At 44.3% G+C, this 72,089-nt stretch overlaps 1 protein-coding gene across 2 annotated transcripts; it reads right to left on the bottom strand.

Moving 5' to 3' along the window:
* Positions 1-12,840: 12,840 nt before the first annotated feature.
* Positions 12,841-64,266, bottom strand: LOC146796831 (metalloproteinase inhibitor 1-like). Of its 2 annotated transcripts, none has more exons than XM_085630238.1 (6): positions 64,168-64,260; positions 48,892-49,061; positions 30,898-30,986; positions 20,848-20,962; positions 14,679-14,800; positions 12,841-13,391 (listed from the first exon to the last, which is right to left on the bottom strand). In XM_085630238.1, the coding sequence occupies exons 2-6, from the start codon at positions 49,016-49,018 to the stop codon at positions 13,242-13,244; spliced, it is 603 nt and encodes a 200-aa protein (XP_085486364.1). In that variant the 5' UTR covers positions 49,019-49,061; positions 64,168-64,260; the 3' UTR covers positions 12,841-13,241. The 2 variants fall into 2 exon arrangements, with proteins under 2 accessions (XP_085486364.1, XP_085486363.1); XM_085630237.1 differs by having other exon boundaries at positions 12,845-13,391; positions 64,177-64,266.
* Between the last annotated feature and the right edge of the window lie 7,823 nt (positions 64,267-72,089).

The following is a 72,089-nucleotide window of genomic DNA, read 5'->3' as shown; positions in this document are numbered from 1 at the left end:
GGGACTAGGGCATACGATAGAAGGCGTGGATGCAACAGAGGACAAAAGATCAGTGGAGGGGATGGGCAATATGGCACTAAATCTTAATGTAGAAGTTGGACATAGGCATGGGGTTAAGGCCTGGAGGATTTCTTGTTCAATTGGCTTTGGGGTAGGAATAATAAGGTTAGTGTCTATGCTATTTTCAGACATAGGACTATCTGGAGATTGAGATGGATTGGATCTGGTACGTTCGATACCCTCAGGGCCATGACCTGTGCACGGTGATGGTCAGTCCACTGCTTCTAGACAGCTAAATCTATTAGCCCGAGGAATGTCTCTCCAACCTACAGTAAAAGCTGTATCTCTACTCTCATGACCCTGCCAATCGTCCCACTCCCTTCTTTTGTTCCAGTTACTAGTTTGTAGCCTGCTCCTTTCAGGAGTAACAATACAACAGTTTATGGGGGGATAGAAGAAGGAGAGCCTTCTCGTTTCTATTCCATCATGCTTGGCCCACATAATGCGACGGCAGATATAGTCCGCCGTGTGCGGGTTGTCAAAATTAACTATGACACAATCCCCCCGGATCCTTTTCTTTTCACTTCCTAACCAGGGCACCCTACGCACCATTAGTATCTTACTGGCGCAAAAGGGTGGAAGCGGTCTATTGGTAGTGAGCCAATGCTGCACCTTATTTTTTAAGGACCACATTGGTTCCTCTGTGTTAGGCCTTAAGCCGGGAACACCGGTCATGATCACACATATGGGTCCGCTTCTACTGGTAGATGAATGTGGTGCCCGCTCTCATCCCTATTTTTGTCATTTTCATGCGCTGGCCCTGGTGATTTGAGTGGAGTACATTTCGTAATTACAACAGGGGCTTTAAATTTAGGAGGCTGTGGAGCATTCTTGCGAGCAACTGGGAATGGCTCTGGTTTTTTGTTTGGTTCTTTAGAGGGTGCTTTCAATACTATCTGCTCCGTCCTTAATAATATATTAGTTGTTTTCGGCTCCCCAAGTGTGTCCGACCCCGCACCCGTCTGTGTCGTGGGCGAAACATTCGTAGAAGATATATTCCTAGAGACTAACAGTTTTTCAATATTTAAGAGTGATAATTCTATGGGTTGTAAATAAACTTTAATGAGTTCTTCTAATCTACACAAAAGTAAGTTATTAGTCTCACAGGACTTTGCATCCCTCCCCCAGACTAACAGGATCCCTAGGGAAAATTGGATTCGAGGAAGGGGCAAGAGTATCCATGGCCATACTCTGTGTGTGTACTTTTGCTTTGTGTCCGACTAGCGGGGGGGTTTTTGTTAAGTTGGCGTTTACGTTTTTTCACCTCCCTAGCCTTCTTACGTTTAGGGATGGCACCCTCCCTCTTCCCCCTTAAGTGGTCAGTAGTGGGGACCTCCTGCCTTGGGCTCACGAAAAGTACAGGCGTCCTCTCAAGTGCCTCGCTAGATTGCATATCCGAGGAGGCCAAAGATGCCGAAAGATCGACCGTATTTGGCACACCATGAGTTTCAGCCTGAACTGCGATTAAGGGCCTAGTCTCCCTTGGGTTTATGGGCGACTTGGATAATTCCAGGATGCCTATTGAAGATCGTTTTGCCAAGGCCAGATCTTGGGACACCCTGCACTCCAAGAGAGACATGCCTTGATTGATTGCTTCATTTGCCCTGTTAATATATTGATCAATTGGGCCCGATACGTGCACTGCCCCATGTGCAGGTTTGCTTCTACTACCCCGCGTCAACATTGCGCTGGATCAACAATGTGGACAACCACAATTACGAACAGGGCAAATATTAGAGAGGGGGCCCAGTCCAGTCTTACCCGGTCTTTAACGGGCTTAAACGGGCCCGCCCCTGGCCCGGGCTTAGCACTCTAAATAGACTGCCTATGTCCAACAATTGCGGCCTCAAGCAGTGTGCACTGACTGCCGGTGTAGCGTTAGGAGAAGACCACAACCTCCTTGATATGTTTTTCAGCAAATGGAGACGCTGCACTCCCAAGAGGCTTATGTTGCTGACTGTTTTCATTAATAAACAGCAAGTTAAATGTAATGCACCACAACGCATTTCGACCTCTCATCTTTCTCAAGTGTTGATCATAGAGGGTTAAAATGATTTATATACTGTTTGTAGCATTGTGGGAATTGTTGTCATTTTGTTCTGCCAGTTCTTATCAATTTAGTTCTGATTTAATTAGGCAGTTTGAAACCTCATTTTATTATCATTCAAGCACATTTTTAATTTCAATTGAAAACATCCTACTGGCCTCCGGGCCCTTGCTCCATATACATCTCGGGCCGCATCGGTCTTGTCAGTCATGGAAGGACACGCACTCACCCTGTTGCTTAGGAAGCGCATCCTTTTCCAGTTGGAGTTGCGCATGGTGATTTCGTACTCCACTTGAGAAAGACGAAAAGTCAAAACATGTTGTGGTGCATTTCAAAGACAGAAGGTAGCCAGGCTCATGAACAGCACTAACCAGATATCCGTGACCAAATAAGGTGCTACTCAATTATTTAGAATGGTGCTACAGGACAAAGGCTGGCTACAGTACAACCTCAACACAAGAACCCCAAGACGGGTAAATGTGTTTATAAACAAAAAGGAAGTCTTCAGGACTCAATAGTGTCAATCATCAATTTCCAAAGTGTCCATAGTTTACATCATAGGCAACCTTACACATGTTCACCCAATGCATAGTTTAATTTAGTGGTTTTTAGGATTGTTCTTTGACCATTTACATTAATATATAGTCAAATGCCATGCAAGTATACCAGAACACTGTTGGTTTGCTTTTACATCACAGGGATCCCCGAGGAAGGGAACATTGGCCGAAATGCATTGGGTGAACACGTGTAAGGTTACCTAGGATGTAAAATGGATTCTAACATGCCATTATAAAAGGTCTGGATGGGCATTTATGCTGTATTTTAAAGTTTATAATTACATTGCCTCCTCTGTAAAAAGGAAGATTACCGTTGAAGAAACATGAAGAAATATGGATTACTTTGGATTACGATGGTTTACTTGAATTCACGCTGTGTTGATGCTACAGCACATTTGTTTGGCTGTGCGGTTTGTAACTTAGTGCATCGGTGCAGCAGTTTAATTGTGGATATCTTTGGAGTTACCCATGTTTAATAGATATTATGATCGGTTGTTATTGGTATTCATTTGCTTGAGAAACGTAATGGCTCTGTAGACATTTAGACCGGTTTCTTTGCATACCTGGAAGGGGGCAGGTTCCTTCAACCCCTAGGAGGCTCTGCTTTCGCAGCCATTGCCGCCACTGTTCTCCCGCGCCTGGAGGCGCATAAAGAGCCTGCTCGGGTCCCGCAGCACCGGAACCCGTTTCTTTGCATACCTGGGAGAGGGCAGGTTCCTACAACCCCATGGAGCCTCTGCTTTTGCGGCCATTGCGGCCACCATCATCCCGTGCCTGGAGGCGCATAAAGAGCCTGCTCGGGTCCCGCAGGGCAGGAGCCTGTTTCTTTGCATACCTGGAAAGGGGGAGCTTCCTACAACCCCCAGGATCGTCTGCTTTCGTGGCCGTTGCCACCACTGTAATCCCGTGCCTGGAGGCGCATAAAGAGCCTGCTCGGGTCCCTCAGTGCGGGAGCCCGTTTCATTGCATACCTGGAAAGGGGCAGGTTCCTACAACCCCCAGGATCCTCTGCTTTTGTGGCTGTTGCCGCCACCGTCATCCCGTGCCTAGAGGCGCATAAAGAGCTTGCTTGGGTCCCGCAGTGCGGGACACGTGCAGGGTGTATCCAGGCTCGACATGGGCAAAGACTGGGCCAAAACAATCCCGTCATAGCCCGTCAGAGTCCGAAGGAGGCTGGGCTGGACCACCCCCCTTGGTCTTGCAGCTAATTTTGGATCCCATACCCATTTTTTTCCCAGACAATATTACGGAAGGGACAGCAGACAGCTTAGAGCCAAGGTAAGGGAGGACGCAAATATCCCAGAGAGTGGGTGTGCTTAATTAACATCAGCGAAGTGACTCTTAACAACTGCCACATTTTTGTAACAGGTACACGAGGACTGCTTTTCATTGGGGGGTGGAAGTGTGACAAACTTCATACGCATATTCTTTATCCCAAAGTTTATGTTACACACGGTAAACCATTGGAACATACTGAACGCTTCTATCAAACTGCAAATATATCTGTAATCATATTTGTTGGTTTGCCACATTTACCTGCAATTACAAGATGGGTAAGAGGACAGCTATAACCAACCAGTCCCCGCCCTCAAAAAATGCTCCGGGGGGGTACGTCAAACGCTTATTAGCTATCTAACAGGGGCAATGAGGGCAATAGAAAAGCAGATATCCAACATAGAAGATTTAAGAGAAACTAGGAGCAGCAAATGGTTCAAATGAGGTAACAACTACAGGGGTCCGCTCCTCATCCGGGCCTCCAAGTGGCATAACCCACCAGAATGGCTGTATACAAAACGTGTTGGATCACATTATACTCAGCGATCATAACTCATACACACAGCCTCCACTGAATCGCCAAATAAATCCAGCAGTGGAGTGCCAAGGAAACGAGGGAGCAGGCAATGGTGAAGGCGAAAACATGAATACAGCAAAAAGGCCCATCCCTCTCAAGTTATAAAACAAATTAACCAAATCAAACACAAAGAGATCTCTAATAGATGTAGGGAACAGGGCTAAGGCTAAGACTAAAACCCATTGTAATGATCTTGGAACTCTAACCTCACTTGTGGAAAATTTAAATATATTTGTAAGAAACGTATTGGCCACATTGGAGGGAAGAATCTCCCAGATAGAAGTAAGACTGAGTAATTTCCTGGATAAAGTAGGGACGGCCAAACATATAACTAAAATGAGTAGTAATGAAGGGGTAAGAGAACTCAGTGGGTCACAGAGAACTAGAACTTACAACGATGAGCCAAACAGTTCAGTGAACAGAACGATCACAGGTTCTTAATCTACCAAGTCCTACCGACAGCCCGTCTTAGGCACCCCAGCAGATCCACTTACAACCCCTATGGAGCACCATGAATCTAATGGCAAGATAAATAGGGGAAGCAAGGATACTGATTTGCGATCTGCCAGTTCCAGATTGACCAATAACAATCCAAGTATTGTGCTCCCTTCTACCATGATGGCCTCATCTGAAGGTACCTGCCTGGATTTACCACCAGCCATTACCCCATATGTAGTTATCCTTGCAAACGTACCCAGATTGAGGGCGCAGGAAATAGAATGGTGGGAGACACTGAGGAATAAGTCAATACACTGGTTGGGCGTAAAGACAGGGTTAATGGAAACATTATTCCTGGAATTTAAGATGGCTCCTTGAGTTAGTTGGCTTGGGAGAGACCAGAAAACCTTACAAGGGGACTGCGAGATACTAACATTTAAGACACCCCGGTTAGTCGAAAACATCCCTTGGAGGGCAGGCAATAAGACAGTAGAGAAACATAACATTAACATATTACCTCTGGGTTTTTTCTATCAGCCACCCTCTAATGTGAGTCTGAGAAGTAACAGAACTGAAAGAAAACACAACACTTAGAATGTTGTGGTGCAAACAGATTGAGTCCCTCCCCACATTGGATGAGGTAGATTGTCTAAATAAACATGTCCAACATGAAATAACCAGAATAGTAGAGCAATAATAGTCCCTGACGATACTGGCCTTAACCCTGACCAGGACTCCTCAATGGATAATGGTAGAGGGAATGACAATAGATATTGCCCAACAGTAAACATGCCTACTACCACTGAAGTTTTGGGCAGCGCAAGTGAAAAAAGGTATATGGTGCATCGTTTCTTAGTTCTACTTTGGAATGTCGCGGGACTACGAACTAAACTGACAAATCACTATTGGCACAAATTCGTTGGGAAATTTAGTATACTTTGTCTCCAAGAAACATGGTTGGTGGATGCTACACATGGTAATGGCTTCAAGACTTTTCATACCCCTGCAGTTCCAGCCATGCATGGGAGGCCCGAAGGTGGTCTTAGCATACATGTGTCAAATATGGTGAATGTAATTAAGATTTCTTTAACGACCACGGAGATTTATTATCGAATTGTGACAATGTACTTGGATAACCGAAACTGTATTGTACTTATCAATTTTTATAATAATGCCCTGAAGGAACAGGTGGTGATAATTTTGAAGCTACTTAAGAGCGATCTGCACAAGATACAGACTGAAAGTGTAGAGGATGTTATCTTCGTTTGGGGCGGGGATTTTAACATTGCCTTGTGCCCATCAACCAGGAGATGTAACTTGTGGCCTATTAGACGGTGACAAATGTACTTTCCCTCATTTTTCACATTCAAAATATGGGAACTTTTTAAACAAGATGTTATTTACCTTTGATTTAGGTTTTGCTAATGTACTATGTTCCCCGCCAATCCCATTCACTCAGACATTTAATGGGAGAGGCTTGAGTACAATTATTGATTTGATTATTATACATTATTATACCAAATAGATATGAGTCTCGACTGTTAGGTTATAGAAAACACTAGAATGTTATGAGTGGTCATTTTCCCATAAGCGTGAATCTATCCCTCCCTATTAAGGTGCATAAATCTCGAAGCAAATATGTGCATGTGGCCCAGAATAGAGATGGATAAAGTAAATGGCTATTCCCTAAAGTGGGACAAGGTAGATCCTACAGAACCGACTAAGAAAGTTGTGGTAAACAGTTATAAATCACTCGTAACCTTTCTGAACGAGACCACGCCACACGTTGGGATCCTGGAAGCTTTTGCGCAAATTACAGGGGAAATAAGGAACACCCTGAAGGTGGTATCAAATAAAGTGCATAGGAAAAATAAGGGGTGGTTTGACTTCAAATGTACAAAGGCTGACGCAAATTAAAACAGGTGCTTCACAAACCAGTAAGGGATAGAACTGAAATAATGGAATGCAGAAAGGAATATAATTGCATTCTGAAACAGCGAAAAGGAGAATTAAAAGATAAGCCATGGGCTAACGTACACCAAGCTAGTCTGAATAGAGATAGCATAGCTTTTTGGCGTGCGGTGAAAGCTTCTTTCCTTACAGCTCATGATACCCCAACCATAGAGGTCGCTATAGATGAAGGGCAACAAGTGGAGTATTTCTCTGAAATGTACAGATTAGAACAGGCAGAGGTGGGCACAGATTCCTGCTGTACAATTGGATTCATAAAGACATGGTCGGATTCCATTGTGGTACCCATTTATAAAAAAGGCGATGGGCAAAATCCAGCATGCTACCGCCCAATATCATTGTTGGATTCCCTGATGAAGGTGGTGGGGCGAATAGTGCTGAACCACCTCCAGGATTGGGCAGAAGACAATAATGTCTTATCACATCTACAGTTTGGATTCCGCAAGGGCCCGGGCACGGTTGAACAAGGACTGAACTGGACCATTTTTTTGGGAAAGTACACACGGTCAAAAAATGGAAGATTATATTTGGCCTCCGTAGACCTTACGGTGGTCTTCGACTGTGTCGTTCACGAGAAACTATGGGCTATTCTAGTCGAAATGGGGGTTGAACTACCATTAATTCACTTTCTAAGACACCTGTACAATGATACAAAAGCCAGGGTCTGGTTTGGGTCCAAGGGAGAATGCACTGCGCTGTTCAGCGTGGAGAAGGGGGTTAGGCAGGGCTGTGTCCTGGAACCCTTTCTTTTCACACTATATACCATTGGTTTGGAGCAAACCATGGTAGAGAAATGCCAGGCCCTGCCACAAATATACAATTGTCCTCTGCATGCTCTTCTCTAAGCGGACAATGTAGTACTAATGGCCCGGTTGCAATTGGGTCTTCAAAGGGCACTCAATAATTACACTGAATTTATGACAGACTTAAGCCTGAGAGTAAACACAAAAAAACACCTTTATGATGAAATGTGGGCGAGGCAGCTCGGTATGTAGAGATATTTTTATTGACAGTAAAAAGGTGGAAACCAACACTACATACCCCTACCTAGGCATAAAATTTGAGTGCAGGGGATCATGGTCCCAGGCCGTGAAGAATAGAAAACTGCTCTTCATGAAAGCTACGGCGGCACTGCCTAATTTCGCAAATAAATTAGGAAGAAGATCCCCAGCTGACATGCTACACATGTACCGGACTAAATATGTGAGCATAGCCATATACGGTGCCGTAATGTGGGGACTTTGTGATGTAAAACCCATATAGCAGGTCGAGAACACCTTCTTCAGATTTCTTCTGGCAGTTCTGCGCAGTACCTCAATACACACCTGCCATGCAGAAATGGGGATTCCCTATATCGTGGATGTAATTAAAGTTCAACCTCTTCTTCTATGGCATCGGGTCTGGACTTCAACTGAAACCTCCTTAATCGTAACATTATAAAGGACAGTCTCAATTTAGATCGAGGTTTAGGGATCAGCTGTGTAAAATACACAAAAGTTTTCATGACTGATCTCTGCCATCCGGAATACTATGAGGATCCTGTGCCTATGGGTTCTATTGCCAGAAAGGTTTCTAAGACATATTGTAAGGCGCATTTGGAGGCTATTAGATTTGCCAAGGAGGTATCAAGACCATCAGTACAAGCCAATTACCTGATACTAACAACCCCGGGCATGCAGCCCTACCTATTTCACACAGCAAGTGGGTATGACAGATTTATTCTGACTCGGCTCAGAATTGGCATTTTCCATCGCTTTGCCAGCTTTCCGACAATAAATGATTGGTTGAATATATTAAGTAAATGTACGTGTGACGAAATTTCCTCACAATCGTCAATGCATGTATTTTTGTTCTGTAAATTTTACATTGCACAAGGAAAAGGTGGATCAAACCTATTTTAAAATTTTGGGGTCTGATGCAATGCCGACCTGCATTCTTGGCATTACAAATACTAGAAAGTGAATGTTTTTCAAGACTTATTGCACTATTTCTTAAAAGCACAATTAAGTGCAGAAAACTATTTGTACTACGAACTTGCTCAATGTAACTGATTTGCACAAAGTTTTAATGGATTTTATTATACTACGCTCTGAGGATTATTGTTTTCTTAATCAAATTTTATGATACTTTGCAATATGTGTTTTGCCTTTTAAAACTGTATGCTTTTATGTTTTTTATTGAAAAATCGAATAAACCTATTTGATTTTGATTTTTTTTTACTACAGCAAGTAGTTAAACCTCTTGTGTGCTTGCAGATTGCAAACATGTCAAGGATCACATCAGGTATGAAGTGCTATCTAGTGATGTCTACTTCCCAGCATGTGACAAAGTTGCTGATATGTTGCCTGTAAAACTTCCATCTGTTCCTCAAAAAGTTTTTCCTGAAAATGAGGAGCAAGGCAACAAAGATATTCACTGACAGCAAAACACATTCTGAATAGCAAAGGTTGTGTCTTGCTTGCAGGCTGTGTGTAATTGGTTGATGATTATTGAATGTGGCCCTCTTTGCAGGGTGATCCCACATATTTTGCCGGGTGATCCCACACATTTTGCCTTTACCCTCCACTTTTTGCTGAAATCAGTTTTTGTTGACTCCAGGACCTGCTAAAGTGATTGTGATCTCTCCTTTAAACATAGAAAACTTTGACTTACACCTGATTGGCATATTTAATTTACTTATAAATCCCTTGTAGTGTGTTATACCATATACCCAGGGCCTGTAAATAAACTGCTACCAGTGGGCCTGCAGCACTCATTTTGACACCCACTTAAGTAGCCCCTAAAACATGTCCCAGGTTTGCCTTTGCAATCTGAATGAAGTTTTAAACTGTCAGCTCGACTTGGCATTACAACCCCCTTGCCAAGCCCGTAAACGTCCCTTTTATCACATATAATTCACCCATAAAGTAGGCCCTACATAGCCCATAGGGCATGGTGCAAAGTAACTGAAAGGTTATACATGAGCTTTTAAGACATACCTTGTCCTGGTAGTGAAAAACTCTTTTGTTTTTCACAACTGTGAGGCCTACCTGCCCCAGAGGGTTGCCATATTAAATGTAATTAGTGCTAACGTTTGATTGGTAACAGCTAAATATTCCATGTTTGGTGTCTGGGAAATTGTAATTAATAATCCTCTTTAATGATAAAGTCGGATTCTAAGTTGCCATTTTGAAAATGCTACTTTTAGAACGTTAAAACAACAATTGACGGACAGAATGCAGCACAATGTCTAACATTCACCCCAGTACAGCGAACTGGGCCTAAATCCATCGTTCTTTTGCTCCCCATGCCATTTCAGTTCCGACCCAGCCATATGCATATCAGTCTTGACCTTGCTCCCCATGAGAACAGTCCAGCCTGAACAACCAGCTCAGGTCCTCCCTGGACTGGAAACAAGCGTCCTGGGACCGGTTTCAGGGCATCACTCCTCATTAGCCCGGCTAGCTTGACTCCAGTGACATGGAGAGCAGGAGACCCAGTCCAGGCCAAACTTAGAAAGTTGGCATTTCCTTCCCTAAATATTTGATGCTGTTTCTAGGTCACATGACCAGGTGAAGTTGGCAGTTTGACTTTGTTTTTTCCTCCCAGACGCCACACAATAGAGAGATTGTGTTTGCATGGATGGGCCGTCAACTGTCAGAAAGAGGGGGCAGAACTGCACACAGACTCACTTGCAGCTGAACTGGCTGTGCTCTTCCTTCACACAAAGGATTTGTCATCACTGCATTGTTCATGAAGATACCTTAGAGCCAGAGCTTTGGAGGCAGGAAACAACTAAAACTTCAAAGGGAAATCTGTTGAAACTTCTTCTACTTCAAAGAAGGCTCCAGGTATAAAAAAGGGTACTTAGACTCAAAATTTAGTTCACTTTCTGGACCTGTAGAAGGACTGTCAGAGGACCACCTGCCTGCTGCTGTAGCCTGCTGTGTACTCCACAAGACTGCTTTGCTGCACCAGGAAGGACTGTTTTGCTGTGTGGAGTCTGTCTTGAGCCCTCGGTGGCGTGGCCCGCTCTTTGATTCCTGTTTCACCACTTGAACCCAAGACTGCCAGAGCGACTCCAAGGGCTAGTTGGCTGGCCTTCTAATCAGAGCCTTGGTGAAAGAAAAGGCCATAACCATCTAAGCCAGCACCTGGACCCAGCCTGAGTGTGTCCAAGTGGTGCCCAATCCTGGGTCGGACAGCCAAAATCCGAAACTTGGGACTTAAAATATTTAGGCTAAAAACTGCTTTGAAAATCCAAGCGGAGGCCAAAAACATCCTGTTTATATATCCACCCAAGATACATAGCCAGTCTGCCTGACTTTGCCGCAGGTCCCACTTCATTCTTCTCCTTGCAGCAAGTCCTGTTAAGTGGACCTTCGCTAAAAGGCGATCCAGCCTCATGGAACTTTCATCAGCTACAGCATCTAGCCTTATCCCGCTGGAGATTTTGACTTCCAAAAAAGTGACTAAGTCCAATCGAAGAAATCTTCATTGTGATATCGCTCAACAGCACCCCGACAATGACACCCTCTTCTCAGACAACACCTGCAACCTTGCCCTGCTGAACTTTACCTTCTCAGAACATTTTTTATCAAATTTCTTCCAAGTCTAAATGTAAGCACCGACTTGGCCAAAGCCACTTCTTGTATCCAACAGAAGCTCCATCGCGGTACACCATATTTTTTGACCCACTCTCATTCAACAAGATGTCTCCAATTGGTGCTTTGATCTTTTAGGTTCTAGTTTTTTACCTTAAACTTTTAAAACTCATAACTGTGGTTCTGCCAAATAGAGTTTTGTCATTTTGTTCAAATTATTGTTTTTAATTCACTCAGTTTTTCTAAATTGATGTGGGATTTTTCTTGTGTAATGCTCTACACATTGCCTCCCAGTTAAGCCTCATTGCTTTTTTGCCAAGCCACCAACGGGTTAGGCACAGGTCAATTTAGAGACCTTTGTGGTTCACCTTGACAATGATTGTGCCTGACGCTTAACCAGGGTTAACACCTAACTTAACCACTGCCCCAATTTCTCACATGGCTGTATTGGTTTGTTTTGTTATGTAGATTTGTAGAGAGCGCTGTTGGCCAGGAGAGTATACTGCCTCTGGTTTAAAATGAACTGAACTGTCTCTTAAATTAATTTAGGTATTATGAAACCTTCATTTGCTTTAATGGGGTACCATGTATGGCCGCACAAGCCTAAATATTGGCATATGCTGTTACAATGGAGTGCTTGAGGCTGAGCAGGGAATGAGCACCTTCATATTTCTTGCTCTTTCAATTGTTGTAGAGTTATTATATTATCACACATGAACTCATTGTAAAAGGGCAATTCAGTTTGGCAAAAAATAACCAAGACAATGGACTATGTAAAAGACTCAGAGTCAGATGTATGAATGGGTTTTACCTGCTCTGTGCCAGTAGGAGAAAGCCTTAGTGCATGTGGCTGTTAGGTTCTTAATAGAGATATGGCAGGCTGTTTGCCATCTGACAGGGGGGCAAAGGTTATAACGTCTCCCACCCTGACAGATTTAGAGGTTAGCCATCAAGTTTCATCCAGACTTCTTATAAACAAAAATATGTAAATTAATAAAAACCTGTGATGACCGTTATATCCTGGACGTTTTTTCCTAGGGTGTGATGTCAAATTTCCATTTTTCTGTTTGAGACCACTAGGCTTTTCTTGACAGTCCGGAACAGAACAAGAATACCTTAGAACACCTGCTCAAAATAGGCAGCATGTTTATATTGGCCCCCGTGTAAGTTTTCCGCTAGCAGAGCCAGTAAGGGCTCCACTGATGGAAACATGACGGTCCACCTGACTGTAAGTAGAGTGGGCGGACCGCCGGGTTGGCACACAGGGTAGTCCACTACCTTTGTGTCGGTCTATCCTGTTTGCCAAACTCTAAATGAGGCTCATCAGTCCTATGTTGATTAATTATAACGAGTGACTCTTGTGTTGGTTCCAAAAGACTGTTTTATTTTACTGGAGCATTTATGGAGTGTCGACCAGGCCCCAAAGTGCTTTATGGAACAAGATACATAGATAAAAAGTGAGACTGTGGTAACATGCAATGTGAACTGTGGACAGTAAATGCGTGCAGGTCCTTAAAGGATCAGAAAAGTAGCAAACAATCTGCAAAGTACAAAGGAATATTACTAAGGGCTTCCTGAAGAGTATTTTGTCCAATTTCTAGTGACTACTTTGTTCAGATGTAAGAGCTCTGCTTTTTTTCCTGACTATTAGTCATCTACAAGATGGATGGTGTAGAAGGGCTTCAACCATCTATGGGTTGTTGAACATCGAGATGGCTTCTTTGGTCAGCTTCCTATTCAATATCCTTCCATATGCATTCAGCGCTGGTCTTCGTGACGCAGACCTGGTTCTTTATCTGGTTCTCAGCATCGCCGCCTTCATACCCCTCAAGTATGCATGTCTTTGGCCCTGATGTGCAGGGTTGAGAATAGCATGTGACGATCTGTTGAAGATATAAAAAACAAAAGCCTGGTCACCAAACAAGCACAAAAGTAGCCACCAGCAGTGTTCAGGTTTTAAAATGTACTTTACAGCAGATTGATGAAAAAACTTCAAGCATAGTTAATACCAAAGTTGGCTTTAATTAGAATATTAAAAAATAAATCTTTTGTCTCATTAGAACATGTAACAAAATGTGTCCTCACTCTACAAAATGAGGTGATCAAAAGAGCAGGAGCTGATATTTAGTACAAGTGCCCACAAATAAAGGAATCAAGACATGACTGTTGAGATAATTTACCTAATAATCCACCTCAAAAAAAGAGCTAATTAAGTTCAACAACTAAGACATGTGCAATGGAGTTCTGGCTCTGAAATAATGTGATTCATTTTCAGAGTGCCAGGAGATCATGTACAGCTATGAACAATTGTTGAAAAGCTCTAGTCCACTTTTGCATGTATTCTCACTTGGAGATGAGCATTAATTCCATTCTTTCCTGTGTCTTCCTGGGAAGTTACCCATTAGATTTTCATTGTGATACCTACTGGTGGAAAACACTGTGAGGCAGTGTTTATATATCCAATGGATGCAAAAGTCGTCATTTTTTACTCCCAGGTGTAAATGTGCTGCAAATAACAGGCACCTCCCATCATGAATATTATTTGCTCCATGGAGTTTTTTGCAGCCGTAATTTACTCCCAAGTGTAAATATTGGACAAAGAGGCACACAGTTGTGATTATGACACAGAGTTCTGTGGTGATTAAGATATTGCAGGAATATTATTCATACAGACATCAAAGCTTTCCTTTCCTCTACTAAAGCTGCATGAGGTATTACTGTGAGATTGTCCAAGTATTACAGTATCCTCTGGAAACCATATAGATACTTGACTCCTCTTGTATATACTCTTAGGGATATTCTGTAAAGTGCAGACAAATTCAGATGACTAGAATGGATCCAGAGCCAGATTCCAGCAATGATTAAAATATTAAAAGATCCTATAGGAAAATCGTTTTGGTCAAGGGAAGAGAACCACCTTATTGATATTCGAAAAATTGTGGTAAAGAGATATGCATTTTATTCAGAACATTCTCTCGAGTGTCCCAGGTCTTGTCCTCCTAGTCCATTCTCTTTCCCTGATTATCTCTCAATCCAGGTGTTCTGTTCCCCCTCCATATTCCTTCTGCTACTGACTTTTTGTCCCCTGGTCCCTTCTCGGGTAAGACTCCATTTTGCTATGATACTTATTTTGTAGCCTGGTTAGGACCCATGACCCAGGGCACACTTACTTTACACATACATCCATCGAGGTAAGCTCCCTCTACACCCTTGATTTCCTTGGAAGACATCGCACTCCAGCGGACACTGTAGCTGCAGCTACTCACTGTGAGGAGGCCATTGTTGTTGGAAGCTGGTCAGAGAGAGCGGAGAAAAAACAAAAAACTACCATTAGCATTTGTTACAGTAAACCCTCTTACTAACTGTGTGTCCCCACTTGAAATCACAGTTTCTTCAATTAATTTAATTGCAGGTGGAATTCAATGTATTAAGACTACTTCAGTGGAAGTATCCTGATACATTGCTTCCTCTGGTTAGCACAGGGCTTCTCCACTCGTTGCGAACACATGACGTTTCCTACACGTGAGCAGTTGGACCTCTGGATCCATGGTGCAGCTACTAACATCCTGCAGGGACTTGCATGCAGTTGCTGGCCAACATTAGCTGTGAAGAGCAATCTGGTATATTTGCCACGTTAGTAATTCATTCGCGCTCTTGTGAGGACCAATACAACCAGGGAAAACGATATGAATGACATCCGGCTGTGGGCTCTACTGCTTAAGGTGAGAGGGTAAGCTCCACTCCACAAGCATACATACACTGAGCACACCAACAGGGATGCCGACTCTAAAATCTGGGGGCTCACAGTCCGATCCCCGGCACTGGCGGCAGATCGGCCCAGCACCATGTGACTCTGGGCAATAGCTTGCTTAATCTTCCACACGGCCCACAGTGCCTTGACACCCTTGGGTAATTGTTTGCGCTTTACAAATACTGGACTTATACAAAAACAACTCATATGACAGCAGAACAATATAACTACTTCAGTTCAGTCTCCCTGTTTTTTTACCTGTAACCTCAGAAATGCTACTTGGGCGCCAGCTCTAGCAATGAGGATTACATAGCTATGAGTCCAGCTGATGTCTTATATTACATCTAGTCATGTACCAGCGACACCCAATCCCCCGCCCTCCCTACCTATGAATTTCAGCAGAAATAGGAACAAGTCCATGGTTATTCTGCAGATCTGATGATTTATCCAACTAACTCCTGAACTCAGGTGAAGTTCATACCATGAGACAGACTTTTGGAAAGACATCATAATGAATTTGCATATCTTGTTGGCACTTTCTGCCAGCTTGCCTTTAACATTACTGGCAACACAATGCCTAACATGAGAGGGAGTAAACCCCTGGGGATTGCCACATATGTGAGTGAACTGATTATGTGGCCCCTTCCTAATCCAGAGAATGGTTTTTCAGAATCAGATTAAGACAGCCTGTGCAGGTGGCCTGAAACAACTCATGGCTCAGAGGTGGAGATCTCATCTGTATTCAATTCAATTATAAACTTTATGTAAGAACAATATCATAAAAGTGCACACATATGTATTAAAAAAGAATAAATAAAATTAGATAATAAAATACCACAGAGGGACATAAAAACGTTAAAAACGTATTCAAAAGAGTACAGTAGGCATAATTACAATGATTTAGCAGCCATCATGCAATCATTTGAGTAAGAGATACACAGCAAGCGTTGAATCTTGTGTCATCTAAGGTTGCATTGAAGCCCTCACTCTCACGATCACTTTTAAATAGGAGGAAACTACAGCAATGGCTAAGGGATTGTCCAATGTTTTTAATTTATAATAGCCGCTCTACAAGATTGTAGGCCCCATGATTTAAGCAGAGGTTTCAAATAGGTTGCCCTCGGCAGTTGGTAAAACCTACAAAACAAGATGCAATGGATATTGGATTGTGTTGACAGACCATCACAAGGACATTTCTCCAGGTTACTGGACCAACAATTTTGATTAGGGAATGTTAATAGTCTGAAGAAAGTATCAGTGCGAAAACGAGTTACGAGCATACGAATAAAAGGGGATGGTATTAAAAGTAAATACTGCTGAGTCCCTTGTATTATGGTGGAATGTTGGTGGTCAACTACCATGCTCTTATGTTTTTCAGATAACCAACGTCGGCTAGTCAGATGGCTTAGGACTAGTCGTTTTAGTGTGACTCTAGGTATTTTGTTCAGAGTTGGAGGATCAGAAAAAAATTCAGGATGCCCTAGGTCAGATGACAGGTTTCTTAAATATTTTAGCCACTTAATGTTGTCAGCCTCATTCAGACTAAGACAGTCTGTAATGATTTCCTTATTTAAATTGGTCTCTTGGTTGGTCCAGACTTTATGCCATAGACTAATGGGGGAAGAGTTTATGATGTCCGTGATATGTGTAAGGCCGAGTTCATTATGTACCAGGTATGTAGATGTACCGCGTGGGACAGCCAGGAGGTAGCGTAAAAATGAGTTCTCAGAGCGTTGGATATGGTCAGCGTGCTCAATTCCCCAAATCCCAGATCCGTAAGTGCCAGTCGAAATGCACTTGGCCTTGTAGATCTGTAATAAGGGATTGATCGGGCGTCCCCCTAACTTTTTTGAGAAATTAATCAGCGCACCTGTAGCTTTAGAGAACGCAGTTCCCCTAGCTTGGGCGGCAGCCCGCCAGGAACCCCTCTTATCAAAAATAATGCCCAGATATGGGAACCTATCAATGCTTTCCAACTTTCTACCATTTAAAAAAATGGAACATTGTTTCTTTCCGATCCCTAAGCCACAGGACATGGTAAAGGTTTTGGAGGCATTGACATTTAAACCTCTATGTGACATGAAATCGGTGAATTCTCCTACTGCCCTTTGTAGCCCCATGCGAGTCTGTGACATTATTGCTGCGTCGTCCGCGTAGAGAATTATCGGTATTGGTTTCCCGTTTATGGTGGGGTAGTCATGATAAGTTCTATTGGGATGGTGACCGACAGAGTTTATATAGAGTGTAAAAAGTAAGGGGGCTAGTATACATCCCTGTCTTACACCTCTCCTAATATAAAACCTATCAGAACATTCTCCACATCTGCCATATCTAACGCGGGCTGATGCTCCCCTGTAAAGCTCTTTAATAAATGCGAGAATGGGGGGCTCTAGGCCGATCTCTGCAAGAGATTCCCAGAGCAGCTCGTGGTCAACGCAGTCAAATGCGGAGCTGAGGTCTACGAAAGTCACGAAGAGATTTCCCTTTTTTGCCTGGGTGTATTTGGCAATTATAAGGGTCAAGTTCAAGCCTTGTTCAATAGTGCCTTTTCCGTGTCTAAAGCCATATTGTAAGTTGGAAATTATATCTCGCTCGCTTATCCAGTCCTGGATTCTATTTAAAATGATTCGCCCTGCGACTTTCATCAGGGAGTCAAGCAGCGAGATTGGGCGGTAATTAAAGGGATTATTTCTGTCGCCTTTTTAAAAAATCGGCACTACGACCGCCTCGGGCCAGGTAGGAATAAAACCCGTGACATTCAGAGAATTTAGAACATTGGTAAGCAAAGGAACCCACAGGTCTGGCTGTGATTTAAATACATCTATTGGTACGCAGTCCGGGAGCCTTCCCAGAAGGGCTTTCCTTCAGTGCCACAAGTACCTCTTCGCATTCAAAAAAGATGTCCAGAGGAAAAAGACTAGGAATATTTGCCTCTGACTGGGGGTTAGGATTACTTTCCAATGCACCCACCTGTTCTTTAGGGTCTGATATATTATATGAGGTGCCAAAGTGTCTAACCCAAGTTTCGGCAGTTATGGCTAGATTGATCTTTGGGGGCTGGGTGCACTGCAAAAAGAGTGCATTTACTGCCTTCCAGAAGGCGGTGTTGTCCCTTTTACTGGAAGCTTCCTGCAAAGCTAGCCAAGCCTCTGATTTCAACTGTTTTTTCCCAGCCAGTCGAACTGCACGATAGTTTTGTCTATCTTGCCGTAATTCTATCTAGTTTCTTGGGTTAGATTGTAGGGCAGTTTTTAAGAGTTTCAGAGCTTTAGTGCAAGTCCTATTAAACCAGCCTTGGCTGCACGATGAAACTTTCCTTGGAGCTAGTGCAAGTAATCTTTTGATCTCCATCGTGATTATAGAAAAAAAATGGCTAATTGCCTGGGGATTTTCTGTTGTTGACAGGCATATCTGTATATGCTCATAGGTGTTTTTAACCAGTGATTTGAGGAAAACTGTGGGGACTACTATATTTCAGTGGTGTACATAGCTGCGAAAGAAACTCTCAATTATGGATTATGGGTGCATGCAACACTGAAATTATTGATGCCACGAAGTGGGAACTCAGAAAATGAAGTGCCATTCTCTGCCAAAAAACTGGAACTCGCATGTCTGGGAATGAATTTGGGATTAGCTAGGTCTCACTAACAAAGACTGACTGCTTCATCACTTAATACTCAGTCCTGCGCTCCCTGAAAAGAGATAACTGGCTTCAGGACTGGTGGCACCAGTCTTCTGCTGATGTGCGTGGCTCAACTAAATGGGGTTTAGGGATTTCAAGATAAGTTTGAATTTCAATAGGAAACTTTCCTCCAGGAGCTGGTATGTATAGATTGTCCTGAGGAAGAGCATGCTACCTTCAGAGGAAGAATTCCAGTGGCTCCGTTAGAAATGGGATTTTGGACTTTTGGGAAAATTAAAGCCGAGTTGGGGGAACTCTTAAAACTGTAAGCGGTTACCAGTCCTGGACATGGAGGGCTCTTCTTCGAGAAGGCAGTGCTGCAGAACTTGGGATAAAACTATAGACGTGCTACTCCTGGAAGACTGGGTCAACCTACCAAACCTCCTGGAAAAAAATGCCCATTCGACAGCTTCAATTTGAATTTTTCCTTCTCTGATCTTTTCTGGTGGGAAACATGTGCTTCTGGGCTGCCTGGCAAATAGCCGCTTTTGCAGAGTGTTTTCACATGACAACTTGCCATGCTTAAAAAATATGACCAAGTTTAATGGTAAAACCTTCCAATGGGACCTCCCACCAGCTTCTCCCTGACCCTGTTCACTAGCGGGTCAGTCGCAGTGGGTGTCATGTTTTCAAAATATTCTTCATTTCCAATTTGATAGCGTTGAGGGACTTTTTTCTATGTGTTCCTTTGTAGTACTTTTTTGCAATTTTTTATATATGACATCCAATTCTCTATAGTTTGTGACTTTTTTCTAATTCGTTGTTGGTGTTTTTATCTAATGAGGTTTAGGTCTCTTAAGTTCTCTATTAAAGGTATCAGCATTAGGCCAATTTCTGGATTTGATTTGATTTGATTTGTACATGTACCAGTTTTAGGAATGCATTTCTCTGGAAAAGGCATTTGCTTCCAAGCTTCCAAGGATGATTCTGGTGTTTCTCAGAGGAACCAGTTTGCAATTGTGGGTCAACATGGTTGGTCCTTGTAGAATCCTAGTCACACCACAAGTCAAGAGTTCAGACTCTAGGCTCTAGCTGAGCACTGTATTGTTCCTTTGTGGCCCAGAAGGACATGGTTAGAGCAGTCTACAGTATAAGAAAGGACTAGAAATACAACAGCACATTTCCTTTGCAATAGAAGAGTTTTCTTACAGACTTGAGGAGGAGGAACACATTGAAAGCCTCTGTAAATGATGCTGTCACATGAATATTGTGCCAAACATAGCCTTTGTTGTGAATATTGGGATTTGTGAATTTCGGACCAAGACTGTGAAATTTAAATGCAGAGATTTCAGCCTGTGCTTCTTTGCAAGCATTAGAGCACTTGCCATTTAATGCAGGCGAGGCCTGAAAGTGGGCTATTTCCTGTGTTCAATTCTGTGATTTTTCGGCAACAGATCTTTTCAAGTTCTGACATATAGCTGTATATAAGACGTTTACAATGCTAACATCTTACTAAAGCTGTAGATGGTGGCTAGATCCATTTATTTAGCTGCATCAACAAAGCAGTTATCTTTCCTCCCTTGTAACATAAAGAGAGAATGATCTGAATTATTGATGCACATGAGACAACTCTTGGACCACATGCCCTCTAGACTAGAGAACTGTATTGCAGCTTAGACCCCTGTGTCTCCAAATCATACACTGGTGTTCATTTAGTCCACTAATAACACTTTAGCAAGCTCTGTGTTACACATATGTTCTTATTGGTGCTGGCAAACCTTTATGCATGTTGGGTGAACGTGTTACGTGTGTGGTGAGGGATGCACAGGGGTGTACAAGATGGGTGCAGAGGTTTCAGACTGGCTTCAGGGGAACAACCCAATAGAACAGTTGCAGTAAGTAAAATGTACCCTGTTAAAAATTGCTTAACGCTACATTCTTCAGCGCCACACCAGAGATGTCTGACCTGCGATCAAGTAGTCAACGTTGAACCCCTCAGGATTGTGATAGTATTCGAAGGTGGTCCCGCTCATCGAATCCATAAACGTCTCATTCTTCCACGCCTCAATGCCTTTCAGTACCTAGCATGAGAAGTGAATAATAAGGTTGGAGTTATCTGCACATTAACTGTACACATTAACAGATTGTTTGCAGACAATAAAGTCATAAATGCCTTTTGCCCAGTTTTAATGACCTTTATTCGATTATTGTGATATATGCGTTGTTCCAGTGGTTTGAGGGCAAAAGTAGTAGAACAGACAACAACACTGACCCCTTCCTCTGGACACACCTCAACATGTCTCAATATAATTTCATAAACCCTTGCCCTGGCTATAGAGACTTAGTAGTCAACCACTCACCATCTCCAAACGTCTCCCTCAATACTCACACCTCCAAAGTGCCCCCTCCATGAGTCTCCTGTCTACCTGACATAAGTCTCCTGTCTACCTGACATAAGTCTCCTGTCTACCTGACATAAGTCTCCTGTCTACCTGATACAATTCTTGTTGCATCCAAAGCCTGATGTTCACTTCTTTCAATTGTTCATGTCATTCTCCACCAGAAGTAGGATTTATGTGGTTTTATCAATCAAACAATCTTTATCTTTATTTGGTTTCTTGCTCAAAAACCATAAAAGCACACACATTAAGTACAAATAAGAACTTGCCGGGATAAAACACGTGCCAATTAAAATAGTAACCAAGGTCGTGTATAGAGGCCAATATAGAATGAACGCCAGTCTCACACAGGCAAAGCCAGAAAAGTAAAAATAACTGAATAAACATACATTTGCAATGCAATAGGTCTCACATTTACCATGCCAACAGCTCAAACTCACGTAAATACGAGTCCTATTGCATTGCAAAAGCTTGTTATAAGTGGTTAGGTTGTTGTTGCCGATGACAGAACAATGCCAAAGTAGTTACGCATTCCATTGGTTAGTACTTGCGCTCCGCATTCCATTGGTTAGTACTTGCGCTCTTTTCCCGGTAAACATAGGATGTAGCAAGTGCACTTCTGGTTGCCTTATCAGCCTATTATTGCAGTTTCAGGCTGCTTGGGTTTGCGTTCCGATTTCGGTCTTAATGTGTACTGTTGAAATGCAAGGTAGTTTAGCAAAAAAACAGAATAATTATATGGCCGTCTTTCACTAACTTTAGATCCACCTAGTATAATTTAAATTACAGAATGTTTGCTGCCTCGGATCACGAGAATAAAATGGATACTCTTTTCAAGGAGGCGCACTTTCAAACTACACTCCCAAACATGGCAGCAAAGGTTTACTTCTGTGGAAAGTAGAAAATAAAGTTGTGAATCACTTCTCATCAGCAGCACACAAGCTGAGTGGCACAGTATGTTGATACCGACGTAGCCAAAAAACAGAAAGGGGCAGAGTTATGTTCCCTGGCGCATCCCTGCAAATCAGCATGGATGCGCCAGGGAAGATGCGTCACGCAAGTTTGCCCTTGCGCCACCGCAGATGCGCCGCATTTACAATGCGGTGCATCCTGGCGCAAGGACAAGCAGATGCGTGACGCATGTGCCAGCTTAAGGTTGGCGCAGTGCTGAAGTTGTGTCGCAGGCGCGACGCAACTCCAGCACTGTTCCAACCTGCCCTATCTGTAACGTGTTGCGTCAAGCCTTACGCCTGCTTCAAGCAGGCGCAGGGTTTTGACGCATCAGCGTTGGAAAAGTGACTCAGTCAAATCTTATAGATTTCACTGAGTCACTTTTCAGGGGCGTTCCTGTGACAGAACGCCCCCCCTGCGTTGAAACGCCCACATGACGCAACGGCGGCGTAAAAGGGGCGCAAGTCCGTTATAAATCTGCCCCTAAGTATTCCCTTTTTGCAGCAGAGAGCCATTGGCAACACTGTACTGAAAACTCTTCTACAGGTTGGTGCCCAGCAGACATTCCTGCATGCACGAGAAGAGGGAGGAATAGGGCAATCACTTCCCTAAACATACCAACTCCTGACCCTCTTCAAATCAGCCAATGCAGACAAAGAACACAATTGCCTAAACACAGCAGTGGTTTTCGATTAACACATTTCACAGACACAACAGACCCTGGCTCCAAAGGCCACCCTTTTGTTCAGTGAAGCTCCGTGCACCCCCTCCAACCTCCAACGGCCCTACGGTGGGATCCATCTTGGCATAAAGGATGTTGGGGCATATCATCAAGAGCATTATTGGCTCTTTGCGGCACTTTTTGCCGCTAAAGCGGCAATATTCCTATTGCCCTATAAACAAGGCGGCGCTAACATGCATTAGCGCATGTTAGCTGCCGAATTCCCAATGCCTGGCATCTCAGCGATAAACATCGCTAATGCGATGCAAAGTAGGCGTGGCTGGGAAAACATCGCTAAGGCAGCTTCGCGATATCAGCAAAGAGCATTAGCAATAATAATCATCACGTTAACTATGCCTTAACGCAGGAATTTAACATCTGTTAAATTCCTGACTAAGGCATACTTAACATGGGAGGTGGATTATGGTTATACGACCACAGGTTCGTATCACCAAGGCTATCGCCATTTTGAGCACAACATTGCTGGTTTTCCAGCGATGTTGGCCCATTTCCCTGGATATCTCTGGAAAATGATCACCCTGGACTAACGCTTTGTTCATAACGCGCTAACCGGGCGATAAATTCCAGCGATAGACGGCGATGAATATAAAAGCACTAAAAGCGCTAACCGCACTTTGCGATATTTATCGCCGTCTGTTGCTGATATGCCCTGTGGTATTTGTGAAAACTCTCCAGAGCACAGGGAAGTGCAGCAGCACTGAGGTGTTTCCAGGGAGCAAATGGACTCTGCACATGCACGCGCCACTCTGGCTTTATACAGCCGGTTGGAGTGGAAAAGAGTAAACTCTTCCTTGTTTCGTCATGGCTGGTATTTTATAGAAGGGGAAATACATTTGGGTGCAATTTTTTTTTTTTAAAGCACCTGATGCTTTCAGACAGGTAACGTTTCCGGGGCGTTAACCAACACAACTGAGCTGGCATTTTATACCAGGATGTTCAAAGAGGAAAGCACATTTCCACAACCAGAGACACTGCTCAAACGTACAGGTACAAAGAAATGCAGGCAATGAAAATCAAGAACAAAAAAAGTGTTCACACGAGTCCTAGCTAAACAAGCATTGGCAGGTCTCACCTTTGGGACCTTATCAGTGTTTAGCCATGCAACAGTTGATGTTGTTGCAGGAAGGATATTGTGCTGCATAACTAAATACTTATAAGGCCCCAAAGGCGAGACCTATTGGCTATGCCAATGCTTGTTCATGTTGAAGGGAAGGGTTCCATGCACCGCTGCTGTGTGCATAAAGAGAACCATGGAAAAAAGGTTTGACATAAAGACGCTCAGAGAAAGAAAGGAGTGATATCAGAGTCAGTATGCCCATCGTCACAATCATGGTTTAGGAAAAAAAGAAATTCTTGCAAGGCGAATGGGTGGGAGCACGTGTAATGGGGGCATGTCAAGAGAGGTTGTTGGAATTAACCAAGTCTCTCCCAACTATGGCGGGGAGCCGGGGGACAGGTGTGAGGCCACATCACTCACCCTGGGCCAGGGGTTGACCTTGGGCGAGAGTTAGCCACCTAGGCACTGCCCCGGAAGCACTTAATTGCTTACAGTGTCACGGGGTGATGTACATGCCCCTTGAAAGGATCTGTGATGTGGCGGGCTGGTCTCTTCGTTCCTGCTCGCCGCACAGGACTCCGCGCTTGGATCTTGGCTCCTCCCCACACCCCTGAAGCACAGACGGCCCACCCTGACAAGGAGGACACTGCCTGGCTGGCTGTTGAATGTCCAGAACACCCAGCCCTTTGTGAGTTGCACAGGCTAAGAGTTGTTTTCTTGCCCGACTCAGGAGTGTTGTTTGAGTCGCAATGGCGGCTCTCAAAGTCGTTTGGTGCTGAGGTGCAGTTAGGCCTGGGGTTTTTTGGTACTGGTTGATCGGATGTAAGGCAGTGGGGTGTGTTGGGGTTGGGGGAGGTCTGAAGGAATGCTTTGTGTAGTAAAAACCTAATGGCAATACCCTCGGGCAGCGGTGGGTACAGTACATCTAGATAAAAGTTTAATCTACTGTTTTTTTAACCTTTATAGTAAGAGAGACTGCTAGCTCTCCTGATTGGAGCATTTAGATTATTGTGATGTCTTGTGTATTTTTCCTAATCCTGATTTCACCTAGATTATGGATGATGGATAATGCCAAGATTGTTATTTTAGAATTCCCAAGCACCCCTCTCTGTGCTGAGTGCAGCGAGAGGTCCTAATCTCAGAGTGTCCAGTCAGGGGAGGTATAATCGAATGTAAGACATGCTTCACAAACATTAAGGAGCTTCTGCTTCAACAGTTTCAACTTAGACTGTCTAGGCTATGGGTTCCAAAAAACTCTGCAGTAAATTTTCCAAGGATCTCATGATAGAAAAGCGTAACTTTTGGAAGTTATAAAAATATGATAAAGAGAAAGCGCACGCCCTCACCGGGACTGTCCCCCGTTGGTCCGCAAAAGGCGGATTCACGCCGGAGTTTCAGGCTATTCATATGAGATAAATGTACAATGAATCCTAAAACAGAGGAAATGAATAGAGGAAATACTAGGAAATTGCCATCCCTAGGCCTCTTGTTAGCCAACATCAGACACCCCTAACTGTAAGATTATTAACGTATGCTTTAGTGCCTGCTACTGTACGAAGCATATGCCAGCACAAATAAATGCAGCAATGTTGCATATCATGCTTCAATGGCAGCATAGCCTGACTGCATAGGGTGTGGCGTTCTAAGGGGGGCTGTAAAGGACAGCTTTTTGCACATTTCAGTGTACTCTTCTGGTAAGAGCTAGGATATTGTTTAGCAAAATAATGACGTGCCAATTAAAATACTAGGTCTCGTAAAGAAAAATGTAAATGTGGAAAATAACACAATACTTGGTGGATAGTGAGTGCATGACAAAAGTGCTTATACTACGTCAAAAACTGTAAAAATTCTCCCCAGTGGATTTCTGCAGGTTCTAACCTTTCCTATCTTCACTCTGCTTTAGTGCCCATTCCTTAAAGGAGTGCTACCTCTTAGGCACAAGAACACGGATCCATAGTAGCGGGTCGTTTTGGCGGAGGATTTGTGCTAATTTCGATCATTCCCCATTTCCATTTTTTTAGCCATACTTTGAATTCTGTTGTCATCCATGTGTGTTTAAACTATGCCTTCATGTTAACGTAATTCTAAACCAATAACATCTTTACTCTAAACCAATAAGAACCATATTTTCCTCTGACATTCATTAAAATGGTAATTTTTTTATTTCTAATTTTATAGGAAGCATTTCCCTGCCATGTCTTTTATTCTCTTTGTATTGTTCTGCCATAAGCTTGCAATGCAAAATGTAGGGGAAACAAGTAACCATTGCAACTGCTTTTCAAGGCCAGACCGATTGGTTTTCCCAATGCTTGTTAATAGAAATTGTGGTAAAGCTTATTCAGAGGCTCGCTAGTAGAAAGCAACCTGTATTCTACCAGAACGCTTAGGATCTACATTAATTCTCAAACATCCTGTTTCAATTTGTTTCTCGACCCTATTTTCCTTCTCTTTTAGAAATCCATCTTTCGTGTTTGCATTCTTTCTCCTCTCTTCACAATTTACATAAATCTCAATTCTGTTCTTTTTTAGGATACTTCTCTTTACCCGAAATTCCCTTCCCTCATTACATGTTCTGTCTCGTTTACTCCCTTTTCATTTTTCACTTACTCGTAGGGTTCTTTCAATTCTGTACTTTTCAATGTATAGCTTTCTAGTTGGCTCTTTTCTTCTTATGCTTTTCATTTTCTCCCTGCTCTTTTTGGACTTTCCTTCTCTCTGCCTCTTCTCTCCTCTTCTTCTTTCCCTTTCCTCTACTTTATCTCATTTCAACTTCGTTCAATTTCTTGCCCTTCTTTTTAGGTCTTACGCGATAGCAAAGCGAGACTATAGAGAGCGGGTTTGAAAAGTGCTCCCAAAGAGCGGATTGCATGGCTAGCACACGCACAATCACGCGCATCGTGCCGCCATGCACTCCGCTTCTGGGAGCAGTTCAAAGGGTCCGCTCCCCCACCCCCGCCAAGCGCGTGCGCCACGCTCCGCCGGGCTTGTTTACCATCTCCTGTCCTACTTTCTCTTTTGTCTAGAAATACCACAGCTCAAGTCACCTCACCCAGAAGAAGCCGGTGTCCCGCTTCCCCTCGAGCACAGAAGAGCAATTCTCTGTTAATATGGAGTTTTTGGATTGCATATCTGCTGCAGGTAACATGTTTGTGATGCTATGTGTCTAATAAGTTTAAACATGTTTACACGTCAGTCTATTTTTCTGTAATAACAATGGTGCTTATAACGTGCGACACACGTAACTTTTAGAAAGGGATGCTGCGTTTTAAATCCCCTTTATTGTTCACAGCGTGTTTCCCCTTTTTCTAAAATAACGGGAGTCTTACTTTAGGGGAATAAAAACGATCCCAAATGTGGGACAAGATTCTACACTTCAAATCTCTTTACATCTTTTAAATGGTCTCGTTTTCAGACCAAAGTCATTATGCGGTGCGCGCGCCTGGTGGGATTCAGAGAGCTGTTGCGGGCCCTCGCCACAGCGGGGCTTTCAAGCATTTACTCCTAAATGCAGCAGATTTTCCGATTTTAATTTCAGCACTGAGCCGCTAAATGACAAGGCCACAATAAGGCACAAATAATCTTTGCTCTGTATCCCCTTCAAGGCGCAGACTTGACTCTTCGATCCGGCAAGTCTCAAGCGAGTGCTAGGAAAATAAAATGATGCTGCCCATCTGCACCTACATTTCTTGCTTAAAATGCCCCATTGTTGCTTTAAAACCGTTGAAGTATCACATTTGCAAGATCATGTGGTCAATTTGGAAAACAACGCTTTGACAGCGTGCGCAGTAGACTGGGCATCATAATGAGCGCTACTTGTAACATGGTTTGCAGCTTGTCTGAGCTCAGTGTACCTTAACAACTAATCTCGAGTGTTCACCCCTCTCTCCAGTCTCCCATGTTTGATCCTGGATAGAGCCTGTACAGCCTCGGTTTTACACACGCCAACAAACCTCTATTCAATTTCCTTCACTTCCGTTTCTCATAGTTGGTGCATGAATACTTCGCAGTGCAATGACTGGAATGCGCTCCCCCGCCCCCAAGCGCGCGCGCACGCGCCACGCTCCGCCGGGCTTGTCTTGTTTGTTGTTGTTTGCAGACTCTTAAGAGCCCCTCGGGAGCCTGTCCTTGCTTCAGTCCCACCTCTCTCCCTGCAGAGCTTTTAACGTGGATGCCTCTAATTCTATGTTCATTTATCTTACTTAGATAACTTGAAAAACTGTCCTGGATTCAGGCCTTGTTTTCTCCTGTCCCCTTCGCTGCCCACGTGATTCGGTGCCTTTTTCTCCTTCTGTCCCCTTCGCTGCCCCGTGACACACCACACACACAACCACAACCACACACAACCACACAAAAACAACCACAAGCACACACACAAGCACACAACCACAACCACTACCACAACCACACATACACAACCACACACACAACCACACATACACAACCACACACACAACCACACCGTCAGTGCACACTTTCACCAGGCACAGACACCACCAGCCGTCAGTGCACGCTTCCACCAGGCACACACCACCAGACATCAGTGCACGCTTTCACCAGGCACACACACACCACCAGTGCACAATTTCTACAGGCACAAACACCACCAGCCATCAGTGCACAATTTCTACATGCACAAACACCACCAGCCATCAGTGCACAATTTCTACAGGCACAAACACCACCAGCCATCAGGACATGCTTCCAACAGGCACACACCACCGGACGTCAGTGCACGCTTTCACCAGGCACACACACACCACCAGCCATCAGTGCACGCTTTTACCAGGCACACACACGCCAACAGTGCACAATTTCTACAGGCACAAACACCACCAGCCATCAGTGCACAATTTCTACAGGCACAAACACCACCAGCCATCAGTGCACAATTTCTACAGGCACAAACACCACCAGCCATCAGGACATGCTTCCAACAGGCACACACCACCGGACGTCAGTGCACGCTTTTGCCAGGCACACACCACCAGCCATCAGTGCACGTTTTCACCGGGCACACACACCAAGCCGTCAGTGCACGCTTCCACCAGGCACACACACCACCAGCCGGCAGTGCACACTTCCACCAGGCACACACACCACCAGCCGGCAGTGCACACTTCCACCAGGCACACACACCACCAGCCATCAGTGCACACATCAATTGTTAACGCATCCACAATTAACTATTGTAGCAATTGCAGTAAGGCGCACTTTACTTTGAAACATATTCATCTAAAGCGCAGCATGCCACCATTGCTACAAAAAAAATATACACATTTTGTTGGCCTACAATTTATAGACTTTTGTTGCAATTGGTGTTGCAATATTTAGCAATGCCAATAGCTCAAACTTAATTAATGCGAGACCTATTGCATTGCAAATGCTTGTTTCTTTTTCTCCCCTTCCCCTTTTCCCCTTGCTTAATTCTACTTTTTACTTTGTCTCACTATCCCCTTTCTCTTTCATTCTCTCCTCCCTTCCCATTACCCTTTTCCCATGTGTCTCTAAGGCTATCTCTCATGCAGTAATGTCATTTGGTCTTGTCTTTTATCCAAAACATTAAAAGTCAAAAGATGGCGGTCACACCTCAAAAGAAACTCTGTGTTCACTGTCTTTAACACCTTCAAGGTGGAAATAATACAAAGCTGGTGTCTTCGCCAGTGTTTATTTATTAAGCAGCACTCCATTGGAGAACATATGTTTTCCTACATTCTCCCCTGCTTTTTCCTCTACCATAACACCCTACCAGTTCCTCTCCTTTCCGCCCCCCCATCGCAGCTTCTCGGACCACAACCTCACTGCCACCCCTTCCCTCCATCCCACTTTTCAAGTGAAATTTGTAATTTTTTTGTTTACATTTTTTATTTTACATAAAGTCTAAGAAACTGTAAAGTGCCGCCATATATACTTGTTTTTTTAGTTTTTTCTGTACTGTACTAAAGTTGCCACATTACATCAATGCATTAAAAATGGCAATCCTGCATCACACTGCATGTGTATGAAATCTTCATGCCCCATGTTTGTGCATGTGTCTACACAGCCATGTGCATCAGTATCCGACTCAGAATGAGTTTTCTTTATTAGAAACCCATTGTAAGATCGCCAGTCTAGAGTGTGCATGCATCTAGCGATTGGCACAAATCACTTCCAAAGTCAATAACTTGGCCTTTTAAAGCCAAGATGTATTGTTTCTGCTAAAGCCTGTTTTATGTGCTGTTAATGACAGAATAAAATGGCCTTCATGCGGTGCTTTACATCCTAATGTTCCACTCCAAAATAAGGTCCTGATTTAAATGTTGGGTCTTTTTTACTGTCCATCACCACCAGGCAAACCCTTTATCCCTAAGGAGCTCGTTGTTTGCCGTAGGACAAAGTTCCAAAGCTTTTACAGAAACCTCCTTGGCAGATGTTCCTGGGAATGACAGAAACATCTGTCGGTCCGATCAGCATTTCTAAGTTTGGCAGTCAGGTCCTCCGCCAGGGCGATGGAGTAGTTTACTTTGTTGCCATGGCGCAGGACAACCGGATAGCCAAAATTTAAATTGAGCCCTTAGTTTTCCATTCTATATGTACCCCAGTCAAATACAGGGCTTCCTTCTTCTAACTAAGATATTTAGTCAGATATATTCTTCAAATTCATCCAAGTGGGAGATTAGTGAAGATGTTCAGTTGGAAGTTAACGGTGGTGTTTGGGTTTGTGATCAGCCGTGTGGCTGCTACTGGTCCCCGGCTCAAACAACAGGGAAATGGTCCGAGATACAAATGCTGCTTGTCTTTTGATAGTCCTCTCCTAATGAAAGCCATATTGTCCAAATAATGCCCTTCATTCAAGCTGTGAATTATGAGAAACAGAAAAAAACATTTTACCTTTCCGATTTGAACTTTAAAGCCCCTCACCACATCCGTCGGGCTGGATCCGTTCTTCTGGGAGGCTTCCAAGACTTTAAGTTGGAGAACTGTCAGACAAAAAAAAAGAGACAATTAGCGCCCAATTACCATCCCATAATCTATTAAGTAAGGAAGTATTACCGTCCCAAGGAAGATTTCTATTACTACCTGAAAGACTAGGGGAAAAACGATGCCAATTTCATCTAGCTTTCTGGATTTGTTCTGTACTGGCTTTGGGAAGAAGTACTAGAACCTGGCCTGATTGTGTGGAAGTGCAAGAGGCAAGAGTCCTCTTTGTCCAGTCCTCCATCTTTCAAACATTCACCACGATAAGCATTCTAGAATGTTATCTTGTTTGTTGATGTCATCTTGGGGTTTGAGATGTATTGTGACATTGTTCACTGGATGGCCATCTTTCAAATTCTCTCCCCTTGATCATGTGAAATTTCAAAACACTGGAAGATGACTGTATACAACATGAATGCTTCTCAAAAATTGGTTTGGTAGGAGATGTGTTTTCAAATATATCCAGGAAGGCTAGATTCTTGCTTGGAAAAGCCTTGTGATCCTGCCCAGAAAAAAATCACAAATGGCCACCAAACCCTGAGAAACAATATCGGAAGGTGTCGGATGTATTAGTGTTTTTATTTGCACACCTTTGGAAGTTTGTTTTTGAAAAACAAATGTTATTGAGGGGCTGAACTGCAGCACAGAGGGCACCTGGTGAGTTGCATGGTTTCCAGCATTTGGGCCTACCCCCTTTTGACATAGTAACATATATATTTATTTTGTCATCAGAGAGCACAGTCCCCTGAAAATGGTTGTTGGATCACCATCGGCAGAGCTGCAAAAAAAAATATAACAGGAAGAATGAGCATTTTGGCGATATCGACTCTGCCCATTGGTGATAGAGTCAGGGAGTGCCAGAAGGGAGTTGAGCATCGCACTGTCACCAATGCCCTGTCCAGATTACCATCAAGTAGGTCGCACTCCTAGTGGTAACTCCCAGCTATTTAAATGTGTCAAATCACCATTGCGCTCTACCATTGGTATAGAGCACATTTGCATTTCCATCAGAGGTGGGATCTGGAATAAGCATAATTTCCCTCAGTTCATAGGAAGGCCTGATAGTTCTCCAAACTCATTCATGGAGGCCATCACAAGTAGTAAATTGTGGTGTTCACTGTGGAGGCACACTAGAGAATTGTTGACATACAGTGAGATTACATTCCATTGATTCACAATTTACAGACCCCAATCCAGATTCTAGCTCTGTAGCAGGCATGCTAGGGCTCCATTGCCGGAGGAGAAACAGACTGCGAGAGCCAACAACCCTGTATATTCCCCCTTCAATAGGGATATTTTCAGAGACCACTTACCCTGTGCTGATCCGTGTCAATGGCTGCGCATAGAAGAGACACATCCAACCACTGGCCTACCCTTTTTCTGGAAGTACCTGCATCAGGAAAGGCCAGATATGCGTATAAAAGGCCTTAGGTGTGTCTAAGGAGAGCGCCCAGTGGTCTTGGTTCTCCACCTTGGCTCAGTCTATGAATATGAAGAGCATTTATAATTTAAATGATTTGTGCCCCATGTGAAGCCGTTCTGACCATTTTGCACTAAGTCGTATATGATAGGCATGAACCGGTTTGCCAGAAACTTTCCCAATGTCTTGCACTCTAGGTTTAGTAAAGACAGTGGGCGGTAGTATCTGACCTACAGGGGGGTCCCTTTAAGATTTGGGAGGACTACTAGCAAGGCCTCTCTCATACAGGAGGGCAGGCAGTAGACGTCTAAGTGCTGACTGTTCTAGTACTGATAGCAACAGCTGTGCTATGCGTGAGGCGTATGCCACATGGAATTCAACAAGTAAGCTGTAGTTGCCCAGATTCTTACCTCTGGCCATTTGTTTAAGCAACTGTTTCTTTTCCTCTAGGAAGGTAGGTTACTCGAGAACAAAGCCCTACATTTTGGGAGCTAGGGCAGTAATACTCTAGAACGTCATTGTCTCTTCCTGGGCCAGAGTTCATGGCACTATCAAGATTGCATTAATACCCTCTTGGGTGCTGTCTTGATCTCCCTGGTGTGTGTGGATGACTCTGATGGGAATTTAGTTTGTTCTGAATCTAGTAGCCAAGCCAATAGTCTGCCTGCTCTGTCGCCCTCCCTGTTTTAACATATTATATATTCCATATAGTCAATATGGCTTAGTTTGTGGGGAAGTTCCCTGTAAGACCTTAAACAGTCACTTAACTTGCCCCAAATGTGGCCTTGAGGCATGGGCCTCAGAGAACCGCCATGAAGGCGTCCCATTCCCCTGTGGCATCTGAGGCAGTGCCCTCATTCTTAGCGAAGTTTTGTGCATTGTGTATCCCCACTACCTCCTGAAAACGTTGATCCTTCAGTGCCTCTGGATTTTGGTGCACTTGGGTGTATGTGAGCATGGTTGGACCCCAAAAGAATAAAAGTTTCAGGGAATTTTGATCTGACAGTGTACATTCCAGATATTCCCCATCCATCACTCTCCACCCTGCCTCCATTTTGCATTAGAGTAAATCAATACTGTTATGCAGGGCATGTAAGTCTGATTAGAAAAAGAAGGCTCTATTCTCTAGGTGGTGTGCCCGCCACTGCTCAACTACTTGAGTATGCGTGGCCCATTTTCGCTGGTTTCTGGAGGCCCATATCGCATAGGTGTCCCATAAAGGGGGAGTCAATCGGTCTAATTGTGGAAATATGGATTTTTATGATCAGTTATGTCCCCTATCTTGGACCCCAACGGTTTCATGTATAAATCACAAGTACATGTATGTTCCCTCCAGTTCCAGTTATGAAGACGCAAACACTTGTGCGTCCACCGTCAACATGTCCTCTTTCAGATCCGCCATGAATGGGCCGGATATTCTATTTCTAAGTATGAAAGGCCACCGGCTTTATATGGTTCATTTATCCCATTTTTCAGTCCAGGCGAGTAGGCCCTGATTCTGTCATCAAGCCTTTTCCTGCCTTCTGCCTCTGAGAGCTCCAGTCTGAGCCTGCATCTGTGACCATGAACTTTGTCTCACTCCCTGCGCGGCTAACGGTGCCTGATCCAGCCCGTCGCCTGCCAAGAACTGTATTTCACCTTCAAGATTATCTCCTCCGTCCCTATCCAATGCATTCCTGTCTAGTAGTTTAAGTAAACATTCTTCCAGCTACCGAGCAAAGGGCCCGGCTTCTCTGTCTTTATGCAAGTAATTCATAGCCCTGTTACCATGGAATATTCCTACCCCCTCGCATTTAGTGTAGACACTTAGACGCTTGTACACGCACTAGTCAGTATAGTCAGTATAGAATAAGATTCTATCCTAAGAGACCTCTCTTTTTGGATAACACAGTTCTTTAAACATAGGATGTTAGATATGATTTGGGATTAGGTTGACATAACCCCAGACTTTTGTCTCCACATGTAGAGCTAAATGTCAAGTCCCTTTCTCCCTCTAGTTGCACGTCTATCACACGTCATGCGACTGCGCACGCATCTCTGCCAAATATTTCTGCTGACATTGCAGGATTCTCCAGGTATCCACCCACACATGACAAATTACCCATTATCATCAAGTGGACGCCCACATGGACGCCCACCTTCACGCCTACTTACACGCCCACATGCTCTTATCTCATTCTCTCTTGCTCTCTTGCTTACGTACAATTGAGAAATGTATATATACTGTACTCTGTGAATAATGTTTTGAGAATATTGAGAATACTTTTGAGCCCCTTTCCAGATCCAATTTTGGTGATGGAAATATTCTCCCTTTGACTCGAGTTAATGGAATAAATCCCTTTATGAACCTGATACCACAGACTCAGCCTCTTGCTTTATGCATGATCTTATTTATATTTTAAAAGTCTGAGAGCGTAATATTTTATTTACCACATAATGGCGCCCGAACAGTTTAATCTCTTTCCCCACACGCCGGAGATGAAGGTCCAGTTTTGCCCCCTTCCATAGCCGTGATGGACTTCAAGCGCGCACGTCGCGGGTCTTCCCGCCAACTCCCTCAGGCCAACGAAGGGGACAGACTGCGACCAGGCATCCATACGAGGCGGTGAGGAACGCAGATTGTCCTACCCAGAGTCCACCTGCGAGAGTGCTGTGTCCGAGGTATACAGAGGCCCACCAGATTCCGAAGTTCCGAAGTATCCAGGTCACGAGTCGGGTCCAGTCCAGTCCAGTCCGGTCCAGTCCAGTCCAGTTCAGTTCCGAGGCCTTCCGTTCCGAGCTACCCGGTGAGTACCATTGCCGGGGAGGCGTTCTGACGTGCACATAGGTTGTGCCGGTCAAGACGGGTTTGGGTACACAAATCCGGTCTGCACTGTTTCAGCAGTGTATCTGTACTGTTTAGCAGTATATCTAGTATGTCTAGTATATAATTCAGAAGCACCTAGTTAGTGTTCCCAATGGCCATCATTGTTGTTCGTTAAATGTTAAATGTTAAATGTTTTAAGTACATTCTGCATATTGTGGTGTGAATGACTGTTCATTATTGTGTTTATCGTATTAAGTTTGTTCAAGATCAAGTATCAGATCAGTTCTCAATATGCCGCTCTTTTCGAAATTAAGACAGATCACAACTAGAAAAGGGGTACTCGAAGAAGCTGTTCCTATTCCTCCTAGGGACACTCCAGGGTACTTCATGTATCATAAACACGGCTTAGACGCTATATTATTTCTTGATTTATGGGTAGACTACACCAAGGAATTACCAGAAAGTCAGAGGTGGCCCGCAGCTGGGACCTGGGATGCAGATTGCATCATGAGAGTAGAAGAAGAATTATGGAAAAAGATAGCCAGACAGTAACAGAAAGATGCCATTGAATTATGGCGTAAAGAATAGCATAGACGCACAGAGTAAGCGCTCAGAAAAGAAGAGAAAAGTAGGGAGGATTCAGACAAAGCCCGAGAAAACGTGTTAGTTGAGGAAGGTATACGAGTAAAAGCAGAACAAGTAGATGGACAACGAAACACTCTTATGAAAGAGAAAATGTAGACCAGCTTGGAAGGATGCCATTGAGTTTTTGGCGCAAGGAGTCACATAGGAGGTCAGAGTAAGTGTTTCACGAAGCAGAGAGGAGTAGACTGGAGTCTGGAAAAGCCAAGGAACAGATGTTACAGGAGTAATTGGAGTAGGTAAAATGAGCGCAGGCTGACAGAGAAAGAAATATTGACGTTGCTGGTATTTATCCCGTCCTTTCAGAGGACCTAGCAAGAGTGGCCCCAGTAGAAGGTCCAGTTAGAGTGCCACCGCAAGTACCACGATACATATAATACATATAGTAGCCCAAAGGTTCTTGAGCCTCCCACCAACCGAACAGCGCATGGCTGGTGTTTTCATGGTCCCACATTTGTTCACGTTGTTAAAAGGGAATTGGGAGGGGTGTAGCTAGAGAAAGAGCACCACCTGTGATTTGATGACACCCCTAATGTACGAAGTGTTAATGAAAAATAATTAGTGAAAAGTTTAGCTTGAGAAAAATTGTGGGTATTTCGAATTTACAAAATTGTTCCAGAATCCAGGTTTGTGTTCTTGGTGGTCCAGTGAGCCAATGTGCTGGGTCAAGACGGTAAGATTATGACCCCCTGAGTGCAAATTGTATGTAAAAATAATTTTTCAATTGGGCGAATTATTGCAGTTTTTATGGAATTGAGTAGTCTTTTTGTCTTTGACAGCTTCAGAGTGAGGAGAAGGTGGGGGCTGTGTAGAGCAGAATGTGATACAGAAATCGGAGACAGATTCTGACCTTGTAGCCAGTGTAGGTGGGGGCCGGTGAGAGGAGCAGAACAGAGGCACTGCTTAGAAAGCTTCTCTGACATCGCATCTGTGTAATGCCTGCAGGCGGAGAGCCTTGGGGGCAAGGAGTAGGAAAAACAAAAAAAGATGGCTGGCAGCCCAGGCTCAGGCCGCGCTGAGGGGCTATTTTTAGCTTCTCTGATAAGACAGGGCAGCTGAGAACTGTAAGTCGAGAAAGATTCCCTTGTTCTATTCTGTGCAAAACAAGTGCCCCGAGGAAATGTCTATGGAGAAGATTTGTTTTATTTTTTAGCAAATGTTATATTGCTTCTGGCCAGAAAGTAAAATGTTGCTCTTGCTTGGAATTTTAAGGGCTATGTGCCTATATAAAAACGATTTTCAAATTCAGACATTTTTGAATTGTGGCCACAAGCTGCCACCAGTTGCATTGGATAAATGATCCAGTGGTTAAAAGTCTGTGAGGAGAGATGAGAGGTGCGTCTTCGTCTGGGACATTAGGGTACATTGTGTTGACGAAGATGCATAGCTCATTTTTATAAAAGAAAACAAACAGGTTCGTGTGTTCTTCGTTTTTGATTATTATTGCTGATTCTGTTTTTATAAAAGAAACCAAACAGGTTCGTGTGTTCTTCGTTTTTGATTATTCTTGCTGATTCTGTGTGTCAGACTTGACACGGTGATTTCAGATGGGGGTGTATAGGGCAGGTAAATCAATTATTGATTAAAAGCCTGACAAATTAAGCAGGCCAGAATGTTCGCCTCTGAGCTGTAGGTACTGTAATTGCGCATCGCTGCTCATTTATATATGTTAGTGCAATTGTCTATGCTTTCTGTGCTTGGTATACTGATGGCTTGGCATATGTATTTTATATATGTTTTGTTTTTGTGTTGTATTGACCAGTCTGTTTAGCGTTTAATACCAAGTTCTCCTGTGCAAGTACAGAGATAGTCGTGACGACGGCGATCTTTGCACAGCGCTTGGCTGGAACTTGTTCACAATTACTAAATTTCACAGACGTGATATTACCTTTATCATGCTGTCAAAATAGCAGACAACACGTTATCAGTGTATGTCTAATTGGTGTTGGAGATGAATGAAATAAAAGGAAAAATTATGCAAGACTAAAATATTTTTCACATGACTGCCTTTCTCTTATAGACAGGCAGCCTCGGTCATATGTTTCCAGATTGGACATTAAGGAACAATTATGATCTGTGCACTCGCATCTTAACTCTTGAAGGCCTGTTTTAAATAAGGACTGCCACCACAGAGTGACAAATGAGGCTCGGTATTTAGGGTAATGAGAAAATATCTGACAGGATTTCCTTTTTAAAGTTTGCTTTAGTAAGCTCATTCTTGTAAGTGGTGGCCCCAAAAGTTGACTTGTTTTTAAATTAGGCTATTTATTGTATAGGTGGAAATTATTGCAAAATGACTGATTTCTTTAGCAGATAAATTATTAATTATCAACATTAACAACTGTTCTTAAACTTGGTTTTCCGAATATTTAGGTAATTTAGCATTCCTATTAGGGCCTACTAGCATTAATATTGACTTCAGGTTGGTGTAGGTTCATGTAATAGGGACATTTGCATATGAGATGTCATTTGGCCAGCTTATGAGCTAACACAATGAGGTTTGTACATTAATTTGAAGGATTTCTCGCCGTTTCTAATACGCTGTGTATCTCCTATAATTTTGCTTACGCCCAGTAGCTACACACAGGGATTAATAGTGTTGACAAGACACAGGGTTTGATAGTGTTTGACAGCAGTGAAATCTGTTTCAGATTTCCTCCTGTCAAAAAGGGGGGGAAGGAGGAGAATATTGGCTTTCTGCTGGCCCCTGAGGAGGTTCGCTTCCCGCTAGCCCCTTAAGAAATTAAGCCCCTTAGAAATTAGCCCCCTTAGAAATTAAGCCAAGGAAATAGGTATGGTGTTTTCCCCTTTTTCTCATGTTTTATTGTGATCTTTCAGGTGGAATTAGTCCAAGCCCCTAATACAGCTTCTACTAAAGTCCTCCCTTGGACACAAGAACACACTGTGGCATTTGAAGAATTAAAGAGAGCTTTATGTCAAGCACCAGTTTTAGCAAACCCTGATTACAACAAATCGTTTATGCTTTTTGTGACAGAGCGGGATGGAACAGCACTATCTGTCCTAACACAAGATCATGCAGGAAAACACGAGCCCTGTGCTTATTTTTCTAGTACATTAGACCCAGTAGCACAGGCTTTGCCTGCGTGCCTAAAATCAGTTGCAGCAACGGCCTTAGCCATAAGACAAAGTGACTTGATAGTGCTGGGCCACCCTCTGACAGTACAAGTACCACACGCAGTAGAGGTTCTCTTGAACCGGACACAAACACAACACCTGACTGTAGCTAGACTGACAGGTTATGAGTCAACGTTATTTCAACCACACATAGAGATCAGACGATGCAACATACTGAATCCTGCTACCCTTTTGCCCTCCAGTACAGAAAGCGTTTCACCACACGACTGTGTTGAAGTAATACATACCGTGACTAAACCAAGACAAGACTTGACAGACGTTGCACTCCCAGACCCCGACCTAACACTATAAGTTGACGGCTCATGCATGAGGACAGGGGCGGGAGAATTAGTGGCAGCATATGCAGTGACTACTGATACTGTAATAATAGAGACTAAAAGAATAGACATATTGTCAGCACAAGCAGCAGAGCTCATCGCCCTGACACAAGCGTGCATAAGAGCTAAGCACCTGAGAGTAAACATTTACACCGATTCTCTGGCGAGAAAGAGGTTTCTTGACCTCTCATGGGGCCAAGATACAGCATGGCCCCCATATTCAAGCCCTACTGGAAGCAATACATTTACCAACAGCCATAGCTATCCTAAAATGTAAAGCACATACTAGAGCCACAGATACCATTTTCCCAAGGCAATGATCTGGCAGACCGAACAGCTAAACAGACAGCTCAGACCCCACTAGACATGACAAAGTTACAGGTTCAATAAGTGTCCAAAGCCATGACAGTTAGGGATCCTTCCAAGGATGTACAAGACATACAGACACATGCTACTGTAGACGAATTAAAGAAATGATCGGAACAAGGAGGGGTACTGACTGATCAAGGTTGGATGACAAAGGGCAAATCCCCATGGTTTCTTTCTGATTCAATGGTACAAATAATCATAAATACCGCACATAGTCCTGCACACTTAGGAGAGAAAGCAATGATAGATAGCTTACAGAATATATGGTTCAACAAGCACCTGCGTGCAGCAGCGAAACAAAAGGTCAGAACATGTATGATCTGTTGCCAATTCAATCCAGGTAAAGGCATTCCGATGGAACAAGGTGGATTCCATCCACCTGACCACCCTTTTGAAGTGCTCCAAATGGATTATATCCAAATAAACAGATGTAGAGGTTACAAATATGTCCTGGTACTAATGAAGCAGGTGTCCCTTCTGTTAGGGTATACCTGGAAATTCCATTGTGTGCGACATCCTGAAGCAGCAGGCCTTGTAGAAAGACATAATCAGACATTAAAAATTTGCGCAGACAAAGGTGTAGATTGGATGGTAGCCCTGCCGGTTGCCCTCTTTTACATGCGAATGGTAGCTCATTCTAGAACAGGCTTATCTCCCTATGAAGTGGTCTTTGGTAGACCACCAAATATGTGGGGCACTCCAATGCCTAAAAGATAATAACATGCTGACAGATTACCTGGCTTCCTTGATGTCTGCACTACTCTCTTGTTGTTCGCAGGTTGCTGCCGCCTTCCCTGACAACACCCAGGTCAAAGAATACTCCATCGCTCCTGGATGGAAGGCGCCAAAGTCAGTGCTCTGGACCACGGGGACGGCCGTTAAAGTCAAAGTGCACCTTCACCACTCTTTTACAAAGGAAAAAGACTTTAAACTTGGATTTTGGATTTTGAACACCATTTTCTAGAGGAGACTCCCCAGAAGTTTCCACAAAGCTAAACTTTGATCTAAGAAGTCAGAACCCGTTTGATCAATTAAGTCCACTAGGTGGTGAAGCGGTTGAACATGTATTCTGGCTTGCATAAGATCTTGGACAATAACATTGATATAAAAAAAAAAAGAGCAAGATGTGCATCACGATAATATGTATCAGCTTAATACTACATGCTATTCTTCCTCCTATTGCCTCACTTTTACACTCCTCCACTAATGATACCATAAAGCACACATTTAGTGATCTGCCATCCTATGAGCTATCATATCGACTTGCCTTACGCAACAATACCTTTATTCAGATGCTGCACCATTCACATCAGACTAGCAATGCTACAGACTGCTGGGTCTGTGGCCGACTCCCCCCCTATCAGAACTATAAGGGAGTTTTGCCCCTCTTTCTCTATCCGTTCACACACAATGGCTCCTGTGGAGCATGGTTTAGTTTGATTAATTCCCTAGATTCGAATTCCGCAGTTTATCAAGACAACTGGGTATGGGGAAACCTGAACTTAGTTTTGCTTAAAGTCTGCTACCCTAACAAGGAGGGACTTCCCAAAAGAACAGGAACTGATCTAGAACATGAAGTATATGGATTAGGTAATTTTACACTTAACCTCATGATCCTGAACGTTGAATCTGAAGCTACACCAATCTTGCCCGCCATGTCCGTATTCCCAGTAAAAGGGGAATTATGTATAAGAAAGAATGGCTCCATACACATGGGCCATAGTAAATGCACCACTGTAATAAAATTCAGTGATCAAGGCAAGTCTACATTTAGAGCTTCTCGTCATTCCTACTTTATATGTGGCCAGACCGCATATATACGCCTACCTCTAGATTGGGATGGTACCTGTTACATAGCATTCCTCCTACCACCTGTTTTCCTAGCTCCTCCTGATTATCATAGAAATACTCATTTAGTACACAATAGACAGCAGAGAGATCTCCCAATTGTCGATTACACTGAAACAGCATGGGAAAAATACACAGATTTCAATAAAGGTTTCTTTCCCTATATAGGTACAGTTACCAATAGTAAGCTGATACGTAGATTAACCAGAACCCTTGAAGCAGTAGTGAACGAAACTATTTCCGCCTTAGGCAATTTAACAGAAGAGCAGTCTGCTATGCGGATTGTTGTGCTTCAAAATAGTCTTGTCCTTGACGTTATCCTGGCCGATAGGGGCGGAGCTTGTAGGGTCATCAAATCAAGCTGTTGCATTTTTCATGCCAGAAAATTCGCCATCTGTATATAAAGCCATAACTCGCCTTCATAAGATTGTAAGCCAGATACACCAGAATCCAGGCACCTGGACTTGGTCCGGTTGGTTTTGGAGTGTATTATCTACCTTTGGATGGAGGGTCCTATCCTTCCTAGGTATTGGCTTTCTCATACTATTCAGTTGCTGCTTATGCCTACAATGTGGACCAGCGATTTGTGGTCTGTGTGCCACATCGTGTATTCCACCACCAAGATTTCATTCATCCCGGAAGAAAAAAGAAGAACAAATGATGTTATATGAACAGATCAACGGATTGATGAAGATTGATATCTCTTAACGGGCAAGTAGGGGACAAGGAGGGAATGTGGAAATATGGATTTTTATGATCAGTTATGTCCCCTATCTGGGACCCCAACGGTTTCATGTATAAATCACAAGTACATGTATGTTCCCTCCAGTTCCAGTTATGAAGACGCAAACACTTGTGCGTCCACCGTCAACATGTCCTCTTTCAGATCCGCCATGAATGGGCCGGATATTCTATTTCTAAGTATGAAAGGCCACCGGCTTTATATGGTTCATTTATCCCATTTTTCAGTCCAGGCGAGTAGGCCCTGATTCTGTCATCAAGCCTTTTCCTGCCTTCTGCCTCTGAGAGCTCCAGTCTGAGCCTGCATCTGTGACCATGAACTTTGTCTCACTCCCTGCGCGGCTAACGGTGCCTGATCCAGCCCGTCGCCTGCCAAGAACTGTATTTCACCTTCAAGATTATCTCCTCCGTCCCTATCCAATGCATTCCTGTCTAGTAGTTTAAGTAAACATTCTTCCAGCTACCGAGCAAAGGGCCCGGCTTCTCTGTCTTTATGCAAGTAATTCATAGCCCTGTTACCATGGAATATTCCTACCCCCTCGCATTTAGTGTAGACACTTAGACGCTTGTACACGCACTAGTCAGTATAGTCAGTATAGAATAAGATTCTATCCTAAGAGACCTCTCTTTTTGGATAACACAGTTCTTTAAACATAGGATGTTAGATATGATTTGGGATTAGGTTGACATAACCCCAGACTTTTGTCTCCACATGTAGAGCTAAATGTCAAGTCCCTTTCTCCCTCTAGTTGCACGTCTATCACACGTCATGCGACTGCGCACGCATCTCTGCCAAATATTTCTGCTGACATTGCAGGATTCTCCAGGTATCCACCCACACATGACAAATTACCCATTATCATCAAGTGGACGCCCACATGGACGCCCACCTTCACGCCTACTTACACGCCCACATGCTCTTATCTCATTCTCTCTTGCTCTCTTGCTTACGTACAATTGAGAAATGTATATATACTGTACTCTGTGAATAATGTTTTGAGAATATTGAGAATACTTTTGAGCCCCTTTCCAGATCCAATTTTGGTGATGGAAATATTCTCCCTTTGACTCGAGTTAATGGAATAAATCCCTTTATGAACCTGATACCACAGAGTCAGCCTCTTGCTTTATGCATGATCTTATTTATATTTTAAAAGTCTGAGAGCGTAATATTTTATTTACCACATAATGCACCTTGAAGAAGTCTCCTACTCATAGGGAGGGTGCTGTGTTGGGGTGTAAAGCACTATCAGCCAGAGCATATAACAGTAAAGGGTAACCAGGGCGCTATCCAAATCAGGACCCCCATAGCATATTTTGAGTAAGAAGTACACAAAACTGTACCTCCCCACCTCTTCTTGTCCGTCACCATTGGGTGTGTTAGCAGTGAGGAGTACTTCCCAGAATGTTGGGGAAGGGGTCTGCTGTGTTACCCCATGATATCCTGATATTCCTGCTTAAGTACATATATAAACAACTGATCCATCCTTATAAACAAGAAAGTATGGTTCCTCCAGATATGTGTGTCTCCTACGATCGTGGAAAGCACACAGCTTTGTTAAAATACCCCTCACCCACCAAAAGGACCCTTGGTGGCATGCTTCATCATTGGGGTCTTCCCGTCTCGCTGCTATGACTATGTGGGAGCACTGGTTTTGTAACAATACTATGTGTGGTGTAGGGGTGTGAGTGGAAGGGTCAGAAGTATGTGAAAGTGGTGTACGATTAAACAATACCTGGCTCTGCAGAAACCAAAAAACTGTAATTTTCTTTCAGGCTGATATTGTTAAAAGTGGGGAATAGGACAGAAGTACTAAGCTTTAATGGGCAGTGCTTCCTGTGTCGACATGTTTCGAAGCCCTCCCCTGGCTTCTCATCAGGACCTAAAGGCGATCCCTTCTACACTCTAAATTGTAAGATTAATGTGTGAAAACTCAAAGTAAATACTAAGTGATGTATCTAACAATCTACATGCACTGTATACAATGACCCCAATAGGTATTTTGACTGGTATGGCTTTTTTATTAGCCCGTTAAATGCCTCATGAGCTTGAAAAACGAGAGGGAAGGAGCACCTATTGTCAGACAGTTATCAAGGTTACCCCCTCACTTGGCAACTACCTCCTCGCATCTCTGTGAAGCCGTGAGGAGGTAGTTTGCCAGGCGAGGAGGTAACCTTGATAACTGTCTGACTATAGACCCCGATGATGAAGCATGCCACCAAGGGTCCTTTTGATGGGTGAGGGGTATTTTAAAAAAGCTGTGGGCTTTCCACCATCGTAGGAGACACACATATCTGGAGGAATACTACTTTTCTTGTTTATAAGGGTGGATCCCTTTGTTTATATATGTACTGATTAGAGGAGGATGAATCCACCTCCTATGCTCGTTTGAGCACCACCTTTTCACTCACCCTTTGTTTTTTTGATTCCTGCTAAAGTGCCCATTGTGTGCTGATCCAGACACACGATAAACAGTAAACACTGATAAACAAAGAACCACCCAGGCTACTAGGGCAACGGGTTTGCAGCATCCAATTAAAAATTCAAAACATGAGGGAATGCCTCTCCAGTGCAGCAGTCAGGGCTGGTGGATAAACCCCTACGTGGCTAGTCTGTGTGGTGCCTGCATCCTCAATTATATGTTCTTTGGGCCTCTCCTGAGGTGTATCAAGCCTGATGACATGCTCTCATATCATACGATGGTCTCAGCAGTCATTTGAGTAACATCTGGTCCCTCCTGTAGTTCTGATGTTATGTAAGCCAACAAATTGACCTTTGAGACATCAAGACATCACTAAGATCCGAGACCATTGTCATTTTAACAATAAAAGAAAGTTAAGAAGATACATATCTGTCAATTGAGTCATTCCATCAAATTATGTGTTATTATGGTCTATATTGTTTACTAATGCAAAATGCAAATTTGATCAAATTTAATAACGCATAACAAATTTCTGGGGTCCTAAAGACTGAAATATTAATCCTTCCTTTATGTGTCTCAGGTTTGATTTATGCAAAATTGGGGCCAGGAAAGAGTGTCTCATGCCGTGTGTTCAAAGTACAGAACAAAGTTAAGTGACTAGTGTAGTGCTGTGAGGCATAATCGTATACGGAAGGCGGTAAATCTTGCTTACATGACCCTAACATGGAAAGGGCAAATTTAAAGTGGAATATGCGCAGTCTAAAAAGAGTTTGCCAATAGCAATATGTAGGGTTTTAATCCACCCTAAATAACGCTCTATACTGCGTGTTGTTGAGATTTGGGCATATTTGAAATTGTTTCTATAGTCTGAGCCTTTCTAGATGAATATTCATAGGGTGTTCCAAGATGCATTCTTTGACGCATAGCTTATGTTCTGGCCCAATTATACAGAGATTTTCTTATAGTTTAAGTAAACCTAGTTTTTTTTTAAATTATTCTTTCAATTATAAGAGCCATGAAATTTGATCTGCCCTTTCAAGTGACAGTCAGTCAGTAATGCATGTGCTAGATAGGCGGGCCTCGGGTGACTCCCAGATTTTGACCCGGAGTAGTAAAGGGGCCAAATCAATCAGATCCTCCACGTGTGTTATCCTGAGTTCCTTCTAGCATATTTAACCGCCTGTGCCTTCCGGTACTTACAATAGCGAGTAAAATGATTTTCTACTCTTAGAAGAGTACCAGTTTTACTATAGCCCCATAGCCCGGCACCATATGTTCTCACCATGATATGTGGCTCCTATACAAACTCAGCATTTCTATGGTTGGTTTGCTTTTGACTTTTGAGCAAATCTAAATATGGCCTCAATGTTCCTACTGAAGGACTGAAGACTTAATGTTAAAAGCGATGTCCAACTAAGTGATTGAATAAAAAGAATCCCTAAATAATTACAATCTTTCACCTTTACTAAGTTGAAATCTCCCATTTTAAAAATCTTGGGCTTAGTGCATGGGTGACCACAAGTCATAATATAGGGTTTTGAATAATTTAATTGGATGTCTAGGTCATTCATATATGCAAGGAATAAATCTAAAATGGTTGCATCCTGGCTTTCACCAACATTAAAGCAATCACTGGCAAACCCAGTAAGTCTCACCTTTTGGACCTGTGGGCTTTGTCAATGTTTTTAGCTATGCCGTATAGCATCACTGATAATGTGCAGCATACCAAAAATAGGTGTGATCATATAACTGCAGTGGATGTGTTATTTTGTAGGTACATTTGCCTTCATTTTTATTTTTATTTAACAAAACATAGGCCTTTACTTTTATTTTTATTTACCAATTCACAATGGATCAGCAAATTAAAAACAAATAGTGCGAAGGCTTCTTTTCAAGGAGGAGCGATTGGGGTAGCAACACGTGGTAATGTAGCATGGAGCAAGATACACAGGGGAAGCAATATGGAGGGTGGGGAAAGTAACACAGAGAGCTAGGGTCATAGAAGCACAAGGAGGGTGGGCAGAGAAGCAACCAGAGAACAGTGGAAAAGTGGAATGCTGGGGAAGGTGGGGGAGAAATATTTGGGCAGTGTTTAACTTGAGCTGCAGGTTGCAGGTGGGGCTCACTGGCACTTATTTTTTCCTTATAAAACTTTGATCCAGAGCGGAGCAAGAAATACAAAATACAAAAGGATGAAAAAGGAAGGTACAGAAAGATGGAAAAATAGAGACAATGGGAGAATTGAGGAACAAAAAAGAACCCTCAAGACTGAGATAAAGGTCAGGCGTTGCCCGTCCAATTACCTCTCTCATGCCTCATATTAAAGAGGCATGAGGGGTAATCAATACTCCACAGTCTTTGTATTTGGCACCACAACCTTTGATAGTGCCAGCTCCAGCATTTACAAGTCCATAACTTAGGCATTGTATACAGGCAAGAGAAAGCAACATAAGTGGGGGTGGAGGAAGAGAAGCAGATGAGACAGATGAAAAAGACACTCACACTCATGAAGTGCTTAAGATAAAAGAAAAAACGGTTGATAAAAGTCAGAAGTGGAATTTATAAATCGCTTTTGTAAATCTGGTTCACCTAATGATCCATGCCCTCCATGGGTTTTAATTGCTAGCTTGAAGATGATCAATCTGCTTCTGAATCAATTATTCAATAGTTTTATCCAATCAGCCACTGTCAACTTGCTGGAAACCGGCCAAACTAATTCATTTACTAAAAAAACACTGTTGGCAGACAGTACAGTGCTTGGTAATTTCAGGCAGATTTCCCTTTTACCTGCGGTGTCAAAGATATTGGAGAAGCTCATGAATGGGCAGCTCTCCGAAAGCTTTGAACAGGGGCAGCTGTTACACTACTCAGTCAAGACTTAGACCGAATCAGTACTAGTGAAGTTAACAGATTCCATCAAGTTGATACTTGATCATGCAAAACAGGCTGAAAGAAAGACATCGGAGTCAGAGGTTCTGTTCTGGCATGGGTTGGCTCTTTTCTCACCAATAGAAGCCAGTGTTTCTGGACGGCTCTCTATGCTTCCAACCGTAAAGTAACCAATTTTGAAGTCCCACAAGGATCTGCTCTAAGCCCAACTCTTTCTAACATTTATATGGCTCCTTTGGCCTCCTTAGTTGAGTTCTCTGGGGTCTGGATAGTGTCATCTGCTGAAGGACCAAAGACATTTAAAAACTGTCTGGTGGCTGTTTTAAGTGGATGTGGGCTAGTAATTTACAATGTAATGCCAGAATACAGAGATCCTGTTGTTTGGCTCCCTTCCTTCATATTGGAACATGTAGTGCTAGTCAGAAAAAAATGTGGTTGTTCATCTTTCTCCCACCTTGCTGCACTGGAGTGGAATGCTCTTCATCCAAGAGTGCATCGAGGGAGGAAAATAGCTTAAGGCATCATTCAAAACCAGCTTCTTCAATGCAGCTTTTCAGTGAGGACACTAGTGTGAGAGGGTTCAGTTGAACATAATCCTATTTAGCACCAGGACACTTCGGGAGTAGCCTTGCACTCTATAAATCCCCGATTGATTGATTGATTGATTGATTGATTGATAACATGCCAGTCACTCAGAAAGTTGCTTGAGATGCTATGCTCCAGTGGAGGGTCAAACACAAGATTGAAAATTTACAATACGGAAAGCCATTGAATAAGAAGTAAGCAAATATGAGTGACATTAAAGCTAACCAGTGGGAAGCAATGAGCAGGCTAAACCCCCAGACAGGCCCTTGGCAAGCTTTGAACAGCTGTGCTGTCCGATTAGCTCTACCTAAAAAAAACAGTGGTGAACAGCAAAAATATATTTTTGGGGTCTCAAAATGCACACACTTTAACATAGTGGTCCCTGGCACGGAAAGGAACTACTTTGTGTATGGATGTGCTCCTTGTGAAAGAGCCAACTGATGTCACTCACGGTGATGTTAATCAGTGAATGAAGTGGGCTTGCCCATTGCACTGTGCTGTATGCTGTAGTTCAAAGAAGAAACATGTGAATGACACAACAGCAGATGAATGGGTGAATAGTTCTGGCTGTGAACCACTAAATAGAAGTATATTAAATATATAATTTTAGTAAAATCAAAGGGTCAAGCCTAATGCCAAACATTAAAAAGCAACAATTTCTTAAAAAACTGAAGTAAAGAATATCATTTTCTTAGATTTTTTTCAACTCACCAATAGCAGCTGTATCGCAGTAACTGTTCTGTAGAACTGAAGGTAAACATGAGCAAGCGTCCACAGGGCTAGAGATCTCCAGGAACAGAAGACCTGCCACAAGCAAGATACACTTTCTGGGATCCATGGATTTCCTGGAGGTCAGCTGTTGTACCTCTGCTGGGATTGTTCTAACGGAGACGGGAAAATAGGAGAGCATCATTGTACATTTTGAACAGTTGAGGTTGGGTACCCTTCACTGCACTGTCACAGAAATACCTAGCACTCTAGGGAATATTCTAACTGTCCTAATGTTCTCATGTGATGTGGGCTTGCACTGCAGGTGTAATTAAGGTGGCCAGATTCACTGGAGTCTTTGATGTCCTTGACAGTGGTCATTTGTGTTGACAGCTGTTTGTAATATCCTCAGGCTGCACAGACTAAAGTACACCTTCAGGGACAGCCTGCATTTATGTGAGGAGACTCGGAGGTATGCAGCTTGATTCTGAAAACTACTGAGAGGCCGGATGCCCTGATTCATGAATCTATGGCCAGTGGTTGGCAGCAGGGGCCATCCAGTCCATTGCTAAGGTTCAGCTGAAGTTTCAGAGGCAACAGGCCGTACTTCTCGAAGGGGCCCTGCAGTAGAAGAAGGGTCAGGGAGCGAGTATCATTTCCGGCTTGGCCATCCATGCCTGGCAAAGCATGGCATGCACCCAATGTCCAGCAATGCATCAGCTCTGGTGAGGAGGGCTACTGACGCCGACAGATGTACCCCAATATCCACTCCACATCTGGGAACTGCACTGAAACGTAAAGGTCTTTAGGGCCCCATATATGTCAAAGATTAGATGTACATTTCTACCACTTTAGGATTTGTTGGAATTTGAATTTATAGGCAATTGTTCATATATAGCATAGAGATGGGGCATGAGACGGCAATGCAGGCAGGAGGCACTTCTGTTTCCTGCCAGCATGACGTTATCCAAAATCGCAGCCCTTTGGTAGCTAAGAGCTGCTGTAGGAGTACGAGGGCGGATTAGGACTACATTTCATGGCATATCTACATATTGATGGATGCTCTGCAATCTGCGCCTACCACCACCCCCTGGACTAATAAAGAGGTTGGGGTTATTCCTCATACATGTACCGAATCCTCCACACAGTATAGTGAAATAATGAAGACTCACACTCCCTTCTCCGGATTATAGAAGAACTTCTGCATGATGTTATAAATAATATTCCCACAGAATTGTATATGGGTAGGAGCCACGTGTTGCAAAGACAAACAATCAAAGATATACTTTTTATTGATAACAGTGCGGCACACGAGAGCATCCTTTGAAAATGTGATGTATTTGTGTCAGACCTAATGTTATGATGTAAGAGGCTTCCTAACAGACCATGCCCATGTGTTACAAGAAGGAGAAATCGTAGTCAAACAGATGTAATTATAGCAGGTTGACATACACATCAGCGTCCTATACACACCCATTGTTTACATATGTGGATGCCGAAGGTGAAGACGAAACCCAGCTGCGATAAGTGTTCCAGAGTCGTCATCAGGTGTCCCTGCTTTCACTTTGCAGGAACTGAAGGGCGCCACCCCTCCTAGGGGGTTGTGGCGCCGTTAGTGGCAGCAAAGTGACGCCAGAGTAGGGATCCCTTTCGGGTCACGCAACCCGGAAGTGGATAGGACACCAGGTAGCAAATACCGGAAGTGAGTAGGGAGGAAGGAAGGCAGGTGACCCCGGAAGCAATTTGTGTTGGTGCGAGGCTTGAAAAGCCAGCGAGCTAGAAGGCGCCCCCTCTTTGTCCACTCTCCTGCCAAGGTCAGAGGTCGCGTTTCAAGTTCCCGCTAGGACGACGAGCGCCGTTGCGGAAGTCGAAGAGTCCAAGCGACCCTAAGGGCAGGTGAGCGGGCCTCACAGTGTGCGCATGTTAGGGATCTTCATACCCGACGTAAATATTTTGAAATGAATTTAGCCCGGGGCGCCGCAAGCTCCGAAGCCCAGCGCTGTAGGAGTGCTTGAAGGCATGGTGTCATGATATCCGCGTGAGAGTGAAGGAGACGTGCTCCTTATTTGAGTGAAGGGGAATGCTTGCGTGGGTCTGCATCGGGCGCTTACCCGTTTACCGTCAATGTGAATAGTTTCAAGGCGCCATTAGTAATTAGCCGTGAAGGGATCCCTGCACTCGGATCCCTCTGATAATTCTCTGGGCAACATGCGGGGGGAAATGATCTCAGTAAACGTTTATAAAGATGTGGTTCGTTGGCTGCGCTGCAGCCTCTGAAGCAGGGAACCAGGTTTGGTTCATGGTTCGATCCCCACTGATGCTCTGGGCACTATCTTGCTTAATCTTCCCGCTGTTCCCCGTAACTGTGCTCATTATAAATGCTGTTATTGCAATTTTGCATGGATGTCTGGCGCGTGTGCGGTCCGATGCGAAAGGTGCTGGGCACTCACCGCTCTTGTCGTGCGGGCGGCAAACTGTTCGTCTGGGGAATTGTTTTATGGGTGCTCAGGTTTATGGCAGCCGCAGGATCCAATACCTTCCGGTCGTAGTTGCTCCCAGGAGTTGCAGCGCAGTGGGGCCAGTCGTATTGGGAATTACATGGGCCGACTTCTAGAACCAGGGAAGCGTGCGCGCGGCAGCTAAGAAGGCGCGTGTTCTTGCAATTGTCGTTTTTAAACATCATTAAGGCGCGCTGGTTTCCAAGGTAAATTGGTGGGGTTTAAAGGGCGGAACTAACTTTTCTATTTCTCATTAAGTGCAGAATGCCGCCAAAAAGGCCAACGAAGGGCAAAGGGGCCCAGGCAAAAAGAGACGATTATCTGGCATTGACGGAGCTGCTGGAGTTCACGAAGGAAAAAGGAGTCGATTGGGCACTTAAGACATTAAAGGAAGGGGCAGGAACGGTGGCCCAAGAGGAAACAGGGCGAGGTAAGCGAGCCCGGCGCACACCTGAAAGATTTAAAGAGGCATCAGGAGGAAAGCGTTACAGAGTTGGGGACTCTCAGGCGGCATCCTCAGGTGAGAAGGGAGCGCTAGATTCAACAGACTTGGTTTCGAACACTGTGCAAGATACCTTTGTCCCTCCCACAGGTACAAGCGAGGGCCCCAACACGCAGAATACCGTTTCACCGGCGGGTGTGACACCCGTCGCAAATGCGGGAGCACCTGGGGCTCAGATAGCTGCGCCGCCTGTGGTGGCACATCCTGGCAGCGGCATCGCGCAAGTGAGGGTTCAGTCTGGGGGGGTAGCGCAATCCCCAGGTGTACTGGCAACGACATCGCATGGCCAGGCCCTTAACAATTGCCCAGCGAACGCTATGGTGCCCTCAGCGGCTTACCCAGGGCATTTCCCAAGCGGGGTGACGCCAGCGCCACAAGGGCAAACGGCCAGCAACGGCGCAACAGTCTCAGGGCCAACAAGTAACACGATTCATGGGGCTGTGGGGCCAGTGGCGATGGGGCTGCCTATGCTCGCTTACAGTCCTTTGATTTACGGATCAGCCTCCATGGCTTTATCGCCCTCAGCGGGCATCACATGGCACGTGCCCATGGAGACCAAAGAGAAGATCCTGAAGGGAGAGTATATCGATGTATTTGACCTCATTAATGCCGGGGTAATCCCGGGTAAAGCCAGGGTAGGTAAAGAGGGGGAATACAAGCAAAAGAAGGTATGGGTGGATTGGTCGATAAAAAATTGGATCACAGGTTTTGCTATCTATGAGGCCATCATGGCAGAAAGGTACCCCGCGGTGGCACCCCAGTTGATTAGTTATATTTCCTTGATTCATAGGGCAGCTTCCGAATTCCCAGGGACGGGTTGGTTACAATATGACACCAAGTTCCGTCAAATGAAGGCAGTACACCCTGAGATAGCATGGGACCAACGTGAAATTAATGTGTGGCATGCGGTGTTCTATTCTACGGTTCTCACGAATAAAGCTAGTTACCCGAGTCAGAATCAGTCCTTTCGGAGTGACAGGGGAGCAGGGGATAAGAAACAGGCCTGCTGGCAGTACAATAAGAACGAGTGCACCAGGGGCGCAGCATGCAGATACAAGCATTGTTGCTCCTTTTGCGGGGGACCGTCTCACCCGGAAATCAAATGTTTCAAAAAGTCAGGAAGGCCGAGAGAGCAGCCGGTCCATAATGCGGCCAAGGGACGGCCTCCTCAAGCATCTGAGAAATCTGCCAACTCCCATTAGGATTCATGTACTGACACACCTCCTTAGCATGTACGGCAAATTGAAAGAGGCCCAGTTTTTACAGGAGGGTTTTGCGTCTGGTTTCCGCATCCCTTCCTCGGCCACCACCACCAGTGTTCCTCCTCGCAACCAAAACTCAGTGCTGCAGAACATGGAGGCGGCGGAGCACAAAATCAGGAAAGAGGTAGCCTTGGGGAGGGTGGCGGTACCCTTTAGACAGTTGCCGAAGTCAGACCTTGTGTGCTTGCTGGAGCAGGGTTTTCTGTTGAAAATGTATTGGGTTTTGAGCTCCGGTTTTGTCTATGTGTCAGGATTTAAAATATTAAAATGTAATCACTAATTATCGTTTTGTGCTGATTCTGGAATTAAACCAACACTACTAATAAGAGAGACTACACGTGGGAATGCATATATGTTGCTTATTAAAATGTGCGGTTAAATAAATGACGAAAGTGCTATTTGTTTTATGTTCATGCTTTTTAATAACGTGAGCTAATGCTGAAGTATGTTGCAGATGGCTAGATAATTACATACACATAAGTGTATTAGTGGGAATTAACACTGTTTAGTCATTGCGATGATGTAGTAATGTTGTTTGTGTTTCTTTCGATGAAGATGGTTCGTTTTGGCCTAAGAGAAAATGGCTGCCATTTACAGCCTTTGCTCGAGTGAAAGTGACGTGACAAGAGGCTCTGCTGAACTCGGTTGAAAGTCACCTGACCGCAGCCTCTGCACAATTTGTAAAGCTTCTGTGATGACAGCGATTCTGGGCGTCCTGCCAGTCTGTTGAGTTGTCCTTGGATGAGCATGAAGCCACAATGAACTATTCATATTGAGATGGATCAACTATGGTTCCGAGGAAGGATGATTGTTAAAGTAACATTTGTGGAATTGAGTTTCCTTCTTCCGTCTTTTTATTTTTGTGATTTTTCCTGAACGGAGGTTTTTTTCAAATGTAGCGATGCTACATCCTTTCCTGCTCACTCTGCTCAGCGGCTCAACGGATATCCAGTGCTAATATGTTGCTTATATTTTGTAAGATTGACTATAAAAATTGTTAGACTAGGGAGGGTCTAAGGCCACTTCTTCCCGAACTTATGCTGGTGAGGATCGATGCTGTAAGGACAACGTCTTGAGAGACTCTACCGAGAGACCTGTCCTGACCGTTTATGACATTTAGCTAGAATAGGTAACTATGAGAATGATGATTTTTGCTATTGATTGACTTTCACTCGAACTAATTTTAGATAAAATTACCTTATGTTTGAATTACAGTGTCGGGTGGTTATTTCTTTGTCGATTATTGAATTTCTTATTGAATGAATGAATGAAAGGCAATTTATATTGCGCAAGACAATAACCCTCAGGTATCAAGGCGCCTAACAAAAAAGATCAGAAAATGATCAGAGAAGGAGACAGGAAACCTTACATGTAGGCTTGCCGAAAGAGAAGGGTTTTTAGAGCAGAGCGAAAGTGCTGTAAGGACGGGAGAGATCTCAGGTCCAGGGGAAGGTCATTCCACCACTTAGGAGCAGGAGTGGAAAAGGCTCTACCACCCCATTTGGCTCTTCGCACACGGGGGGCAGTCAGACGCAGTTTCCCAGAGGAACGCAAGTTCCTTCCGGGAGTATAGTGGGAGATGATGGACCCAATTCCTGTGTCGCTATTTTTGGCAATAGCTCTGTAGGTCATGCATAGAACTTTGAACCGGATTCGGTGTTCTACCGGCAGCCAATGCAGCGTTTTTCTGGCTGCAGTGGCCGAAGAGCGTCTGGGGGTATCCAGAACAAATCTGGCTATGGCGTTTTGGACTACCTGTAAGCGCTGCAGCTGGCCTTTGTTAAGCCCAGCATACAGTGCATTACAGTAGTCCAAGCGCGATCCGATGAGCGCAACAGCTATTTGTTTTCTTGCCTGCAGGGAGAGATAATTCCTGATCCTTCGTATGGTATGAATCAAACCCCAGCAGGTGGAAACAGTTCTGCTCACCTGGCTGCCTAAGTCGAGGGCAGGATCTATCAGCACCCCGAGGTTCTTGGCAGATGTTGTAGGGGAAGGGCATGTCCCTAGTGAGTCAGGCCACAAATTGGCTGACCAGATGTTTTCTTTCCCCCCGAACACCATCACCTCAGTCTTCTCCCCATTCAGTTTTATTGTGATTACTGTTGTTTAGATCATGACTCAGAACATAATCAATCAGGTCGCATTGGCCTATCTGTAGATGCAGAGTGTTCAAGGAGTTCTCTTTCAGGTTCGATGCGGGTAGAGTAATGGAGTGTATGTTAGTCTGATGGGCCCTAGCGAATGATGAGTGTATGTGCGTGTATCTGTGAAATTACTCTATCTGTGGAAGTAGGGAGATTTTATATGCTCTGATCTGCAGCATGCTCACCTCTAGGTTTGGTACCTAAAAAAGAGGCAGGGAAATACTGATTGATTCACAATTTGTCCAGCCCCCCTGGTCTTTCTGTTAATGACAAGCTTAATCCAGTGCTATGTACGGTGCGCTACACAACATTCGACACTGCAATACAGAAGCTGCAGGCGCTGGGTAAGGGAGCTTTAATGGCTAAGTCAGATATTGAGGCAGCTTTTCGACTATTGCCCGTACATCCTGAAGATACAAAGTTCTTGGGTTTCACGTTCAGGGGCGAGTTTTTCATTGACCTCTGCATGCCCATGGGGTGCTCAATCGCTTGTGCAGTATTTGAGACTTTCGCCAGGTTCTTAGAGTGGGCAGTGCAGCATTTCCTAACATCAGTTGCATCTTATGGAGTTGTGAATTACCTAGATGACTTCTTGTTTCTGGGCCCCCAGGGGTCGCAGGCTTGCAGAATGGCCCTGCTGGCCTTCCAGCACTTGACTAAAGCACTGGGCGTGCCACTGTGCGCTGAGAAGACGGAGGGGCCAACTACTTGTTTAACATTCTTGGGCATAGAAATAGATACAAGAGAAGGGGTGTGTAGGCTTCCAATGTCGAAGGTGAATGCATTCAAGGTGGTCATCGACTCCTGTTTGGGGGCCCGGAAGGTGACTCTACACCAGTTGCAAGTCTTGGTGGGTCAGCTGAACTTCACCTTGAGAGTCATACCGATGGGCAGGGCCTTCTCTAGGAACATCGCAAGGGCTATATCTGGGCTACGCGCCAAGTACCATCGCACTAGGTTGTCGGCAGAAGTGAGGAATGACTTGGCCATTTGGAAAGATTTCTTGGAAAACTTCAATGGGTCAGTGATATGGCGAATGCCGAGTAGCTCCAATGTCGAGTTAGAATTGTTCACCGATGCGGCAGGCAGTGTGGGTTTTGGCGCAGTGTTAGGTCCCAAATGGTGCATGCAGCATTGGCCTGAGGAATGGGTAAGGCACGGTCTGACTCGGAATATCACTTTTTTAGAACTGTTTCCAATCATTGTAGCTTTGCATTTGTGGGGAGATATTCTGACAAATAGGCACATTGTGTTCTGGTCTGACAGCAGGTCTGTGGTGATGGCAATCAATAATCAGAGAGCGAAATGCACCTGGGTGCTGTGCCTTTTAAAGGAGCTAGTGTTGCAATGTTTACGGCGCAATGTATTGTTTACTGCTAGACATGTACCGGGAGTAGACAACTTAGCCACTGACGCCTTGTCCCGTTTTAAGTTGGCAGAGTTCCGCATCCAATGGCCGCAAGCAGACAGAGAGATGACGAACTTCCCGGCGGGGCTATGGAAGCTTGGTGCCCCACTGCCCCTGAATTGATAACAGCGTCCCTGGCCCCCAAGACTAAGTGTATGTATGAGAGATCGTGGCAGTTATATCAAGATTACCTAAAAGGGGTGGGGATAGTGGAGGTGTTCTCCCCCACGAGTGTTTTGGGGTTCATAGTAGATCAGAAATCCAGCGGAAAGTCAGTAGCAATGATGAAAAGACAACTATCGGCAGTGGCTTTCTTTGCCGGTCTTGGGGGGGCCGCAGACCCAACAAAGGATCCTAGGGTGAGGAGGGCTGTGAAGGGCTGGGAACGGCTAACCCCGGGGGTCAAGGACAGTAGGAGACCCATAGATGTAAGCAGGTTGGTAAATATCCTGGAGATACTGCTCAAGATTTGCTTCTCGCCATACGAGACTCAATTATTTAGAGTAGCATATGCCTTAGCCTTTTTTGGGGCTTTCAGGATTTCTGAGCTGATCCCTGCCTCTAAGGCAGACAGGGTAGGGGGCATACGGTGTGAGGACCTAATCCTGTCGGGAGAAACCCTGAGAGTCAGGGTCCGGAAATCAAAGACAGACCCGTTAGGTAAAGGCACATGGTCTCAGCTGGGTGCAGTGTACGGGGTTACATACTGCCCAGTAAGTTTGACAAGGGAATATCTGCAAATTAGGCCACAGGGGGGAGATAGTAGGGTTCTGCTGCATGGTGACGGTACCCCCCCTCACTAGATTCCAGTTCACCAGGGTATGTAGGCTTGCCCTGATTAGATTGGGCGTAGACGCGACGGATTTCACATCCCATTCGTTCCGCATCGGCGCGGCTACAACGGTGGCGGGTTTGGGGTTACCTGAAGAGACAATTAAGAGGGTAGGCCGCTGGAAGTCCACGTGCTATGAACGTTGTGTTCGCCCACAGTTAGTTTGAGTGTTTCTGGTTGCCTCCCGTTGCCTCCCATTGTCCTGTTTTTATTGCGTTCCATCTTTACTTACTCTAGGTTCTACGTCTCAGAAGCACCAAGTATGTTGGTGCGGCCACTCTTTTATTCGCAGGGCGGAGCTTGCCTTCAAGAACTCACGCGAAGAAAAAAGACAGGAGGTCATTGGATTCGTCCACCATTGGGTGGGGGTAGGCGGACAACATTTGGCCGAAGTACCGAACGATTTGAGGGGGGCCTTGAACAGAGGCATGCCTACCCCCGACCTATTAGTGCTGCATTCAGGAGGCAACGATATGATCCCGGAGGGAAGGAGGGGCGTGAAAGAGTCCTTGTTTTCAGTCCTAGCAGTGGTCAGGAACATGCTCCCCAATACGTTATTGTTGTGGTCCGAAGTTATACCTAGGCAAGTGTGGGCGCAGGGAGCTCCTCCGAGGGCAGTGAATAAGTCGGTAAGGAGACTAAATCAGTCGGTGGCGGAGATCCTAAAGAAATCAAGCATCCGGACCATAAGGCATAAGTTGATACAAACATCAAGGCTAGAACTTTATGCGGCGGACGGGGTACATTTGTCCGATGCAGGTAATGACTTATTCATACACACAGTGCTAGGAGCCATCGCGGAGGCACTAGAGCGCGGAGGGGGAGGTCGCGTCTGCCAGTAAGCACCTCGCCCTGTGGCGGGGTCCTGGGCAAGAGGAATGAAAGGGACTCCGTTAGTCGGTGCCATTTTTGACCCCAGAACAGGTCTTGAAAATCATCATGGGCTCCGGGCTGGCGAGAGATTTGGGGCTGACCTGCTGGTGGCTTTGGATTCTCTAGCTCTACCCTGGAAGCCGTTTGTGGTCACAAGTGGTGGCAGATTATTTACCTGCGGCTCTGTTGACCGGAGGGTGGTCAACCTAAGGAGAGCAGGCTATCTTGGTTGTGGCCTGCTGGCACAGCCCGAAGGTAAAGCAAAGGCCTCTTGGAGGGCGGGTTGTAAATATAATGACAATACGTGATTTTGAGATTTATTTGAATGCTGTGGTGTTTATAAGAAAGTGTTTTAAAAGATTCTACAAATAAAATAAGAAGGGCCAATGGAATAATTGGCCAGGAAGTAATTTAATAAAAACGTACACACTGTGAAGACCAAAGCTGACTCAGGTGTCTCTTTGAGAGAATGGAGAAGAGTGGTGATGAGAGGGGGGGGGGTACAAGTGCGCTTTGTATGCCATCTATGAAGGGCGCCACCCCTCCTAGGGGGCGTGGCGCCGTTAGTGGCAGCAAAGTGACGCCAGAGTAGGAATCCCTTCCGGGTCACGCAACCCGGAAGTGGATAGGACACCAGGTAGCAAATACCGGAAGTGCGTAGGGAGAAAGGAAGGCAGGTGACCCCGGAAGCAATTTGTGTTGGCGTGAGGCTTGAAAAGCCAGCGAGCCAGAAGGCGCCCCCTCTTTGTCCACTCTCCTGCCGAGGTCGGAGGTCGCGTTTCAAGTTCCCCACCCACCCATCCCTGAAGTTGCGGGGTCCTGGGCAAAAGGAATGACAGGGACTCCGTTAGTCGGTGCCAATTTTGACCCCAGAACAGGTCTTGAAAATCATCATGGGCTCCTGGCTGGCGAGAGATTTGGGGCTGATCTGCTGGTGGCTCTGGATTCTCTAGCTCTACCCTGGAAGCCGCTTGTGGTCACAAGTGGTGGCAGATTATTTACCTGCGGCTCTGTTGACCGGAGGGCGGTCAACCTTAGGAGAGCAGGCTATCTTGGTTGTGGCCTGCTGGCACAGCCCGAAGGTAAAGCAAAGGCCCCTTGGAGGGCGGGTTGTAAATATAATGACAATACATGATTTTGAGATTTATTTGAATGCTGTGGTGTTTATAAGAAAGTGTTTTAAAAGATTCTACAAATAAAATAAGAAGGGCCAATGGAATAATTGGCCAGGAAGTAATTTAATAAAAACGTACACACTGTGAAGACCAAAGCTGACTCAGGTGTCTCTTTGAGAGAATGGAGAAGAGTGGTGATGAGAGGGGGGGGTACAAGTGCGCTTTGTATGCCATCTATAATGTTGCATCAGAGCTGGCGCCTACCTCATTCTCATACTTGCCAATTGCAGAAAAATCTCACTGTTTGAGGAGGGGGTGGAACCTTGAAAGGGGCGGGGCCTCATGCCACTAAATACCTACGAGGCTCCCCACCCCTTCGTCAAGCCCCCTCCTCTGAAAAAAACAAAACAAACCTTGTTGAGGCTGGTGCCAATGTCCTGGGTTTTTGTAGCACACCTTAATGGACATCAGCAGTTCAAAGCCTCAGAAAATGAGCTGGAAAACCACTACTTAAAGTAGTTTTCAGCTTGTTCTTCCTGCTCCCTTGTGATATCGGCTCCTCACTGCGGGACCGTGTGATGGGAGCCAATGTCGTGTGACACACGGTGGCACAGTGTGTGTTGGCACGTATGCATTTGCATTCTGCCAAGTCCTCATTATAATCAATGGCATACCTTAACGCACCCACTTCTGCACCTTCTCTTTATAGGCAGGGACACTCGAATTATGAGGCAGAGGAGGACCAAATTATGTGGCAGGGTCAAATAAATTATACAACAAGAAAAAGATAGTTATACAACATAATGCCGCACATTTTTGTAGTAGTATGAGTTCATTATTTTGTCATTTTTACACGTGGTAATAATGCCTAGGAAAAGAGTTCACCATATTAGTAAAAATTAAACTCCCAAATACAGCAATAAGTAAACTCAAGATGACCAGCCAACCTTTTTGAGAAAGGATCCGGTGTGCAGGAACCCAACTCTCCATAATTTTTGTAAATATTTATGTGTTTGCGCTAGAAACAAAACATTTTTTGTTAAACTCTGCAGATTATGTAGTCGATGATGGATTACGTGGCAAATGCTACAAATATATAATCATGCGAAACCCACTGCAACTCCACGGGCCATGCAAAGGCCACTCGAAGGGTCCGATTGTGAGTTTTACGGATGAAAGATAAGAGTTCAGGGTGAAGGAGGACATTACCTCCCACCCTGATGAACTGCCTTCCGCCGAATTTAGAGGTGAATGCTGTCCCTGCGGCCATTACCGTACAATGGTTCCTTTTCGTGTGCAGGTGTTTGCTAGACAGCCCTCATCAGATTTCCCGTCCCTTCACAAACATTTTATTTTGTTTTTCAGAAACAAACTCACAAACCTCCAATTTGTTTATGAAAAACGAAAAACTAGCAATCCCCACCCCTTATTCACCATCCCTTTTGTAATGTTCTGCTAGTGAGATAACCGGTAGAATGTAGTCAAAGGACGCACCCGTGTGCAGCAGGTGTGTCCTCAATATGTTACCCGGCCCGGGGGTCTCGCGTACCACGTGGGTCACAAGTGATACATGTGGGCGCGGGCAAGTGGGGCCAGTTCAGAACCACCTGCACCACCACTGCTAAAAACCAAGGGGCATATTTACAAGGGCCATATCTCCGCTTTTTTGGCTTTCAAAGCCAAAAGAGCGGTGATAAAAAATATCGCCCTATTTACAAGAAGGTGATAACATGCATTAGCGCATGTTAGCACCCTTTTACCCGACGCCTCCCTTTGCATCTCTAATGAGATGCAAAGTAGGCGTCACTGGGCAGTACAACCTTCTAAATATCGCTGATGTACACATCGCAATATTCACAAGGCTGCCCACGCGTTTTAGCAGACGTTAGTTTTTGGAGAACACAGCTGTTTTCTCCAAAAACTAACATCTTCTAAAATGCAGACTTAGCTATACTTACCATTGGGGGTGGATTATTCTGATACGACCACAGGGTCGTATCAGCAAGGTTATCGCTGTTTTCCATGGAACATCGCTGGAAAACCAGCGATGTTCTATGGAAAATACCGCTATCGCTGGGAAATTATCGCCATTGCTCTATGCGTTGTTAATACAACGATAGCATGGCGATAATTTCCTGCGATAGCAGGTTATAAAATTACTCACGCTGAGAGCGGCCAGCGATACTTATCGCTGCCGCTTGTTAATATGCCCCTGAGCCACTTGTCCTGAGTGCTTTATTCATAGGCCTGCCGGCCACACCTTCCCTGCAGTGCAGCAGCTGACTGCTGCTCCCCCGTCATCGCAGCGCCAGTCAACACACATTTCAATAACTACAACATTTAATATAAAATGTTCTTGCCAGTTTATTAAAATAGCTAGCGGTGCAGAAATGTGCTGCTAAACTTGAATACAGCTGTACAAGTTTGACCCACTTTCAGCAGCATCACAACATCTTGACTGGCTGAACTGAGTCCTAGTGCTCCAGCAGGAAGCAGTACACAGCCGACTGTTATGGCCTATAGGACTTTAGTTTATATATTTACTTTCTCATATATATATATATATAGAGAGAGAGGAGAGAGAGAGAGAGAGAGAATAATCTCCTTCAGAATTATTGCCCTCTGCTCAGAGCGTTAAAAGCTGTTATTTTTCCATCACACAGTCGGGGTAAAGTTGAAGGCAAATTGATCTCCTCATAGGCAGCACGTTCTAAATACAAAGTACTTAAAGTTCAAGCATTCCCAGAAAACTGCCTGGCAAATTGGATAGCTGTCCTTGCTTCGACCAAGATGTTGTGCTGCCTTTCTAGTCAATTAATCCACAGTAAAGTCCATTACTACAGTATGATATCCATTCCAAAAAATATATATATATATAAATATATATATTACCTACTGGCGGTCGCCAGTAGGTAGTTATAGTTAGGACCACGTTTCCATAGGAAATCCGCAACATTCTATTTTGAATAACTTTTGCGCCGGTCGACGAATCCTCGCGAATTTTTCAAAATAGGTGGGGAGCTACGCTCCGCTCCTACCCTGAAAGTCTCGGGGGGATTCGTCAAGCGGGGGCTGAGATAAAAGGGGGGTCCCAAAACGCATTTTTCCCATGCATTTTTCCATAGGACCTTTAGACACAGCTACAGCCCGAACGGCTGAACAGAATTACTTGAAATTTGGCAGAGAGGTAGTCCTCAGGTCAAGGAAGTGCCTTTTGTAGGTTTGGTGTAAATCTGTTCAGTAGATTCTGAGAAAATAGCCTTTAAATCAATATATATATCTGAGCCAGCTTACGGTGCGCTTACGGTACGCTTACCGTACGCGTACGGTGAGGTGCGCGAGCGCGATTCTGATTGGCTCTTAGATCTTAGTAAACATTCGAATCGGCCGAAACCAGGAAGCGGCGGCCGCCATTTTCTCTCTCGCACTGAGAGAGTGGATTATAAATCAATGGACAAAAACATGTAAAGGCGGCTGTTTGGACAGCTCCAAAGCACCTAGCCATGTTGAGGGAGTCCCCAAAGATCCCCCAAGGGCAAAAATGGATTTTTTTTTTTTTCGCTAATTTCGCCGATTACGCTTACCGTACGCGTACGGTAAAAAAATAATTTAAAAAAAAAATCATCCACACTCTCCCCCCCCCTGTGTTCAAATGGTGCCCGACGTGCACCATTTGTGCATGGCTTATGACATTTATGAGAAAAAGTAAAATATTACCTTTCAAAACTAAGTGCATCATATGTCCTCCATGTGCGCACGGTGCGCGAAGCGCATCGTGCGTACATGGCCCATCTAGCGTAACGTGGGCACGCGGTGCGCGTAGCGCACTGCGTGCCCACCGTGCGTGCACGGCACTAACTGCGTAAAGTGGGCGCGCGGTGCGCGAAGTGCACCGCGTGCTCACTGTGCGCGCACGGTGCGCGAAGCGCACCGTGCGCGCACGGAACGAACTGCGTTAAGTGGGCGCGCACGCCACGAATGGCGTAAAGTAACTTAGCATTTAAAAAACCGTACAAATTCACTGAAAAAACCATAGGTTTCACACACGTTATAGTTAAGAATTAGCATTTAAAAAACCTTGCAAATTCACTGAAAAAACCATAGGTTTCACACATGTTATAGTTAGCGGAAATTTTACTGATAAAAAACCAATGAAATTCCCCCGTTATAGTTAGTGCAGGCAACTATAACTCACGCGACCGCAATCTTCTGCTGATGACATATGTGTCTTTATGAAAAAAAAATATTTGTAATATATGTATAGCTAAAAATTTATGGAAGAAGACATGGGCAAATAAGTGTCTAAATACAGTATTAGCATCAGCAGAGGATTGCGGTCGCGTGAGTTATAGTTGCCTGCACTAACTATAACGGGGGAATTTCATTGGTTTTTTATCAGTACACATATATATATATATATAGACACACACACGCAGGTTTATATTCAGACACACACACACATATATATATATATATATATATATATATATATATATATATATATATATATAGATAGATATAGATATAGATATATATATATATATATAGATATAGATATATATATATCTCGTGCCGGGACACTCCTCGGAGTAGCTGTGCACATTAGAAGACTAGCTAGCATAACATATATATATATACAGACCTTCCTCACCTGTTGCTTCAAGCTCGAGTCAAGTGCCTCAAAGTCTGATGGTGGGAAAGCTTTGCGTCCTTTCAGGAGTTGACTGGATTTTGAATGAGCCTGAAGTCCTTTTATAAGACAGTCAGCATTGAGCAAGCAAGCTAGGCGTTCTCCAGTGGGAGAGGCTGCCTGGAAGCACCTGGCAGAGATCAACATGCTGCTCCTCCCATTATGACACATACCCAACATAAACTATGGAAAAGGTCAGGAAAACCGCAAGGTACTGGAGGCTGGCTTTAGAGATGTTCCTGATAAAGCGATATTAAAGACAATAACAACAAAGGATAACAGTCAGGTAAACTCAGTCAAATTACATGGAACATACCTAAGAAAGTTAAGGTAGAATTTAAAAAATACTGAAGGTAAAATGAAACAAGCATTTTCAAAGCAAGTAGGGCTCACCTTTAAGGTCCTGGGACTAATCTATTAAGTCTGGCAGTGTTTGTTGGTTTTTGCACAATGTATAGCCAAAGCCTTTTCCAGATGGCTGTTGAAGCATGCATGTGGATGCATGGGCAGGAATTTTGGAACAGAGTTTGTCACATCTTTGTAAAATGGCCGCCATGCCTGAGCAAGCTTGCCCACGTGTTCACACGCATACACACACACACACAAAGCTATCTTGTAATTTTGTTACCACGTGACAAAAAACATTTCAAAATGGCTGCCTACACACATGGACAAGTATGGGTGGCAATCTTAGATGGTTTTGTCAAGCTAGTTTAGGGTATGGCCCTATTTGACTCCACCATAGTTTACTTTTTTGCTCCAATTTTGAAGTGGTCCATCCGTGTCATGCAACACGTTATACTCTTAATTATTACTGCACACAAACACAGGAAAACAAATGAAGATGTAGGGTGTTGTTTTGCATTACTTACTGTAGGATGTCACTCCAAGAGAAGACTGCTAGGAGCTCTAAAACAGTAGTTTGGTAATAAGCTAGTTTGCTGTTAAGAAGCATCCACAAAGTTGCCAGAAGTGCACCTAACTATAATTTCCCTGTAACATTTGGTGTTTTCAGTGAATACATTTATATATATATATATATTACCTACTGAAGGTCACCAGTAGGTTGTTATAGTTAGGACCTCATTGCCAAAGGAAGAGTGTTTTTTCTTTTGCCAATAACTTTGGTGCTGCTTGATGAATATTAACGGAATTTATATACTTTAGTGGTTCCAGCTGCTGTGTTGAAAGTTTCGGGGTGTTCCATTAAGCAGGGGTGGAAAAAGGGGGTGCCATAACGTGTTTTCCCCATATTAATTCCCATAGGACTTTGAACACGACTACAGCCAAAACGATGGACGCAATTACACCTAATTTGGCAGAAAGGTAAAATCTACCTTTACACAGATTGCGCGATATTGTGTAAAAATATAGATATTTAGGTTTGCAGATTCTTGCAGAGCATTAAGTGATCAATGCCGAAATCTGAATGGCTGCCAACACTTCAACCAGGAAGTGTTGGCAGGCATCTTGGGACTCAGCTTGAAAAATAAAAGGGGCCAGAGTAGGGCACCCTGGTCCCCTGGCCGTGGTGCAGGGGTCCCCCAGAGACCCTACTACTGCTAAAAAGCATTTTTTTTTAAACGTATAAAAATCAGCTGCCATATTCTAACATTTTCAGAAATTTAAGAAAACAAAAACACGGTTTCCCGTGTTTTCAATATATTTTGCCCCCAGGGGCACTGGGGGCTGGAAAATGATGGGGTCACATGGGGCCCCCGCCTAGGGCTTATAGTAGTCCCTGGAACCACCACTTTCCCTGGGATTTAATACAAATGAGTGTGGGGGACCCCCCGCAACCCCAGGGACCACCACCTCCCTGGGGTTAGAGGAAACATTCTAGAGGGGCCCCCCTCCTGGAGCCATTCATGGCCCTGGGGACTACCGTCCCCCGGTACCTGCTCCTGCGTTGTCTCAGGGGTGCCCAGCCCTGGTACATTGCAGTTTTCCTTGGCTTGCTGAAAGCTTCCCTCTTTTGGCAAGTGAGTGCTCACAAATGCTCTCACTTGCTGAAAGCAGAGTATTTGCCCCTCCCCTAATCTTTAAATTAAAGTACAAAAAGCAGACCGGCAAGTCACCGGAGACCCGACCCTTGCACCATCACTCCGCAAACACGACTCCTGGTGCACTACTGGTTTGGGGATGAAATCCCATAGTCAGCTGAAGGTCCTTGGGGGCCAATTACTCCTCCTGTTACCTCCAAAAGGTCTCTTTTAGCCGGATTGCTGAGAGGTTGTCAGAGGCCATCACCCTTTCTACACCACACTGCAAACAAGCTTGCTTGCACACAACTAGTTTGAGGATGATGTCCCCTTGGCTATTAAGAGTCCTTGGGGAACAACTACACCTCCTGTTACATCCAGTAAGTCCACACAGCAGGATTGGTGTGAGGTAGTTGGAGGCCAGCCCCCTTTCTCCACCACACTGCAAACGGGCCTCCTGATGCACTACTAGTTGGGGGTGAAGTACCCTTGGCCCGTGAGGATCCTTAGGGGTCAACTACACCTCCTATTACATACAGTAATTCCCACACAGCAGGATTGCTGAGAGGTCTTCAGGGGCCCGTTCCTTTTCTCTACCAATCAGCAAACACGACTACTAGTTAAAAAAACCATAGAAATTCACTTAAAATAACAAACGTTACCGGGATATTATAGTTAAGAAATCGAATTTGTAAAACCTTAGAAATTCACTTAAAAAACATAGGTGATAGGGATGTTATAGTTAGGAAATTTAATTTAAAAGCCTTAGAAATTCACTTGCAAAACCCAAAGGTTACAGGAGGTTATAGTTGGGTTCAGATTTCAGTCATACAAAACCAATGAAATTCAGGTTATAGTTACCTGAGCTAACTATAACCTACGTTCCTAGTTATGATATCACATATTACATCACTTATGGTATGGTCAGTGACATCATTGATGACATCATCTCGTGAGTGTAAGCATTTTCTAAAGAGTTTACGACTGTTAAACATATATGCTAACCTACTATGAAAGTTAAATTAGTATACTAGGTCCACTATTACTGAGTGATACTACTCACATATATTATGTGAATGGCTGTGTGACTGTATTCTTGTGTGTAGGTGTGCAAGTGGCTGTATGTGTGTATATGTTTTTTTTTCAGTGTATATATATGTATATGTATATGTTATGTTATTAAGTTTTCTAAAGCGCGGCTGTTACCCTAAGGTGTCCTGGCGCTGAGTGCTGCCTAAAAGGTTCCCGCGAAGTGAGACATCTATACTGTCAAAAGCCAAGTTTTCAGATCCCTTCTGAAGGAGAGGAGCCCGGTTGAATTTCTGAGGTGAAACGGTAGGTTATTCCAGGCCTTAGAGGCAAAGGTAATGAAACTCCTGCCACCCATCAGGCTCTTTTAACTAAGGGAATGATCACTTGTTTTGCTGTCAGAGAGCGCAAGGTTCTACTAGGGACATACCATTGAAACCGTTGTTTCAGATAGTCAGGACCATTACCATATAGTGCCTTGAAATCTGTACAAAGGGCTTTGAACTGAGCTCGCTGTTTCACAGGAAGCCAATGAAGCTGTCTTAGTTCCCTCTTGACTGAGAGTAACCTAGGTGTGCCCGTCAATAGCCTGGCTGCTGCGTTCTGCACTACTTGGAGTTTGCTCATGAGTCTATTTTGAATGTTCAATTAGAGAACATTACAATAGTCCAAGCATGCCATAATAAGTGCTGCTGTAACTGCAGCTCTCAGGCTATCATCCGAAAGAAGAAACTTTATTTTCCCCAGAATTCTGTTGAGAAAAAAACATGAGGAGACAACCCCATTGATCTGGTATTCAAAAGTGAGTTTCTTATCAACAATCACCCCCAAGTTCTTCACATTTTTAGATTGTTCTGGAAGCATTCCCAGTTCACTTGGCCACCATTCCGGTGTCCAGATATTAATGTTATTCCCGAAAATGATGACTTCAGTTTTCCCGGAATTCAGTCTCAGGCAGTTGGACGCCATCCAATATGAAATAGCTTTCATACAGTCGTGACATTTCCTACCAGTTTCCGATTCCTGGCCACGCTGAAGAGACGGTACTATTTGTGTGTCATCTGCATAAGACGTCAGTTGGAACCCGAATGTACTTATCAGGGCTCCCAGCGGTGACACGTATACATTGAAAAGTGGGGGACTCAGGGAGGACCCCTGAGGTACCCCACATGGCAAGGAGAAGGGCTTGGACCTAGCCGTGTCCAAATCCACTGATTGTAGTCTGTCGGTAAGGAATGATTTAAGGAGGTTCAGGCCATGCCTTGAACTCCATTTTTCTGATAACCGGTCCATGAAAGCTTTATGATAGACAGTGTCGAAGGCCGCCGAGAGATCTAACATGATCAGAATTGCGGTGCCTCCTTGGTCCAAGGCCTCTCTAACCTCCTCGGTGGACTTGATCAAAGCCAGTTCGGTGCTGTGTTCCACTCTGAATCCAAACTGCATTGGGTCGAGGATGTTATTGGTCTGCAAGAACCGACTGAGTTCACGGTTAAGGCTTTGTCGATCATTTTCGCAGGTAGTGGGAGGCAGGAGATAGGTCTGTAGTTGTTCGGGATTTGGGGTTGAGGTTCTTTTTTAAGCAGGGGCAGGATGGATGCCATTTCCCATTTTTTGGGGAAATGTCCCACCTTAAAAATATGATTGAACAGGGGAGGAAGAGCTTCCGCAATGGTTTCTGGAATTAGCGTCATCACGTCAGCTGGGCATAGATCCAACAGAGGACCTGATTGAGTAGACATCAGGAGTTTAATCAAATCTCTGTCTCCAGGGGAGAGAAGCTGTCTAGCGTTAATGTTGCCCCTCACCCATTGGGCTCCATTATGGTGGAGTCTCCATCATCATCAGCTTGTGTGAGGGCAAAAGATGAAAATATGGCTTCCACCTTTAACTGAAAAGCGGAAGCACGATTTTCGTACAGTTCAGATCTGCTCTGAATTGTATGCATTTAGGGGACTGTGAGTTTAACAATAGTTCTGAAGAGTTCTTTGGAGGAGGATTTTGCCAAATGTATCTGCTCCGAAAAGAAACTCTTTTTAGTGTCCTGAAGTAGTCTCTTGTAGAGAGAGAGACTATCTTTATTGGCCTTTTTATCGGTCCTGCAGTAGTCACTTCTCCAGAGTCGCTCTAGCCATTTACAGGCTTGTTTTTGCACTTTTAATTCTTCTGAGTACCAGGGAGCTGATGGATGGATCCGTTTGGGAGTACACCATTTTACCGGGGCAAGTTTATTGCAAGCTGCCTCTACCCATTCCGTGTAGGCGGTAGTTGCATCATCAAATCCCTCAGGTAGATCATGGGCAGTCGCTTTAAGTAGGTTTCCTAGCTCTCTACTATTAATATCTTTCCAGACCCTTGTGGCTATCTTATCCTTAGGCTCAGATTTATCTTGGGATGTGTTAACTGTGCGACTTCGAATAGAATTGCAGAGTGATCTTTCCACGGGAGCGGCAATACTGCTGTACAGATCAAATTGGGATGGTTAGAGTAGATCCCATCAAGAGTATGTCCTGCTGCATGGGTAGGACCTTATACCCGCTGCTTGAGATCCCCCCCACTCATCACTTGGCACAGCTTTACAGTATCTGGGTCTTTATTATCCTCAAGATAGAAATTGAAATCCCCCATTATAGTGAAAAGATTTGAGCATAACCCGTCTTCTAGTAGCGTCTACATAGATTCCAGAAACTCACCTCTGTGACCAGGGGGGCGATAGAGAAGAATTCCCTTAAATATGTCATGGCTAGAAGTGCATACTCTGAGTGCCAGAGCTTCACAAGCAGCGTTTAAGGCTGGGAGGAAGGAGGGTTCCAATGAGTTATGATAGATAACCGCCAGCCCACCACCACTCCTGATGGGTCTATCATGTGAATAGCATAGAAAACCCAGCGCTATTACTTTAACTATATCAGGTCCGGAGGTATTGTCAAACCAGGTCTCTGTTATAAGTGCCAGCTTGATATGATGTTCAACAAGCAATAATGCACATTCCATGTTGTTTTTGACCAGTGACCTCGCATTTAAAAGTAGACATTTGAGGGGGGGAGAGTTTACCGTTTATAACATGGCCACCCACAGACCGATTCAGGATGATAGGATAGGTCTGACAGCACATGGGACATGTACCTGCTCAGTCTGTGGCCATAGCTTCTGGGTAAATCCCAGGGCAGTGAGCTTTCCCATGAAGTGGATTTAGTCTCATGAGGAAGTCTCTAGGATAAGTAATAAAATCTGACCCCGATTAACCAGGGGAACGGGCCCTGAGTCCGGTCTGAGCGCGGACAGGCGAAGACGGGCTTGCCTTAGGAGCACCTTCGGTGCACCAGTGGTGCGCCTGCTGCATGCGTCCGCTGTGCGGTTGCGTCAGTGTGCCTTTTCGTAGGTGGCGGCCAGACCACTAGCCCGCTAACCCCATAGTGACTGTCCAGCTCTCTGCCCCCAATTCCCTCTGGAACTGAGCATTGCTAGCAGCAGGATAGGATAGGTTAAAGTGCGACGTGCAAATTGGTTAAGTAAGTTTAAAAGCAAATAAGACCCAGTTCCTGAACAGTAATCAAAAATAGTAGCGAGTGACAGATTTAAAATCAATAGATCCTGGCTAGCATTGAACACAGCTCGGTAACCAGGAAGGCAGCGCTGCACGATCGCGACAGCGTGCCTTCTGTAGGTGGGGACCGCGCCACCAGCCCGCTAACCCCACAGTGTCTGTCCAGCTCTCCGCCCCCAATTCCCTCTGGAATGGAGCGTTGCTAGCAGCAGGATAGGATAGGTCAAAGTGCGACGTGCAAATTGGTCAAGTAAGTTTAAAAGCAAATTAGACCCAGTTCCTGAACAGTAATTAAAAATAGTAGCGAGTGACAGGTTTAAAATCAATAGATCCTGGCGAGCATTGAACACAGCTCGGTAACCAGGAAGGCAGCGCTGCGCAATTGCGTCACTGTGCCTTTTGAAGTTTCGGCCGGACCACTAGCCCGCTAACCCCACAGTGACTGTCCAGCTCTCCACCCCCAATTCCCTCTGGATCGAAGCATTGCTAGCAGCAGAATAGGATAGGTTAAAGTGTGATGTGCAAATTGGTCAAGTAAGCTTAAAAGCAAATTAGACCCAGTTCCTAAATAGTAATTAAAAATAGTAGTGAGTATATATGTATATATGCTGTAAACCATATCCAGGCAAAGGGATCCACATTCCGGGGCACACAACCAGCGGGTGCTCTGCATACGGGCCGGATCCTGGCCACGAAAACCACAATATCATTCCAAAGATGCGGCACTCGGAAAGGAGGTATTTCCAAACAACGTATTTATTAGTAACACAGCTCAACCAACGCGTTTCAGCCTACACGGCCTTGCTCACGGTTAGTGAGTCCTTCTTCTATGGCACTATATATACGCCCAGCTAGCCTGAATGTGGCATTGTGGGAGATGTAGTGCAATCAATACAATGTTGTACTTTTTTAACCAAAAGAAAATAAATCTTATACTGTTATTAACAGGAAAATGAATTAGCATCAGCACATCATGGTATAGTACCTAAGATCTACATGATATCATATGTTAACTTAGTCATTGTATAGTACAGGGATGATTTTCACAAAATAATATCATTAATTCGCTACGGTTTTCAAAAAACTTATTCAAAGAGCTGATTCAGCCTAGTGTCTCTGTATAGTACGATATTGGACAAACGGCGGGAAGTCTAAAGTCAAAAAGTGAAAATAGGTAAGAGAGGGTACAATTTAGTGTCAAATCAAAAAGGATTCAATACCTACAGTATATAAAAAAGGAAAAAAGGGAAGAAAGAAAAAGGGGAAGGGGGATAGAAGAGACGGGAACGATACTAGTGTTTCAAATTGTCGTTGGT

This window comes from Triturus cristatus, chromosome 10 (genome assembly GCF_964204655.1).
Source record: "Triturus cristatus chromosome 10, aTriCri1.1, whole genome shotgun sequence".
Lineage (NCBI taxonomy): Eukaryota > Metazoa > Chordata > Amphibia > Caudata > Salamandridae > Triturus > Triturus cristatus.
Note: the sequence above shows the minus strand (reverse complement) of the source record. Positions and strands in the feature narration are given on the sequence as shown.

Excerpts from the sequence above, each read along its gene's own strand:
- LOC146796831 (XM_085630237.1), bottom strand. The coding sequence starts at position 49,018 with ATGGATCCCAGAAAGTGTATCTTGCTTGTGGCAGGTCTTCTGTTCCTG. Across the intron at positions 30,987-48,891 it reads CTGCGATACAGCTGCTATTG|TTCTCCAACTTAAAGTCTTG; the intron begins GTGAGTTGAAAA and ends TTTGTCTGACAG. Across the intron at positions 13,392-14,678 it reads TCGATGGATGTATGTGTAAA|ATCGTCACATGCTATTCTCA; the intron begins GTAAGTGTGCCC and ends TATCTTCAACAG.